Source organism: Hipposideros armiger, unplaced genomic scaffold, assembly GCF_001890085.2.
Source record: "Hipposideros armiger isolate ML-2016 unplaced genomic scaffold, ASM189008v1 scaffold_25, whole genome shotgun sequence".
Classification (NCBI taxonomy): Eukaryota; Metazoa; Chordata; class Mammalia; order Chiroptera; family Hipposideridae; genus Hipposideros; species Hipposideros armiger.
In genome coordinates this window covers 5,877,113-5,942,549 of record NW_017731375.1, presented here as the reverse complement: position 1 = coordinate 5,942,549, position 65,437 = coordinate 5,877,113, and the positions used below count along the sequence as shown (strand labels likewise).

Here is a 65,437-nt window from a genome sequence, read left to right as displayed (position 1 = left end):
GGGGAAAGGCTGGGGAGCGGGGTGGGCAGGGTGTCTCAGGGGGGAGCTTTCTTATCTCCTGGGTGCATCAGGAAGATGTCCTGGTTAAGGGTGTGGACTCTGACCCCAGGCTGCCTGGGTTTGAATCCCGTCTCTGCCTTTTGCCAGCTGGGTGACCTTGGGCAATTTCCTTAAGCTCTCTGTGCCTCCGTTTCCTCACTCAGGAGGTTGGGATGGTAACTGGTTAACCAAGCTCCCCTCATCGGGCTCCTGTGAGGAATAAATGCGTCTGCACAGTAACATGCCTGGAGCAGAAAGACCCCTGAGAGTGCTCTGTGAGTGCTGGCAGATGCTATTGTTGCTGTTGGAGGGTTCCGGGACGGGGTGACAGATCAGAATCCCAGTGGCAGGAGGACTCAGCCTCTGAGGAGGAGGATTTGAGGGGATATGGAAGCAGAGAGGCCAGAGAGGGGCTGCCACAGCCTCCTGAAGGGAGAGGACGCACCCCCCTCCTCCTGGCCAGGGTGCTTGTGGGACCAGAGGACACATTCCAGATGTAATTAGGAGGCAAAATCAATGGGGCTTGGTTCATGGATTAGATCTGGGGGGGTGAGGGAGAGACAGGGTCCAACATCACTCCCGAGACCCAGGACTTCGCAACTGGATAGAGCACGACATCGGGACCAGGGGGTTGTTGTTGCATTGATTGATAGACTGAGTGATTGACAGGGAGGGCGCTGGGGTGCCAGGAGGTGCACGGTGAGTTTTCTGTTCCAGGAAGGTGGCCTGGAGTTGCTGCCCGGGAGATGGAGGCTGCAGGGTACAGTGCTCAGAGTGGCCCAGGTGAGAGAGGGGTCCTGGGTCACCTGCATAGGGGCGGTTATTAAAGCCATAGTTGAGGATGCCTTTATGAGGGAGAGAAAGCAGAGGTGGGGGAGGCGAGGCCACCGGCAATGGCTGGTTAGGGCAGGACCGGCTGGAAAGGACCCTCAGGGCTAGAGTTTCTGGTTCTACCAGCACCTGGCTCAGGAAGGTGCCTCTCTGTCTGCCGCACCTGGACCCTCCCTCCTCAAAGGGCCTGTTCAGCCCAAAGTCGGCCGTGGCTGTGTTCGAGTTCTCCCTGTTTCTTTTAAATGCCCCTCCCCGGCAGCCTATCCTCCACCATGTGATCATCCCAGTAATTCTTCCTACTTCTCGCCTCCCACTCCATTTCCATACCCTTCCTCTGTGTGTTCTGGCTCAGCCGACACAGCAAAGACACCACCAAATTGGGGCCCCACCGCCCCAGCAACTCCCCATGCCTCCCGTTACCTCCGCACCTCTTACCTGAGGTCCCTCCAAATCGGGGTGGCGTGAATTTTCAAAACTCACAGATTCCAGGGTAAGTCGATGGGGTGGCGTCTTCCTTGATCCCCTGAACCTCTTCAAGGCCGCCCACCCTCTTGCAAAACACCCCCAGCCCTGAGGTCCATGGCATTCAGCTCTCCCACCCTTGGTTGCTCCACGTTCCTGGCACCGTTTCGTTGACTCACTTCCCAACCCTTCCCCGCTCATTCACAGAGAGCTCGGGACCTCCCATCTTCCTGTTCAGCCCAAGCTTTGCCATCATCGTGGGTGACTTCGCCAGTCGTGCAGCAGGCCAGTCCAATGCCACCCCCTGCCCTCCTCTCGGGGGCTGTAGCCTCGATATTTCCTCTTGCAGTTCCGTCCACTTTTACTTTATCTTAGGCCTATGTCATTAAAGCAGTAGAAACTTATTCTCTCCAGTTCAGGTGACTAGAAGTTCAAAAGCAAGGTGTCGGCAGCAGCAGCATTGTTTCCTTCGGGCAGTTCTAAAGGAGACCCTCCCCCCCTCAATTAAGTCACTGTAATCAGACACCGGTGGCCACCATTTCATTAAAATTGCTCCCATCAAGCTCCCAGGGACCTCCACGCCTCTATGGAATGGACACTTCTCTGTTTTCATGATACCACATCATCCAGGAGCACCTTCACAGCTGATCTCTCTCCTGGAGACACTGTTCCCGGCCAGGTTCTCTGATGGTTGCTGTCCCCCTGACTGGTCTCAGATCCTGAGAATCCTCAAGTGTGGTTCTCTCCACTTACACTCTCTCCTCAATTGAGCTCATATAACCTCGTGATTTTACATACCTTCTATATGCTGTTGAGCCCCAAGTTTATATCTCACATCTAGATTGTCCCCCCTAGCTCCAGATTCATCTGTCCAGCTGCCTGTCCTCTAGAGCATTCCACAGACACCTCGATATGAACATATCCCAAACTTGAAGTGTAGCCTTTCCCATAAAACTTGCCGCTTCGTTCCAAGCCTACTGGTGCCGCCACCCATGCAGTGGCTCCAGTTGGGAAGTAGGGGTCATTCTTGATTCCTCTCTTTCTTTCCTCCCCAATCCAATCCATCAGCATGTTCTTTTCTCTCTGTCCCCCCAAACACATCCTTCCTCTGTCCACTTGTGTCTATTGGTCCCCTGAGGGCAGAGCAGCTCCATCTCTGCCCTAGACCAGTGCGATACCCTGGCCCATCTCTCTGCTTGGCCTCTCCCCCACCTCAGGTCGTTGTCCACAGCTGTCTTCAAAGATGGACTGAGCACCTACCATGTGCCAGGAGCTGGGGATAAAAAGTGAGTGGGATAGACTTGTTTTGCTCCCGCTCACCTTCTAATAGGGTGAGAGAGAAAGTAAACCGACAAAACATGATAAATGCTATGAAGAACATAAACAGGGTGCTGAAATAGACAAAGGTCTGCACAGTGTGGTCATGGAAAGTATTTCTCAGTGACATTCAAGCTGAAACTTTGACGTGGCAAGGCCTTGTTTGCCCCGCTAAGGAGCTTTGGGCCTGACGGGAGAATTTTTGAAGGATTTTAAGCAGAAAACTGATATAATCTGGTTTATGTTTGAAGAAAATGCCTCCAGCTGCTGTGTGGACAATGGGTTAGGGTGGGGTGAGGTCACTAGGAGGTAGAAAGCCGGATTGGCCAGGCCCCGTACACAGCTCTCAGCCAAGAGAATGAGATCAGTGTCCTGACCCCCAGAGGGCTGGGCAGGGCTGGGGTGGGGTGGGGTGGGGTGGGTGGCTCCCCTGAGGAAAATCAAGGTGCTCTTTCCAAAAGAAAGGGAATGAAGGCTAGACTGGAAAAAAAAAAAAAGATGTCTGTCCACATCGGGGACCAAGGTGGAGTACATCAAAGGGAATAGTCTGGAGGTGAAGAGCATAAGAAAGTGAAGGACCTTCCACACCTGGGACATGGGGTGGGGGCTCAGTGAGAGTTTATTGAATAAAGAGCTAACCCAAATATAAAATATGGAAGGCTGTGTGTGCCAGGAGGAAGGGATCTCTCAACTCCTGCCGATTCAGGGGGCCTGCGAAAGAGGCAGGAACTATCCTTCATGGTTTCTCGAGGATGTAACACGTATAAAGCCATGGTCCACAGGGTCCAGTCTGAGGTAAACCCTGTGGGGATCAAGACCACAGTCCAACAAACAAAGAAAAGAAAAAAAAAAAAGCAGTGTCAACGCAGCACAATGCCTCCATGTGTATTTCTCAGTCACCAGGAAGAGGGCGGACATCCTACCTTCCTCTCCCACCTGTAGGTGCGCTGAGCCTGTCTTCCAAATTCCACACAATCTCCCCCAGCCCCCACCTGCACGGCTCACTACTTCTCCCCCTCTGCCTTTGCTCTCAGGGCCCTCCCAAAAGGTGGAGGGGAAAGCAGTGGAACACGGCAGCAGGTGGGAGATGAGGAAGGCGCAGGACATGCTCAGTCTGGAGTAATTGTCCCATGGGCACTGTAGCTGTCAACAATAGCTCCCTCTTGGGTGCCTCCCCCACCTGTCTTCCTCACCCACCACACAATCATTGGTTTTAAGTGAAGGACTATCTGTGGGGAGCTCCAAAGAGCCCACACTGTTCTGAGTCCCTGACCCTGAGCAGCTAATGGTTTACTGAGGAAGATAAGAAGGAAGCAAATTGTTATAGATTTAACCCAGTCTGGTTGGGGTTGGGGAGGTGGGGGTGGGAGAAGGCGAGAGGGGGGGGCGGTCTGCCAGGGAAGGTTTTCAGGAGGAGTTATGAAAACTGTTTGAATGGAGAGCAGATGAGTAGGCGTGATGCAGGCATGTGTGAGTGTGTGCACTTGCAGTGTGTGTGTGCGCGCGTGTGCGTGTGTGTGTGTCGGGGGGAACATTCCAGATGGAGAGGGAAGCACGTGCAGAATGAATGAATCTCAGCCCATAAACCCAGGCATGCATGAATTGAGCTTATTTCTCCCACACCTTCATTTCCATTTAGAGACCCCATTCCACTGGGGCTCCCTCCCTTTCCCCCCAGGTCATGGCCAAATTCCAGGGACTTGTACTGTGCCCAGGTGTTGATGGGGAGTAGGTGCCCCATCACCTGATGAGGAACACAGAGCCGATCCTCAATTGCATCTGTTCACATGGTTGGACAGGATGGTCCTAGAAGATCTATTATGCATGGAGTCCTTGCATCCTAGTCACTTTCTGCCCCATGGCATCTTTCCTTTGAGTGTGGAGGGACAGAGAGAGATGCCAGGTAAGGAGGAAAGTTCAGGAGGTCAAAGAGACTCATTCAATATTTTTAAAAGTATGAGCCTTCCACATTTGTGAAGGCGGTTCACTCTGGCTAGCACACAGCAAGGTGTGGGTGGTGGTGCCGGTGGTGGGAGCTGTGGCTGGAGGTGACCCTGCCACCCTTCGTCTTTCATCAGTAAGGAAGGGGCTGGCCTGCTCTCTCCAGCAGAGCGGGTGGGCTCTTTGAGGCTACCTGGGGGTCTCACAATTTCTCTCAACCCAGAGCATGCAGTGAGAGGTTCTCTAGGTGGTTTGGGGTGATTAGATATCTATTCTGTTACTAGAGAGGCTGAGGGTAACAAGTGCCTATGACTTTGCTGGGTCACAGAGGTGACAGAGCCCATATCTCACCCTACCCTAGGCACAACTCCATCCCTGGCAGACAAGTAGGGGATCAAACAGCTTTTGGAGACAGGCGTACTTTTCTGATGTAAACTGACTTACCTTCTTAGCATGAGCCGGGCAGTTTTGCAATTTATCAGGAAAACCACAGCTCTGGGGAGAGGCTTACCAGGTGAATCAGAACTTGACTGTTTACTATTTTATATGAAGGAGGAAGGAAAACCAAAAGGGACTATTTACAAGGAAATATTCAAAAGCTATCCTCAAAGTGGGGGACACCACCCTCTCCAAACGGGCTCATTCTTGTACCTTTGTGTGTGCGGGTTTTTTTGGAGTTTTCTCTTTTCTCTTTTTTAGTTTGGCTTTTTGTTTGTTTATTTGTTCATTTGTTTTGTTTTGTTTTTTTTTATTTGGGATTTTTTTTGTTTATTGGCCTGATGAGTCACCCAGTTAAAATTTACCATTTTAACTATTTATTTATTTATTTATTATTCAATTACAGTTGACATTCAATATTATAGTAGTTCCAGGTGTACACATAGTGGTTAGACATTTGTATAACTATGAAGTAATCCCCTCGCTAAGTCTAGTACCCACCTGGCACCATAGATAATTACAATAATATTGACTCTATTCCCTATGCTGTTCCTTACACCCCCATGACTATTTTGTAACTACCAACTTGTACTTTTTTAAAAATTAGTTTGAGGTGTTCAAAACAATGCCAATTTGTACTTCTTAATCCCTTTCTCTTTTCACCCCCACCCCCCTCCCATTGGCAACCATCTGTGAGTCTCTTTTGCCGGTTAACCATTTTTAAGTGTACAGTTCGGTGGCATAAAGTACATCTACAGCATTGTGCCACCATCCCCACTGTCCTTCTCAAGGATGTGTTTCATCATCACAAGCAGCAACTCTGTTCGCATTAAACACTAATTCCCCATCTCCCTCCCCCCCAACACTTGGTAACCACCCTTCTACTTTCTGTCTCCATGAATATGAATACTCTAGGGACCTCATGTATGTGGAATCACACAGTGTTTGTCTTTTGTGACTGGCTATGTCACTTAGCATAATGTCTTGAGGGTTTCTTTTTTATTGCCTCTCCCCCTGCTTGTTTTATTTTAATGTGCCTCACACAGGGCTGCATATATGGGCTAAACTGAACTGGTCAGATCAGTGGTCCATGGTGGAGGCCAGAGTTAGGGGCCATGTCCCATCCTCCCAGCATTGCAGGGGCTGAGAAAGAACGTGTCCTGGTCCCAGCCCTAGTCCTCGCCCACCTCAGCTCCAACCCAACCGCAGACTCACACGTCACCTCAGCGCAGCCCAAGTGTCACCCTAACACGGACTCCTCAAGCTTCTCCAGATCCATGAGGCCATTTGCAGGAGCCTGCCTGCCCCGGTCACCCAGTGACATCTGGAGCATGGGCTGGGGGTGGGGTGGGGACAGAGGACGTCAGCCCCTGGACCTTGACTATCTGTCCAGCAGTTTCGTTCTGCTCAGGCCTTTGCTGCCTCTCACCAGGACCACTAGAGGACGGCAGTGCTCCACCTTCTAGAAAGAAAACTGTCACTCCCTCCCAAGAAGGAGCCCAGAAAGGCCCCTTCTCTGGACTTCAGGACTCCCAGGTTCACTGCTTATTGGTGAGAATGGGGAAAAGGAGGTGCTGCGGGGACGGGGCCCTCGTCCAGCATCACACAGCCCTCCAGACCCCTGCCCAGGCTACTCGCACTGCCCTTTGCCCACCTGTCTGCAGCCCGTGGCAGGCCTGCCCAGGAGCCGTCAGCCAGGGTAGCGGTGGGGACCTCTTGGAAGGAGAGGGGCTGGTTATGGCAGAAGGAAAATGTCTCTGGGACCTTTGCCCCCACCCTGTGCAGCTCCTCCAACACGCAGCCCTGCCCCCTCTGTGCTTGGGCAGTTGCCTTCTGCAGGGTGTGCCCAGGCCGGTCTCTGCTGGCCAACTGCTGCCCCCCGTCCAAGGCCCAGCTCTTGTGTGGCCTCCTCAGAGAATCCCCCGTGTTGGGGCCTCTGTGAAGAACAATTCCGGCTAAAACAAACCCAGGGCAGAAAGGCAGTGAGACTGGGCAGGAGGGATGGCCCTGGAGTGGATCTAGTCTGCTTTGAGACTCCCTGTCAGGGGGGACAGAGGCTTAAGGGAGACAGGAATTGCTCAGAATAATGGACAGGGTTGTTTTTTTTTTTTTTTTTTTTTTTTTTTTGTGGAGGTGGGAGATGACAGTGGAGAAAGGAGAAGCAAACCAGTTAGCACTGGGGTCTGGGGGCAGATGGGAAAGGCCAGAGACACCTCCCTGGGAACTTGCTGACATTTCTGTCCTGTGGTGGCAATGGGAATCTTCTCCCACACCTCATCTCTATCCCTCCGTGGTGGGGTGGCTCTCTCTGGGGGACACTGAGGCATGGGCCAGTGCCTGTGGCTGTGGGGCTGGCCAGGCTGCAGACAGTTCCCTGCTCCGCTCAGCCTGGGGAAGGCCTGGCCCTTCCCACGCCCCTCCTGGAATGCAGGGCTCCTGGGAGTTGAGCAGAAGTGTGACTTTCCCTTTGGAGTCTGAGGTCAGTCAGCCTCCCAGGCCTGGGCCGGCATTCTTGATGGGGTTCCAACACAAGCAAGGGGCGAGGGGGGCAGGGGAAAGCTCAGAGGCGTGAGCGTCCCCCGCCATCGGATGGCCCCGAGCGAGCGTTCACTCTTTGCAGCTTTCACTCCTTGCGGGAAGAAGGCGTCTAATGCCAGAGATTCCACACTGGGGGAGGGGATGCACATACTAAAGCTATTTGTGAGCCTTAGTGCTGGTCACCTGTAGATGCTGCTGTAAACGAAAGTTCCACAGGACTCTTCTGAGGGGTAAAAGAGAGTTTCATTCTGATATGATTTGCACATCAGAAAACGTAGCCTTTGGTATAAACTGAAGATACGACCTAAAGTGGGACAGATACAGCAAGGGTTTTAAAGGTGAGAACTGCAAGCTGATCAAAAGGATGGGTTGTTAGAGAAACAAGACCATAAACTTATATCATTCATTTTCTGATTGGTGAAAGCAACTGGGTTTTCAGGAGTCTGCTGACTCAGTGAGATAAAAACAATGGATAGTTTCGATTGACTCATGGTCAGCAGATAGAGTCACAGGGTATGGCCAACAATTGGAATCATTAGACATGGTCAGCGGGGGGGTGGGGGTGTTACAAGGCAGGGGCAAATGCCTCAGTTTCTCTTGGAGTCTGCAAAATAAACTAGTAAGATAAGTTTTGTAGTGAAATGGACAGTGCGAAGAATGTGGTTCATCTGGTAGACAGAGGATTTCAATCGCAAAATGGCCTAGTCACTAGAGCAGGGTCAGAGACCAAATTGCAGAATGGTCCAGATGGTCACAAATTATGATATTAGAATCCTCACTGCTAACAGTGTCACAGAGCTGGCTCATTGAGACATACAGAGCCTGAAGGGAGGCCCAGGGAGCTGTGGTGGGACAGAGGGGCAACCCCTGGCCCAGCGAGGATGGGGGGCTGGGTGGGTGCAGCAGATCCTATAATAATGTAAAATCAGTAACCATCATTACTGAGCATCCTAGTGATGTGAACTCCCTGACACAGTTTCTTCTGACACAACCCACAAGAGGGCTGCCACCCCTCTCACTTCAGAGATCCAGAAACCAAGGCTCAGAGAGAGTCAGTAACTTGCCCAAGACCCCACACCAGAGGCTAGGCTCCATCACACTGGAAACGCCTGCACAGAGCAGAGCGGAGCTGCCAGGACGCAGCCTCCTAAGGACCTGAGAAAGTGGTCCTACAGGCGCCACCTAGAGGCAGGAAAGCGAGGCGCAGAGAGGAAGGCCTCTTCGTTGCACAACTCCAGGGGCAGGTCCACCAAACTTTGGGCCCTTTGCGGGGAGCGAGTGCTCCCTCTTGTTGGGGACAGGATGTGGACATGACCTGAGGCCTATGCATCCGACTCCTAAGCAGACTTTCTGGACTCTTCTGATGGCTGAAGCCTTCCCCAGGCAGCTGGGAGAGGCAGGAGAGGCGGTCAGAGGTTCTCGATTCAGAGAGAAAGCTTTAGATCCGGCAGGCCATAGCCAGAGGAGGAGGAGCTGAAGAAAGGGGACCAGACTGCCCGAGGCATTCTGTGTTGATGCAGCTGCCCCCAGGCTTCTGGAAGCTTCCCCTGGGTGCATTTAACAGCCAAGGTCGGGGCTCTGTTCCCACAATGGATGCCTGGAATATTCATGTTTTCCATATCCCTGCATGGGAGCCAAAACCAGCTTCCAAGAACCAATAGAGTTGAGCCTGAAGGGAGAGGCGAAGGCTTCCCTCCCTGGAATTGGATTAATAGGCCTGGTGTAAGTCAAGGACCCAGCTTGAAGGCTTTTGTCTCCTCGCCCCTCTAGCTGCTGAGCCTAGTTCCCTCCCCTCCCCACCTTCCTCTCTCCCTTCTCCTCCTCCTGGTCCTCCTCTTTCTGATCATTTACCCGCAGACAAGCTGTGATGCTGAGGAAAGAGTCAGACCTAGTTCCGCAGCTCACAAGCTGTGTGATTCAGGGCAGGTCACTGCCCTTCTGAGCCTCTCTCTCCTTATCTTTAAAATGGGAGGATGGACTGTTTGAGGATGAAGTCACGTGTCCATGTTCCAGGCCCATAAAAACCACTGGGTTTAAATCCTGGAAAAATAATTACAAAAAGAAAGAGAAGAACTCCTTTTGTCTTCGAGAGTGGGATAAAGTTACTTAATGTCTCTGGTCCTGGTTTTCTGTCCTATAAAATGAAAGTAATGATGAAACCTACCTCAAAGAGCTGTTGTGAGGATTCAATGATGTAATGGTTGCCCTTAGCACATAGTAAGTGCTCATTAAATGATCTGTGGTTACCACTATTTTTGTGGAGAAGTGTTTGTCTTGCAGGAACACAAGGAAATGAGGACAAGAGGTGTCCATACATAGACAATGGCAAAGCTCCCCTAAGGCTGCACTTCGGCTGGCAGGGGTAGCGGGGTCAGGGGTGGTGGGTGTCAGGGCTGGTGACGGTCACGGGTGGTAGGCTCAGGGCTGGTGAGGGTCAGGGCACAGACCCTGGGGAGTGAAACATTGAGGAGAAACACAGTGTGCCAAGGAGCATGGCCCAGGCATTAGTAAGAGCCTGAACACCCAGGAGAAAGAAGAATGCCTAAATTACATCACTAAATGATCCAGAGCCTCTATGCCTTGAATTTCGTCTGTCCCAGCAGCCTTGGAACTGCACTGGTCTGAACATGTCTGATTATGGGTCTGCCTTCCAACCCCAGATTGGTTGGTTCTTGAGGGCAAGAGCCATGTCATACCTGGTTTTGTATCAGGTAGGAGCATGTCACCGAGATTAGGTCAGGGACTTGGCTTTTGACCCAAGGGCTCAATGGAAAGACAGCCCTGGGACTTTTCCTGAAATTTTTTAAAAGGGTGACTTAGCTGGCATGATGTAAGTTAGGAGCCCCTAGAGGCCATCCTGGTTATCACAAAGGGAGAGCGGGCCTGAGAGTGACGTCCACCCAGAGGAAAGCAGAACTGAGAGACAGATAGATGCCCAATGACACGTGAACAGTTGGGTCCAGCCATTCCTGAAGCCAGAATTGACCTGCTGAGTTGTGTGAGTTATTTCTTACATTAGGTTTTTCTTGAGTTGGGTTTTGGCCTTTTTAACCAAAAAAGCCTAGATTAATATGCCCCTCCCCCAAACCTTTATTTTTAAAAATGTCTTAATTATTAGATGGCACCTATGAAAATGCCCCGTAGCCCAGCAGAAGTGGGTGATACCCCAGGAAGGACATCTAGGCAGGCAGAAAGGAGGCTGGGTTCCGGGAAGACTGCCCCTGACACCTAGAGGAAAGGGGACAAGATTTTGCCTTAACTCTGGAGCAGGCACACCTGGGAGCCAATCCCGCTTCTACCTTGGAGGGACCCTGATTCTCTCACCTGGAAAATGAGGAGACAAACATTATTGTGACGAGTCATTCGGAGAATGTGTGAAAATTGGGGTTTCTTCTGCATGGTGAATATTAGTTCATCTCTCTTACCCCACTGCTCCTAAAATGATGTCACCAAGCCGGGCTGTCCCTGCGAGCCAGGAGAGACAGGCCTGTGCAGCTGCTTCACCTCCTTCCTTCCCCCCCATTCCTGATGCCACTGCAAAGCTCCACCCCAGAACTCTGGGCCCTGAAGCTGGGCCTGGAGGAAGCCCAAATTGGTCAGCCTAGCCAGGCCTCTACTAGAGACTCGCAGGCCCTTATCTCCACCGTGACTAAATTTGGATCTCAAACTCAGACAATCAGCCTGGGAATTCCTGACGAATTCCAGCAAGGGCCAGTCGTTCTTGGTTTTTGCAGAGCAGGAAGATAATTTTTCTGAGGAACAAGTTTGAATTAACAGTAAGAGCTAGTCTTTATAGAAAATTTGGAAAACACAGGGAGAAAAGTCACCAATAACGCTGTCACCCAGCCCCAGGCCCCGTGGGTGTCTTGCTTCTTTTCTGTTGGTCATCCCAATGCATGGTCCCGGTTTTGGCTGTTGGTTTCTCTTTTCTTTTCCTTTTCATATCCGTGAGATCAGAGTGTACGGGGTTTCCTAACTTCATTTTCCCACCACATTTTAACGTAAAGATGTTCCTGGGTCATGAACTCTGCTGAGTGCCAGGCACTGTGCCTAGCATGTTGCTCGCATGGTCCCAGTAATGCTCACACCTGTCCTAAAGTCAGCTCTTAGTCTTCTGGCTTTGCAGATGAGGAAACTGAGGCACAAATAAATTTAGTATCTCGCCCAATGTTGTGGTGGGGCCCAGGCTGTCTGGCGTCACTGCCCATGCTACTAACCAGGTCTGTATCTGCATCATCGCTTACTCGGCCTTTCTTAGAGAGAGATGCCTGTTGTTTATCCCTGCCCAGCACGCCTTCATTGCTCCAATTTCTCCCGAGGACTGTGATTCCCCACGGTCACTTCTACTGGGGAAGCTATTGGATGGAGTTGAGAGCGTGTCCTTGGGTCTGACCAATCAGAGCCCCTATCTCCCTGGCTTCTGTGACTGGTTCAGGATACTGCACGTGATCCAGGTTGGTCCACACAGGGACTGCCAAAAGGCAGGATGTAACATGGGCCTACAGCTGGATGTCTTGAGAACCTGCCTGGGAATGGGGCTGGAACAGAGGGCAGAAGGAGACGGGGAGAGACCAAGTCCTGTTACAGCATTTCAAATTCGGAGTCCAGCTGTACCTGACATGGGTTCTTGGGTTCTGCTATTGGACTTCTGTTTCCTGAGCTTTTTAATCCCCTTAAGCCAGGGCGAGTTGGGTTTCTGTCGCTTGCAACCAAGAGCTCTGGCAAGAACATACTGGTTGTTGTACATTAGGCTTGCTTATAGTTTTTTACCATTATAAATAATGCTGCAATGAACATCATTATTTATAGAGCTTATCCTTTGATTAGAATGATTTCCTTGCGATATTTTTGCAGTAGTTACTTGGCAAAAGGGTCGAACATCGTCAGGGCTGTATAGGCATTCTGCAAATTGTGTCCTCGAGGCTGGCAATGATTTCTATCCCTTTTCTCCAATCCCCGACGGCGTATATAATGGTGATTTTAAAAAATGAGCTCTGAAGAGACTTTCTTTTTTACCAAGCCAAAGTTGTATTTGTTTTTACACAGGAAAATTATGTTAATATAAAACAGATAAAAACAGACAAAAACTCAAAACACACAACACACAAAAGCACAACACACAGGACCAGTGCAAACCCTTCCCAACCCAGTTGCCCCAAGTTTCAAAACCTCTATTACAGATCCCCAAAGATTTGACTTATTGGAGAGGTCACAGTATTGAATCAGAAAAATAATAAAAGAAGACATTTTTTAAAAGGTCTGTACACAGGTAGTGGGGAGTGGGGGACAGATACTTCATCACTCCAACATCAGAAACATAATGCAGAAGGATTTCAATGATTATCACAATTTCTAGAACATACAATGTATGCTAGTCCCCTGCCCACTTTTGAAAGTTTTTAAAAAGGATAAAAAGTGCACAGACACTTTCATAAGGCACAGACATTGTTGCACGAGTCATTTCATTAGGGACTTGGAAAAGACAGTGAGACAATTAAATACCGAGAAATGCCAGGTGGCCACGTGTTCCTGAGCCGGTGTCCCTCTGCTGGAACTGGGGCAGAGATGGAATCTAGTAGTGGGGGGTTACTGCCTCATCTCCAAGACTCTGCCTAATCCCCTTCTCAACCGGAGCTCGCTGGGGGTGCTTCAGGGACGTAGGAATTGATTTCCAGCCTGAAAGTAGCAGGTAGCCATCTCCCCACGTCTTTCTGGCAGGACCTGAGAGTGGTCATCAGTTAGTGGGGACTTTGGGGATTCTGCCCAAGGCCGTTTGGCAGCAGCTCACCTACTGCAAGGTGCCTGGCATTTCTAATGCACAGGAGGCTTTGCGAAGCGAGCAGGAGGCTCTGGGCCCAGAATGCAGTCATTGTGCATTCACCAAGGTAGACTCCCCGGGGCAACAGGATGGCCAAGAAGGCCCAGTGGATTCTGCCCCTGATGTTACATTACCCTCTTAATGTCTCTATATCTGGCGTCAGACCTAGGGCACTGTCCTCTCGGTGTCTTCCTCCCAGCATCCCACACCTAGTAGGCACTCAGCAGATGTTTGCTGAATGACTATGTGCATGTGTTTTATCAAACCTCTGAACACTTCTGAATGGATTTCTGATTTGTTAAGCAAACATGTAAAGAGTACCTACTATGTGCTAGCACAGAACCCGACACCAGAGGGATCAAAGTTTACAAATGTGTCCATCTCCCGCTCTGGACCACGAGCTCCCTGCGGGCTGCATCATTAGCCCCAGTTCCCAAACCTGTGTCCAGACCACAGGCCGTGCTGAGCAGTGGGTGTTGAATGGCTGAAAAAGTGATGCTGTAGTTAGGCAAGCAGCTGCCCCAGGGAAGCTAAATCCCAGAAGTTTCCCAATTCTGGGAATGGACTAGGAAAAGGAGCTTGTTTTGATTTGGAATCAGTCCAGTTTTTCTGGTGATTCAAAATGAACAGGCACAATATGGGGCGTCCCCTGGCGTCCCCTGGCCCAGCCCTGTAGGCCCTGCTTGAGGGGGTGGTGGTCACGAGGCCCAGGAAGGTGGTGGGACAAGGTCTTCGGCCCCTCCCCAAAGCGGTCCCACACGGGTGCCCCGGGGAACAGGAGGCCCTCGGTTTGGACCCAAGCTCTCACATAGCACAGCTCCATGGGGACGAGGTGAGCGCTGGGCAGATGAGACTGCAAGGACGGACACTTGTCCTTCCAGGGTGTGGGTGGCACAGGGGCCGCAGCCTGGGGCTGGGACCCTCCACACAGCACAGGTGCCCAGGCTCTAAGTGCAGCTCAGGTGAGTTTCAAGGAAGAAAACTCAGGCAATCTCAAGCTTTGTGGGAGTCGGGCCAAGCAGTGGAGAGCATGAAGCTGGACACCACACACTCCTGGGTTTGAATCCTAGCCCTGCCACCTCCTGCTCTGTGACTCTAGGACATTTCACTCCTAGGACGTCAGTTCTCTTGCCTGCCTAATGGGGATAATACCATATTTCATCGATTCTAAGTAACACAGTTTTTTCCACATTTCAACACCTCTGATTGGAATGAATTGTATAGTTGTGGCATCTGACAGTTAAAATTGGCAGTGTTCTTTCCTTAATGGTACATAAAATATCGGTGGTGTCTTAGACGTGACTCCATACGGTAATAAGACCTGCCTCACAGGAGCGATGCGTGTAGGCAGCTCCCAGCCCAGCGCCGGGGCACACAGTGTAAGAGTGGCTCCCTTTCCTCTTCCTCCTGCCCCCGACTCGAGACTGAGCATAGAGGGCCATGTGAGTGATTCCGACGCAGCACTGAATAAATCAGTTTACAGCATCAGGAAATGTCTGGTTTTTTGGAGATAAACACCCCCCTTAATTCCTCTCTGACACAGGGAGGCTATTTATAGCAGCTGCAGAGCAAGTCAAACAGGCCACCAGCTCCTTCTGTCCCAGGTGACAGGTTGCCAGGAGCATGGCCTGGTCCACCCCTGGTCCAGGCCCTTAGTCACTGGTTTCCTGGTGGTGTCTGTACATGACCCAGGCTGGAACCCAAGGGGGCAGTCAGGAAGGTCAAGTGGTAGGAGAGGAGCTGGCTCCCCCAGAGCTTGTTGTGACTGGCTCAGGCCAGTCGGGGGGCTGTTGCCTGGAGAACCACAGTCCTGGGGGGCGGGGGGAGGGTGACGAATCCTCTCACACAGGGCTTGTGCCCACACCCAGCACATGGGGGAAATTCAGCAGGGCACCAAGTGCTTGCCTAGATTCTCAAACTCTTATCTTGGCAAATGCTGGGGTTCCAGGAGCTTCCCACAAAGATTCAGCAGCTGCAAAATTAAAATGTAGGCGTGTTTCCCAAATTCACTAGGGCAAAGAGAAACAGTTAGGGGTTCTTGCAGGGGCAAGAGTAGGGATTCTCAAGTTGACATCAGAAAACTGGCCACTTCCAGACAGAGAAGCAGCAAGTGGTTTAAGATCTGGGGCATCACAAGGACACGACTGGCTGGTCTCATGGGACTTGATCTGATGAGGGCCCCTCTGGGCCCCAGACACCCAGCAAACATTCGTTATATGAACCCATAAACCCTGAATATTCTCCATTGCTTGCCTCCCTCAGCAGACGAACAGATTAGGAACTTCAATAAAAACGACACCTGCTCTTTGCATGCTGTCTCAGGCCTTTTAGAATGTTGTAGGGATCCCCCCAAGAGCTCTGGAGAGGGCAGGTGCTGGGCTTCCTCTTGGACAGACTGGGAATAGAGAAACAGAGAGGCCCAGGGACTTCCCTAAAAGCACAGCACAAGACAGGGCAGATGTGAGTACCAGAACTGGGGCAAGAAAGGAGGAGCAGGCGGGGTCTGCGAGTCAGCAGAGATGGGCCCAGGCAGGGGGGGAGGTGTGGGGACAGGGCCCCAGGGTCCCAGGAAGTGCCTAGCAAATAGCCCTGGGAAGCGGGGGGGGGTTCCCAATGTTGGCATTTTCAGTTAATGCCTCTGTTACCAGTTAACCTCCTAATGATCAGTTGACATCTTGGTAATCAGCAGGGGAAGATAAGCTTAAAATGAGAGCAAAGATGGGTTGCAAAGCCCTGGTTCCTCCTACTTTGCCCACAGGTGGCCCTGGGGATGCCCGCAGGCCCAGTGTCACAACAGGAAATGTGGAGAGTTGTCTGCGTCTTGCAGTGGCCTTTGCAGCTCCAGGTGAGTCACCTCCCTCTGGGCTTCTTTCTCTCACCCAGGAAAAGAGAACCTGTGGCTAGTCTCCTCCTTGGACATGGTGGGGCAGTAGGTACAGATTAAAAGCATCTAAGAGCGGAGTCAAGTGCAGTGTGCTTATTATTAGGCTGTCTGGGCGTGAAGGAGTGAAAAGGCTTCTGGGACGACACTGCCCAGAGCTCTCCGCTGGCTGCAGCACCCATCAAAACTCTCCAGGACGGAGTTAGAAACCGTAGAGGCAAATTGTTCTTTTATGTTCTCCTCCCACCTACCCCAAGGAGTTGCTGCTTTGGAGCTGTAAACAATGAGCTATTTTTTTCTCCTCTTAAAAAAATCTGACTGTCTTTTCTATACCACCCCAGGGAGTTCTATTTAGGCGCAGGCTTCCTACATTCAAAACCAGCTGACGTCACAGCCCCAGAAAGTGAACAATTTCTAGTCATGCTAATGTCTGGGCTCCAGGTCTCACATTCCTTAGTGTTAAATAACCTCCTAGAGCCAGGATCCCTGGATAAATACCAATGCATTCTCTCTCTGTCACACATGCCCCCCCCTTCTCTCACACACATAAACACAAACAACTCAACCCACCCCCAGCAAAAAGCATTGCACAGAGGACGCTGTTTCCCAGCCCAGGGGTCACCGAGGATGGGCGGTCTGCCAGGCAGTTCCTGAGCTTGCTCTTGGGATGGCCTTTTGGGGACAAGGGCTTTTGAGCCAGAAGCAATCCGTGGCCGGGCTAAGCCCCCCGGGGGCCTTGTCTCCATGACTGTCACGCCTTGCCCACCACTGGAGAGTGGCAGATGAGATGGCTGCTGCCGCCCTTGGACTCCCTGGTGGCCATGTTGGTTGCCTAGCCCAGGTTGGTTTCAGAAAGGTGACCTTGATCCGGCCGTGGCCCATCACTGGGCCAGGCTATGGCCTATATATCTTAATGACATCTTTGATGGGCCGCCGGCAGATGGGGCAGCAGGCCCGGGCCTGCCTCTTGAGCCGCAGGCCACAGCTGTGGCACAGGCACATATGTCCACACGTGTAGATGACCGTGTCCACTTCGCCATCGAAGCACACCGTGCACTCACCGTTCTTGCTGCCTGCCGGCTCCGGTGGGGAAAACATGGGGGACACCGGGGGGCTCAGTGGGGAGCTGGGGGCCGTCACTGTAGAAAGGAAGAACAGGATAGACCTGAATAATGCGGTTCTCAGGTGAGCTCTGCAGGGGCAACCCAAGACAGAGCTTCTATGGTGGACCATGGAGATGCAACTTTGGCAGACACCGGTTTTGAATTTTCTTTTGGGTTTGTCTCTTTTCCTACCCTCCTACCCCAAGCATCAAGCACCCTTTTCACCCTGTGGGATGCCATATCTACATGTCCCTCCTTCCTCTTCCTTCCTCCAACTGAATGCACAGCTGAGGATGGAGAGGACACAGCGGGGAAAGGTGGCCACTCTGTGTAGCCCTGAGAAGGCACTGACACAGCCAAAAGAACCAGGCCAGTGGCCAGTCCCTGCCCATCCAGGGTTTGCATTTCCTTACCCAGGGATGACTCTGATGCTGAAGATGACTGGTTGACACTGAAGGCCATATCAGAATCACTATCATCCTGGGAGCCGCTGAGGGACCCTGATGGAGATGTGGTCGCAGGGCTGGACTGCAGGGTACCTGAGACCAAAGAGACTCCATCAGAGGCAGTGGGAGGTGAACGCTGCTCTGCTAGTCCCTGGCTATCCACTGCTTTGCATGTTAGCCTCCCTATCTGTCTACTGGGGGGATAGGAGCTACCTCGCAGGGCTCTGCTAAGGACGGATGGAATCGTACATGTGTGGTGGACAGCTGCTCTTTGCCTGCCCAGCCTCCATGCCCATTTATTTCAGAAACAGCACTGTGATTTTGTTTTGGAGTACTACTTCACCATCCAGGCCAGGCCAATAACTTCCACCTTTGGGTCTCAATGGAGATTCAGGGAAGGCCACCATGCGACCCGACAAAGGCCAGCGAGGCCTTCACTAGAGCTTTCACTCAAACTGTTGGGAGAGAAGGGGCTCATTCCATTGGGAGGTAAGCCCAACACTGTGGGGCCTGCCTGAGAGTGAAGCCAACACAGAGGAAAGTGAACTTTGAGATAGAGATGGGATCCTGATGATATTCTTTCAACACGTAGATCAGACAACAGTTGCTGTTGTTAACCAACATGACTTATTAAACACGCTATAGGTGGCAGGCACCTGCTGAAAGCATTGTATGCACCTCATCATTTCATCCTCAGGTAATTTCTGAGGTGGGTGATGACTCCCTTTCTACCCAGAAGGAAACTGAGGCTCAGAGAGGCTCTGTGATTTGCCCAACGTCTTCATGGCTGATCAGCTATGTGACTGGGACAGCCATTTAATCTCTCTGTGCTTCATTACCTGTAGATGGGATAATGATAACAGGTTTCCTATGATGACCAGGACAAAACTGAATGAGGTGACATGAAATGTTCATCATCTCTGTTATCACTTGGACTTTTACTTCCTGAACCACGCACACGGAGCTGTGCTGTCTGGCAACCTTCCCTGACCACCACGCCCACTCCACCAAGCGGGAGAAAAGCCCCTGTGCCGTGTTCAACTTCACCCAGTGCAGCTCACCACTTGGGGCGTCTGTGTCCTGTCCTCCGCCCTGCCCCATCCTGGAGCCCTGGGCCTGGCTCACAGCTGGTGGGTGCTCCATGATAATTTGTGGCATGAATGAAGGCAAGAATCATCTCAAAATAAGATGGTTCAAGCCTCCATTCCATTTTCTGTGGACGGTGTTATTATTACCTCGTTTAAGCAGAGTTGTATTTACTTTTTCTTATACTTAATATGTGTATCACATATGTAAAACAATATATAATAAATAACGGGGAAAAAATTGCACCCACCGTTTACCGACTGCCTAAAGCCTGCCAGGCCCTGACACCCCTGGGGTACTTAGGTCGATGTGGACCAAGTGTGGTCCAGGGAGCTGCTACATGGGCATCCCCGGGGCACACATTGAAAAGGCACCACCTCAGGGGTCACCCCTACTGAATAGGCAAGTCCAGGTGGAGGCGGGTGGTGCTGATGCGCGATCAAGTTTGGAAAGCACTGGCTGGGCTTCCGCGCTGGCTCCAGCTGCCCAGCGGCACCCTCAGGCTCCCGGGGCGGGCCCCGCGCACGCGCGGTCTGGGAACTCACCAAGAAGGCGCAGCTGGCCGGCGGCGCCGCCGCGCACGGCGAAGAAGGCCCAGAGCGCCTGCGTGGTGTCGACGCACAGCAGGCGGCCGCGCGAGCGCCCGTTGACGCCCAGGAGCACGTCGCCGCCGGGCCGCAGCGTGAAGCTGAGCGCGTCCCCGCCGCTCGGCACGGGCCCGGCGCGCGCCACCACCCAGTACTCCTTGCGGTCGAGCAGTGCGTCGGGGTCGGCGGGCAGCTCGGCCGGCCGGAGCCCGCCCGGGTCGCACGACGTGATGCCGAAGGCCAGCGCGCCGGGCGCCGCCAGCCCCGGGCGGCCCACCTCCACGAAGAGGCTCTCGCCAGGCCGTAGTGGGCGCTCGGAGAAGACCAGCGTGCGGCCGCCGTCGGGCCGCGGCGCGCAGGCCACCTTGCGGTCGGTGGAAAGGCTCACGTCGGGCCCGCGCGTCGCGTGGAAGCGCAGGTCGGCCTCGAGCAGCGCCGGCGACGACGCAGGCCGCGGGCGGTCGCGAGGCCCGCACGGGATGGCGGAGGCCGCGGCGTCGGCGGGCGGCGGACCGAGGGCGCGGCCCAGCGCCAGGTGGCCCAGCTTGGCCACCACCTGGTTGTTCTCCAGCTCGTTGTTGTCGAAGTTGGCCGCGTCGAGGCTGCTGGGCGGCGGGCAGGCGCTGAAGCGGGCCTGGCTGAGCCGCGCGGGCGGCAGCGTGTCGGCGAACGCGCTCTCTGTGCCAGGACAGAGGAAGGGCGGGTGAGGGCGCGGGCCTGGCCCCGGAGCCCCCGGCCTCCCCCGCGGGCTTCGCCCCCGCGCCGCACCCACCCGCGCTGCTCGCAGCCGCCACCCCCAGCCCAGCCCCTTCGTTCCTTTTCTGGTTCTTTCGTGAAGATCGTTAAGAACCGCAGGTGCACATAAGTGGATTAAGCATAATCCGTAGTTTCCTAAACACGCCTATCTTCGGGATGGGCAGATCAGGCCCTTTCTCCCATTTTTCCTCCTGCCTTCCTCCCGCCTGTTCTCTCCCCGTTTCCGCTCCACCCCGCCTCCTTTTCTCTCTGTCCTCCCTTCCCTCAGTGGTGTTAATACTTCTGAAAATGTAAAGGGCATTTGAAAACCTTTGTTGTCTGCCCCCCCTAGCTAGAACACAAGCTCCAAGAAAAAGAGCAAACACTTCTGCTCTTTGTTTGTGGCCTTGTGTGAAAGGACTATTTTAAGCTCCTTTCACGAGTTACCTCCTTTAGACCTCACACAGCCTGTGAGGTGTGCACTGTGCCTGCCTGCCATTGGGCCAATAAGGGTGTTGAGGCACAGAGGAGAAGGTGACCAAGGCCACAAGGCGACTCAGGGGCACAGCCAGCACGAGAAGCTAGCGGTCCGGCTCCAGAGCCCCGGCCCTTCACGTGCTGACGCTGAAAGAAGAAGGCCGCAGGGAGCACAGGGCCTGGGTGGTCCTCAGACGCTGAGGGTACGCGATTTCTACAAGAGACGGCCTCACTCTAAAAACAGGAAACTAACGGAGTCTTTAAAAAAGTCACAGTGGGTGAAAACGTTTCTCAATGTTTAGTGACATGAAAAAACGTTCTTGGTACTACATTTTAAGTAAAAAAGCAAAACAACTAGTGTTTATCATACAGGTCTTCATATATTGGTCGATTCCTAGCTAATCGTCTCCCCAGCCAGAATGTGAGTCCCTGGAGGGCAGGGTCTGTGCCAGTATGTTCGCCCCCATGTTCTCGGGGTTTAGCAGAGAGTGCCGGGCAAATAGCCCTCGTTAGTATGTAGTTTATTGGACGAAGAATGAGTGAATGAGGTCTCTAGCAGAGACTGACTGCCACTCAAATTCAGGGAAAGAAAATCGCTCAAGTATTTTGAAAGGTTTTTTTTTTTTAAGTGATAAAAATGTCCTTGTTAACCAAAATAAGGAAACAAAGCAAGAAAAAGAGTTTCTCAAACTTTTAAAACCAGATCCCTCTAGCTAAGATTTTGTTACGTGTTACTATTCTGTAATTTATATCATGGGATAAAATATTTCTTCCTCTTCAGTGTTCCAGATATAAAATTAAGCCATAATAATGAACATGCCTTTTCAAAAAGCCTGCCCTATCGCCTGGTGACAGTCTGATATATTACTCCGCACCCCCACCCCCTCCATGCAGGGCAGATTTTGCAAACTGGCCATCCAGGTTCTGATCCTGGCTCACAGACCTGTTTGGTTGGTCTGCTGTTTTTTCTTTCGTTAACTCTTAGTTTGAAAAGTAAACCTATGCAAATAATGAATGCAGATTACCCAGATTTGACAATTATCAATGCATGGCCAGTCGTTTCATTGACACCTCCACCAACTCTCCCTCCTATATTTTGAAGCAAATCCTAGATATGCCACTTCATCTGAAAAAAATTTCAGTATGTCTAAAAATTAAGGATGTATCATGTATGTGAGAATAGGCTTTTCTCCGTTTGTTTGAATGAAGATCCAAATAAAAATTCACTCGTCATTGGTCTCTTTTAAGCTGTAGGTTGCCTCTTCATTTCTCCCCCCACCCCCTTCCATTTGTTTGTTGAATAAACCACCACTTGGTCTTTAAAAATTTTTTTTGCGTTAGTAGGCAATACTTATGAATCAGGAGATTTCACTTCAACTGGATTTATAGCTTCTTTTGGAAAATCAGGAGGTCTGTAACACTGGGCCTGAATTTTGGCAACAACCAGCTAACGCTTGCCCTTTTGTTGAAGATATTTGCTCTCCCTCCCCATGGCCCTGAGCTGGCCCCTTCACCCATTTCAGCCATTTGCTGGGACCCCATAGGCACCTGACTGTGTATGTCTCGCCTTAGAGGATGCTTCCCCATAACCTGAGGGAAGAGATGGGATTTTCCACAGTGAAAGAACAGTGGCTATCTGGTGGGGAGAAGGGGGCTGACTCAGAAGTGGGAGCATTCTTGGGTTCTGGACAGGTGTATAAATCTGCCAAAACTCAAACCTGAGGTCAGTGCATTCATGGCAGGTAAATGACATGTAGAGCTGTATCCAGATCCCTGAGAACCCTGCTCCCCTGTCACAACCCCCAAATCAAGGCTGGGTTGGCTCCAGTGCAACCTGTGAGTTCAAGAGCCAAGGTCACAAAGCAGGTCAGTGGTTGCCAGGGGCTGGGGGGGTACAGAGAATGGCGGGAGGGATCACAGCTTAATGGGTCTGGGTTTCCCTATGGGGTGACAAATATTTTGGAACTAGATAGAGGTGGTTGTCAACCGAATGCCACTGAATTGCATACTTTAAAATGGTTACTTTTGTGAGAATTTTACCTCAATAAAGAAAAAGTAAAAAGAAAAAGCCTCAAGATAAGGGCAGCAAACTTCTATCCCCATGAGTTTCACCACCAAGATTTCAGCCTTAGTGGCTGCTGTCTCTGTTAGCTCCAGGGCCACACTTGTCTGCCTGCCTCCCCGGTGGACCTTGAGCCCCTTAACAGTGGGCCTGGATCTGCTACATCTGGATACTCAGTGCCTGACAGTGTAGGTACTGGAGGATTAGGTCATAAATTAGATTGCAGAGTGAGGGAGTGGATGTGGGAGTGAGTGAATGAGTAAGTGAGCAAATGAATTAATACATAAATGAATGAGTGAATGAGCAAATGGACAAGGGAGTGAAGGAATGAGCAAAGGAATGGATGGAAGAATGAGTGAATGAGCAAGTAAGTGAGTGAAGGAGTAAATGAATGAATCTGGGCCAGACCATGGACTCTGGACCCAACTCGTGTGGGTCCCGATCAGGCTTTGCAATGCAAGTCAGCTAACCAATTCGTGCCTCAGTTTTCTCATCTATGAAATGGGGTGGCGAGTTGTCGTGAGAAATAGATGAGTTAAAATGTGTCAAATGCTTAGAACAACACCCAGCAAAGTGAGCACTCCGCATTTGTATGAAAGAAATGCACATCCATGCACACACAGAACCACTGCCTGGTCCTCAGGGTGACGCCCCGCCCCTTTGCAGAGGGATCCGCGACCTACCGAGGAGCTGCACCTCATCGGTGATGCCGTAGACATCGATGAGCGCCCAGAGTGGGCCGCCCACGGCCACGCCGCAGTGGAAGAGCACGGGCTCACCGTCGTTGACACTGTAGAAGACGCGGCCATGGCGGTCAGCCCAGTAGGCCAGCACGGTGTCGCGCAGCGCCAGGTTCTCAGGCAGCGCCTTGGCCCAGTAGCCGGGCCGCGTGACCAGGTCAGGGCAAGCATACTTGGGGATGTCCTGGGCGCTCATGAGCGACGGGTCATGCGCCGTGAAGCCAAAGCGCAGCGCACCGCTCCAGCCTGGACGCACCGCCACCAAGCGCAGTCGCACCTGCTCGTACAGCCGGATGGGCCTCTGCGTGAACGTGACCCCGTTGCAGAAGCTGTTGCGCCGCGTGGCCCGTCGCGAGTGGCCGTCCAGCCGTACGTTCTTGCCCTTGGCCTGAGCGTGGAAGCGCGGCGCTTCTCCCAGGATCGTGCGCCGCTCAGGTCCGGGCCCGCAGCACGGCCGGGTGGCCAGGAGGCGCGCCTGCGGGCTCGAGTCTGCAGGAAGAAACAAGCGGGAGGATTAGGGCCCTTAGGAATTCTGCAGTCTCGATTCGTCTTTTAATAATCATTTCCATTTAAAATTCCATTTTAATTAGTCCCATAATTGATAAACTTGAGAAGGTTCCAGCCACTCAAATTAGCCCAATGCTGCTATCATGGAGTACTATACCCACTTCACAGATGAGCAAACAGAGGCTGTGTGTGTGTGTGTCTGGTGAAGCACTGTTGAGAGCTGTTTCACTCCCAGACATACCAATAGCAATGCGCTTGTTACAACAGCCAGGCTAGGTCCAACTGACTTCTCCATCCCTATCAAATCCTTCCAAACCTTCCTCCAAGGGTCACTTTGGGCAGCAGAGTCCATCCAAAGGCAACAGGGGCCTTGGATTTGTGGGGAGGAGTGGGTGTCTTTGGCTGCTTTTCTCTGTGCAATTTTTGTTCAAAAGCAAGGCAGGGAAGGCCATAGAAAGAATGCAGTTTCGGGATCCTCTGACAATAGCAAGGATGCAGCCTGAAAGTCCAGCTCTCCCGCCCTTCCTGGCTGTGTGATATGCAGGAGACCCTGTCACTCTTCTAGCCCGTTTCCTTGCCTGGGAAACGGGGACATTACTTAACTCACACATCTGCTAAAAGATCATATGAATGAAGTTTCTAGAATACTGCCTGGCACAAGGATGTGCTTAATAGGCAACTAATAATATGATCATAATACTGAGGCTCCACAGAGACCCAAGCTAGAATTCTGTGACTTTCCCTCCCCTGTACCCACAGAAAATGAAGGCACTCTTTATAAGCAAGGTGACTTTTCTAGAACATACACCTTTCAGGATTCATTTCTAAGGGAATTTTGCCCAGAAGGACCTGGAGAATCTTGTGACAGTCTGTTTTCAAAGGATCTCGGTGCTGGCCATGAATCCAGGCAGCCTAGTATTGGAGTGACGGCTTCATCCTTCCCACCTTCCCTCCTTCATCCCAGGGGCAGTTTCTGGGGGGCTCTGGCCACCAGGGAGGTGGCAGGGTGGGTAATTACTGGAGAGTCTGTCCAGCCAAGTACAGTTTTCATAGCAAGTGCTCATTAATTGCAGGCAACCCTTGGCATACAGTGGTCTGTAGTCATGGGAGAAGAATGGAGACCCTAGGGAGTAACAGGCCACTCCAGGGACCACTCCCCCCATACCCAGCCATGGGGTTCACTGTGCTCTGGGCACATCGGGGGGCTCAATTAACACTGAGGCTAATGGCAGCGCCGACAAGAGAAAATAAAGAGGGAGAGGCAATGACGAGGCAGGCACACCATGGCTTGCTCTCCCCAGACCAGAGGGGAAGGTCCCAGTCACCGAGGGAGGAAGCCACGCTGAGAAGGTGCGAAGCCTCTACAAACGGAAGCCACTGACCCACAGAAGACAAAATATAAGGAAGAAGCCAAGGTCCCACATGAGAAAAGGAACTTAAAGGACTTGAGTCATTCATCTATTGTCAAACGTTTAGTAAGCACCTAGTATGTACCAGGAACCATGCCAGGCACTGGAAATACAGCAGTCACCAAGACACATAGTGTGCCCACTGTGATGGTGCTGACATTCCAGACCACCTTAGGCATGAGCAACTATAGGGCCTGGAGGAGGCCTCGGACTCAACAGGGCTGGGGACAGAAGGTGACACCCACAGAGCCAGGTCTTGAGGGAGGAGATGGAACATTCCAGGCTGAGGGAACACTAGGGGCAGAGAGGGGTAAGCTGGACTTTGTAGCCAGGGTAAGTATAATACTATGGTAGGTGTGGCAGAGGGTGTCGGAGGCTGGGCAGTCAACTGCCTCACAGGGGTGAGGGGTGAGGTTGCCATCAACATCACAAGGACCAGACAGGAAGGCTCTGAATGCCAGCCAGAGAGGCTCAGACCACACAGCATAGGAGAGAGGGAGCCACGAAGGGCTTCCAGGAGAGCAGGCCAGCACTGCCTGCCAGGGAGGGGCCCGAGGCAGCAAGGAGGGGGAGACACAGAGCCAGGCTGCAGCCATCTCCGGAACCACGAGGGGAAGAGCAAGGGCCCACTGGAGAGCTATTTCATCAGGACAATAATCAAACAAGCGGGGGAAATACCACAGGGCATGAACCATCAGGAGAGACGGCTTAGGGACTTCAGAGTCCGCGTTCTCCTTGCACGCACGCCACGGCCTTGCCCAAGCCACCAGCTTCTGGGCTGTGGCCTTTACCCGTGTGCAACAGACCGGATTCCCTCCAAGGTCCCCACAGCTGGCAAACGCTCCAGGAAACATTAAATATGACCACAGATCAAAGCCCTGCTGAGCACCAAAGACCACAAGCCACTCTTATTTGATTATTTTGATCTCCCCCTGCCATCACCGTTGTTTTGCCAACCTTATCTCTCAATCGGCGAGTTTCTATACTAAACGACTTGGAAATCCTCAGCAGATGCTCTTTCAGAGCAGCCTCGCGATTTAAATGAGCGCCGGGATTGGGAGAAATCCTGCTTTGTTACTATAAGGGAAAGTTTTGTGCAAAACCAACTATATGTTAGGATAAAATGCAGCCAAGTAACCAGCGAAGTTTACATATTTGTTTAATCTTGATTATATGATCCAACTTCCTTCAGGGAGTGAGGATAAACACTATTTCCCCCCCTCTGAGGCCAGAGCCCTGATGTGAGTTAAAAAAGAACCAGAGTGAAAAAGTTTCTAAGAGGATGTGTTATTTACACAAATTGAAAATGCTTAAAATAAAACAGCAACAAGCAACCTCCGAATTGTACACCAACATCTGCTGTTACCTTGGCTCAGGGCAAGTAGCTTCTAGAAAAACAGCAACATGTGAACACAGACCCCCAGGTGCCCCGCAGAACGTCCTCATTTGGAGATATCAGCGGAAAACCTGAACTTTAGTGGTTAACTTACTGTGATAAACCCGGCAGCCACATTATAGAAAGTTTGGAAATAAGGAAAACTCCCCTCACTTTCACAGCCTAACTTGCACTGCATTTTCATGGTGCCTGCCCAGCTCTTATCCACATAAGAACCCTGGCCGTGGTTTATGCTGGACGTTCTCCATATGTGATTGTAGCTAATCTCAAAACAAAGCTTCACCTACAGGATTACTGTCTCCATTTTCCAGGAGAAAAACAAGCCTCCAGGCAGCAGAGACACTTCCCACAGCTGCAAGGAGCAGCGCTGAGATGTGAACCCAGCAATTTCTGACCCCATTGCTCTCTCCTCCTGCCCTAACTTCCTGAGTCGTACGGGAGTACTAACTAGAGAGTATTAAGTACTCGTCTAACTTGACTGCAATCAGAGCACGCATCTAATTTTGCTTCCTGCCCTTTTTCTAATTGAACACTACATGAAAAGCTTTTGCCCACATGGCTCCCAAGCATTCGCCGTCCTTAGGTTTCATGGCTGCAGACTATTTCATCAAGGGCCAAAATATCTCCCACCGCTCCCCTCTGGGAGATCACCTGAGCTTATCTCCCCCAAATGGCTCAATCTATGGCACAGATGTTCCCAGCTGCTGGCACATTGGGACCAGATTCAACTGACACCTCATCACTGGTGAGAAAACCTCCTGCCAGAAAGAGGCCACCACACGATGCCAGGGACCAGACAGACTCCATACCCCTTTTCTTCCAGGCAAGGCTGAGGACCCACTGGCTTTGTGGGAGTGCTGCCCCTCCAGCCAGTGAGCCCCCCTCCTCTTCTGGTCAGGAATTGGGCAGGGTGTGGAGGGGTTTCTTTCCGTGAGGTAGGAACCGTGAAGGCCTCTGCAGTGGTCCATCCTGTGCGTGGGAGGAGGGGGGCAGTACAGACCCCACTTCCTGCTTAACCAAAGGCTGCTCCAGCCCCACCAAGACCAGAGGGGAGGGTCTTTCCAGTCAGGGAAGAAATGACCCAACTCTAATTTTATGGGAAGAGATTTTGGGGGGTGGGTGATGAGTGGCTATGGATGGTTAGGGAAGAAGGACTCTGTTCTGGCTAAATAAATGCTGCCACTGCCCAGCCTTGGGCAAGTCCTTTAGGAAGACAGGTAGACATAAGAGCTGCTCTCGGGGCAGCTGTGTGATTTACTTGCATCAGTGCTTTAGAATGCTCTCCTTGGGCTCTGGGTTCGAGCCTATGCTTTGCTGCTAATTTGTCTGAGGGGCTTTGGGCCAGTCATGTAACCTCCTAAGACTGCAGATTTTCATCCCTAAATGATACACAATCCCAAACCCCATCTCAGGCTGCTAGGAGGGGCAGTGAGAGCACAGGAAGATCCCAGTGGAAGTCCTGGCACATAGTAGATGCTCACTAAACATTCATTACCTTCCCCACGGGAAACACCAGGTCCAACCCCCTGTGAGCCCCTCACTTCCACCTCTCTAGTGATTTTTATTTTCTAAATCTCAGTTTGAGAGGTGGTGAGAAAGAGCACAGGCTTGGAGTCAGACAGACCCAAGTTTAAATTCTGGTTTTGTCACATCTTAGCTGTGTGATCTTGTGGTACATGCTTAATTTCTCTGGGTCCCCCAACCAGACCTAGAAAACTGGTAAGAGTCATCTGTATGCTACAAGATTGCTCTGAGGACGAACGAGGCAAACTCATCAGACACTTGGTACGTGGCACATAGTAGGTGTTCACTAAACACTTGGTCCCCCTTTTTAAGCCCTCTTATTTAGTTTCTATGACAAGAAAAGGCTTATTCCTGAATCAGAAACGTCTACTTGGGGGCCTGGGGAAATACATCCTGAAATGTTTCTTCTGTGGAGGGCTGGCGACCTTGGCCGGGAAAGTTCTTTTGAAAATCCTGGGGTCGCTTTCGCTTGGCATCCAAGGACGGAGGCCTATTTTTAAGCCATCTCAGCAGTGTCCCCAATGTGTACCGTGTGACCCCCTGAATGAATCCCACTCATCACCCCAGTGCAGCCTTTCCTCTGCTCTAAAAAGAGCCTGAGGAAATGGCATTAACCACCGGGGGGGGATCGCAGGAAGCAATGACTCTGGCTTCTCTGGCCTCCAAGGTACTGGCATTCAGCAGATGGCATTCTGGCTGAAATTTTCAGCAGATTCTGCTCCACAGGGAAAGAGAGTCTCTAGTGGAAGCACAGGCTATTCTGCACCCTCGTTCTCACAACTAGCCCCTGACCGCGCCCTTATCATGTGCCAGCGTGGGCCTTTCTGGATTGGGTTGAGTCTTCAGGACAAACTGCAGGGTACATTTTACCCCCTTCACTTTCCAGATGAAGACACCAAGGCTCTGAGAGGCAGCGACTCGGCTGTGGCAGGAGAGAGCCAGGCTCAGGCCCTTGTCCCACACCCACCCCATCTCCAAGGCAGCCCTGTAACTGTTGGGGGCCGGGTCCTGGGCCTTGACAGCCATACAGGCCTGTCTTTCCCCAAAACACACCCACACTTCACACATGCCATTTGACATATGACATCAGGGGCTTCCTGGACCCACATAACATCCAGCCTCAGGCTGTGGACTTCAAGCGAGAAGTCCCTGAATTATGCCCAAGTCTACAATTCAAACCAATGCTGTGGGCAGTAGGAAGCCACATGGGACGTGTGGATGTGTGTGTTGTGTGGCGTGTGCCTCGGAGAGGAAAGGCAAGGCTGGTATCTGGCGAGGCTTCCCGCCACCCAAAGCAGGGCAGTGATATCGGTCTCCTTGGGCAACAGGGAGCACCTCTCCCACTGGTGGCTTTGAAAGCGGGCTAGAAAACAATAACCAACGGTCCCTCACCTCTGCCAAATGGGGCAGTGACATGCGTCCAGGAGACAGATGCCAGCTTAATGGGACTTTATTCTCTGTCTCAAAGGCCTGGTCACCAGCACCCTGGATGGAAAGGGGCTGGCCCACATGGGAAACCGTCACTCCGCTCCCCTCCCCTTTTCTTTGCAAACAAAACTGGTCACCCCAGTGCAGCCAGTGAACTCCTGTCAACAGCTACAAGGAGGCCTGGGCGGGAGGCCAGAGGTCACGCGACACTGCTTGTTGGGAGAAAAGCTGGCTCCTTCCAGGCCCGAGTGGCAGCCTTCTTTGCTCAAGTGGGCTGGATGCATTGAGTTCCCAGGGGGTGAGGTCATTCCAACGCCCCCTCAAAGTGTGCTCAGTGGCACTGGGATTCCCAAGCCTGTCCCAACCCTCTGCTGGGCCCCTTGACTGAGGACTCCTCTTGATAAACGGACCCAGGAAACTCCAACCTCAGAGGCGCCAGCTCCCAGGGTCAGGGCCCCGCTAACGACGGGGTGGGGGGACGTGCCTTCATTCTTTCTCAAGTACATCATTTCCTTCTTCATCTGACATGTATGGAAGCATCCGCTGCATGCTAGGGCCTGTGCTGGCTGCAGGGACACATGTCCTGACAAGTCACCCACAGTCCCTGCCCTCAAGAGTGAGAGACCAGCAGGGGAGAAATACAGGCGCCATGACTGCACAGGGTGGTCAGCAGGAAGGGCTGGGGCCAAGGGGACGCTCCTCAGAGAAGCCACTCTGCAGACTGAGGAAGACGTGGCTGGAAGGATGATAAAAGATGGGGAAGTGTGTTTCAGGCCGAGGAAACAGCACAGGCAAAGGCCCAGAGGTGAGAATGAGCCGAGTGCACTTGGGGAACTGCGAGGAATACTGGGCAGAAAGCAGAGGGAAAGGCGGAGAGGGAGCCGGGAGCTGCGTCACACAGGGACTTGGAGGCAACACAGACGTTCCTGCTGAAGGCTCGGAGGGGCACTGCAGTGTTTGGAGCAGGCAGGGAGCACCTGAGGATCTACCTCTTGCAAGCATGAGATTCAGGCCCTGGGTCTTTCCAGGGAAACTGTGTCTTCCTCTCTCCCCTGCCTATCGAAAGGACTCGGACAGTGGGAGTGAGAAAAGCAGTCCAGGTTTCGAAAGTCACGTGCACAGTCCTGGTCCTTGGCACCTGCCTCCCCTCCAGGCAGCCCCACCCCCACTGCACCGCCCCCCACCCCGGGGTAGCTGCTTCGTTGGCCGAATCTGCCAGCTTCCTCCTTTTTGCCTTGAGGGTGGCCATTCCTCCAACCTGGGTGATGCCCAGAAGCCTGGCCGCTGGCTAACCTCGGCCCCAGGTGGGCACCTTTCAGGGTCAACAGCAGCGCTGCAGCAGAAAGCTCCCTTGAACGTCACTGTTCTCACTCCTGAAGCTGAGACAATGTTTCATAAGCCCCACCGCTGGGCAGTGCTTGCGGGCACCGAGGGGTGGGGATCTCCTTGGTGGCACTCCCACTGTGTGCCAGGTGCTGGCCGTGCAGCCCACCCACTCATTGCCACTTTTGCCAGGTGGCTCCCAGGTGAGGAATCGAGGCCCGGAGAGGCAGACGTCCTTGCCTGTGAGGGCGGCGCCTGTCTTTGAACCTGGTCCTGTCTGACCCTGGAGGCTGTATCCGTCCTGTTTGATGCCTCACGCCTCCCCAAGGTCTCTCACTTAACCCCTGACCTCCAAGGAGAAAAGCTCGACTATGTACAAGTAGCTCGAGCCACCTTCTGGCCAAGGGGGTGGCCGGTGCCCTGGCTTGGTCTCAGGGAGGGGCAACGGTGGTGGGGGAAGTCATCAATCAGCTTGTTTAGAGCTGCTCAAAGGCCTTGGTTTGGCAGAACTTGGGATGAACAATAAACAAAGCTTCTAAAAACAGAAAGTGGGTGACTGATTATAGTGGGGGATGGAGCCCCAGGGCCTAAGGCCCTACGGTCTGGCAAAGGAATTGGGGGTGGGGCATGGTCAGAGAGGCTGACCCCTCCCAGGGGGCGATGCAGAGACTGACATCTGCCCACCAGATCTCCTGTGATCCTCCTGTAGACCTACTGTGAGTGAGGAAGGGAGGCTCAGAGAGGTAGGGAGAGCTGCCCAAGGTCACACAGCCAAGAAGCGGTGAAGTTGGCATTTGAACCCTTACCAGCCCGGCTCCCAAGGCTAGGAAGAAAGAAAGAAACTATGGCTGCTTCGGGCAAAGTGTAGAAGTCATCCCTGCAGGAAGAACAAGAGCACAGTGCCCGGCACACAGTAGGTCCCCAACTGATGCTGATTCCTTCCCTGCTGTGTTTGGCTCTGAGGCCCACTGAGAAATGCCTCTGAAGGGTCCCTCTTCCACTCTGCTTCCTCCTCTGAAGACCCACTTTCTCTTTTCTCTCCCCCTCCTCCATCATGCTGGCCTTCCTCCAAATGCCTGAGGGCTCACAGGAGCATGTGGGTGCCGAACGAGGCCTGTAGGAGGCCTGCGTGGACTTCGGCCCCCGTTATTCAAAGAGGTAAAGGATATACGTTGGAAATGCAAACTCTGGAGCCTTGATAAGAATCTCCATATATTTTAAGCTCTGATGATCTGAGGGTGGTGGCTCACTGGGGCCTCTCTACCGCCCTATGGACCCATTGCGCAGATGAGGACATTAGGCCCAGAGGGTGAGGGGCTGGCCCAAGGTCATGCGCAAGTCCACAGCTGGGTCAGCATTCAACTCAGGTGTGAATCCAATGCCCGTGTGTGCTCTTGACCGGTCCAGGCACACCTCAGAGCTCCTGCGGACTCCATCCTGCGGTTCCACTGCAATAAAGTGAGTAGAACTCTTTTTGCTGGTGGAGGGTCTTGCCTTCCATTTGTAAAAAGGCAACTTCTGGGGAGAGCAATACAGTGAAGCGCAATAAAACAAGGTATGCCTGACCGCAGAAGTGCTTTCCTAGCCAACCAGCAGGTGCGTTAGTAGTGGATCCCAGGGCCTCGAGAGGTGCCACACAGCAGGACTTCTTGGTCTGATTGCTCCTCTCCCCACATCAATTTCAGGGGCGCAGATGCCTTGCCTTCAGGGGCCACTTATGGAGTCCTTGCCTTGGGTTGGGCTCAGATGTCTCACGGAGTCTCCTACTTATTCCTCATCACAGCCTCATGAGGGAGGTATCGTCATTATCCCCATCCTAAAGATGGGGACATGGAGGCTCAGAGAGGGGAACTGACTTGCCCAGGGTCACACAGCTTAGATATAGTAGAACTGAGATTTGAATTTGAGACTCCCTCCAAAACCAGTGTCCTTTCTAACCACCTCTCTTGGGATTCCAGCCAAAGACCACATCTGTAATCATTATGTGACCCTGCGCAAGACTCTGGTCCTGGGAACAGAGCCCCTGGGTGATCTGTGTCCAGGGATGAAGGCCTGTGCCATCCCCAGAGACATGGAAATTCTGTTCTCCCATTTCCCGCCCTTGAGTCACCCGAACCTTGAGGGGAAGGGAAGTTCTCCTCTGGAGTGGAAAGTTACCCAGCAGACAGGGTTTTGGAGACACCGGGTATGTGTGTGCCCACCCATCTCATAAATCTATCATCCTTGGGAAAAGGAAAGAAAACACGTGCCTGGGGGATATAATTATGATATAAACAATGTGCAATGTTGAGGATGTAAACAAAATACACTTGTTAATAGCTGTGGGCGTTCTGCCAGTTCTGAGTGCCAGTGCTGCCCCAGACACGCCCACCCCACCCGTTCCCCCAAATGGCTTACTCATTAAGGAACTTTCCCCTGCTGCCCAGAGGTGAGGCTGAGCCACCCTGAGGCCTGGTTATCAGAAGGATGAAGGCAGAAGAAGGGATGAGGGTGAGGTGTCCAAACCCCACTCAGAAATACCTGTTGCTGAGTCTGCAAAAATGCTGAGAGTGGGAGGTTGTGGGGAGGGAACAGACCCGGGCAGGGGCAGGTAGCTTCATCTTCCTGTGCCTCAGTTTCTGGATCTATAAAATGGGGCTGAAATCTCCCAGTATGCAGACCTGGCAGGAGGATTATAGAAGTGAAAGATCGTCAAGGGCCCTGCAGGCGTTTGTCAGGGGCGCACTAGACAGCACTCCCCATAACACCCTGGGGTCAAAGCTGCCTCAACGGACAATCCATCCTAGGTCCATCTGACGCTCCAGTTGCCTCTGCAATGTCCATGTCAAGTCCTAGCTGGGCTGAACACCAGTGCCACTCCAGCAAGAGTCGCTTCCTCCCGCCGCCTTCTGTCCACTTGCAGACAGCTTCCACGGTTGGAAAGGTCTTCCTTTGACTGAGCTGAAATCTGCTTCCACATGACGTCCACAGTGCCCTTCCCCATCAAGCCTGCCCCCTGGCCTCAGGGGTCTGCAGGTGGCTCTCAGCCTCCAGGGGTCCCCAGGCCATGCTGCTGGGATTCATTGCCTCCTGGGAATGACACGGCCCTCGCTTTGCTGTCTAGGAAGACCTCAGACATCAGCTGGATCCTGATCTGCTTTGAAAGGGGGTTGGAGGTCTATACATCCGACCTTAGGGAATATCAGCTGAGGACCCCACAGTGAACCCACAGGCCACCTGAAGACTGCCCCCACCCTGCCATGGAAGGATGTGAGAGAAACAACTAAAAAAGTAGGTGTGCAGCTAAAAACATGCCAGGATTTCTAAATGCTTACAGGTTCCTGCTCAATACTCTGAAGGCTTCCAGAGCAAATATGAAATGCCCCCCGCTGCCCCCCCACCCCAACTGGGAAGTTATCCATCCCACACCTTTCCTTCTAGCCAGACTATCTGAGCTGTGTGCCCTTGGCAAGTTACTTTCCCTCTCTGTGCCTCTCTCTCTGTTCTCTCAACAGTTATATGGGACTAATAATAGCAGCTATCTCACAGGGCTTGTCCTGAGGGTTAAATGCAGGTACCTGCTTACAACAGTGTCTGGCACAGACTGGCTGCATGATACAAGTTTGCGGTTATTATTATTCTTTCGTGTCTGTCTCCCTCAGGAGCGTGGGGCTCAGCAGGACCAGGGGCTTGTTTGCCCAGTGAACACGTAATCGTAACAGGTGCCTCGTGTGAACATTTACTATCTGTCAGACGCTGTGCATGCCTGAGAGGTAACATCATTATCCCCTTTCTGCAGAAAAGGGAATCGAAGCTTAGAGAGGTCAAGCTGCTGATCCTGCTAATAAGGTGCAGGGCTAAGACTCAGACCCGGGCATGGAGGAGACCTGCCTGTGCTGTTCCCAGCTCTGCTGGGAATGACAGCACAGCACGGGGGGAGCCTGGCTGCAGGACGACAAAGGGCTGGCTCTCCCCTAGCCCGCCGCCCTTGCTGACTGATTGGTGGGGGTGAAGGGCCTGTGAGCTCAGGGGAAAGGGTGGGGGTGCACGGTGACACCTGGCAATGGAGAGTGTGTGCGGCTGACCGTGGGCCAGTTTTTACCAGGCGGACATGTCAGAACCTGGAGCCCTAGCTGGGCAGGAGGAAGGGGTTCACCCCTTCTCTAGGGCGTGATTCCCCGAGGCCACCTCCAGCTTTTGAGTTCCAGAGTCTACAGGCCTGGGGTGAGGTGGGGATGGACGTTTTCCCCAGGCAGCTACATTCTGGCTGCTGTGGACAGAAGTCATTCACCTTCCCAGGACAGAGAAGGTGAGAAGGTGTACATGTGTGAAGGACTGCTTACGGGGGGCAGGACTCAGGAGGAGGACGGAGGGCAGTGCCCCCTGGTGATGGAGGCGAAGGGGCTTTGGAGCCTGGGGTCAAGTTCTGCTCTGCCACTTTCTGGCCACCTGACCCAACCAAGGCAGAGCTCGGTTCCTCATCTGTGAAATAGGAGAGCACGTCTGGGAGTCTGGTCCTGGTTTAAATGGGATGAAATAGAGAAAGGGTTTGGCGTGGGCAAGCCGGTCAAAGCTCTGACTACTCTGCTCCACCGCCCAGGTGAGCGCTTTCGACCACAGGGCTGCTGCTTCTCCGCTTTAAGCTCTAACCACACACCTGCCTTCTCGGCTTCTATTTTCAGTCAGGATAGAGCACAACTAAGTAGAGAAAGCCCTTTGGTCCAAAAGAGGGCAGAGCTGACTCTTCTTGTCCATGGAGAAGATTAAACAGCCTGTTCTGAGCAGTCCTTGCAGCCCAGCCCAGCGCAAATGCTATGTCCCTGCTGGCAAACGAAACACACCATCCCGGCGGGGAGTGTGGCAGCTGGGAAATCTAAGACTCCCGACTGCTCTGGCCTGGAAGAACCATCCCCCACACTCCGACCTGACCCCTGACCCTACATGCCAGCCCCACTTGCACTGGTACCCCCAGAATGCCACAGCTCCCCACATATGGCCTGCTCTCCCTCCCCTCAGGCCTTTGCACATCTAGCCCCTCTGCCTTGAACAACCTTTCTTGGTCCCTTCTCTTGGCTGGCTTCTCTGCTTTCTGGTCTCTGCTGGAGAGACTTCTCCTCCAGGAAGTCTTCCTGCAGTCTCCTCTAAGCTCTCATGCCACTCCCCCCACCCCCACCCCCAGTTATTGCTGTAACTGCCTGTCCTTGTTGGTCTCACCCCTGAAACCTTGAGTCCCTAAACCCAGGCTATGATTTCAGGCTCAGCACACAGCCCCGCCTGGAGGTCTGGTGGACAAATGAAAACTAGAAAATGTGACCTGCCAAGAAGATTCTCCTCATCAGAAATCAGGTGCCTCGGAAAGAGCTTGAGAAACCCTGGGGGATAGTTGTCAGCATACATGAAAGGGATACCCCTCAGTCCAGCCCTGGGCTCCAGGCTCAGGGTCGCCAAGGCTTTCATGGCAGGAAGTGAAGGGCGCTGGTCAGCCAGCCCCGTCCAGGGACCCCTGGGGCAGGCTCAAGGCAACAGCGACAAAAACCATGACAGTGAATGCCCTGGGCACTGCACTAAGACTGCCTGCTCTGGGTAATTCTCACCACTGCCAGCCGTGAGGGAGTCACCCCCATGCTCCCCGTTTCACAGCGAGGACACTGAGGCACAGACAGAGAAGTACCTTGCCCAAAATCACTCCACTGAGAAATGGCTGAGCTGAGATTTGAACCCAGGCAGCCTGACTGCAAGATCTGTGCTCTAGACCAGGACACTAGACCTCCCATTATAGTTGACCAGTGAGTGGTCTTATGAGCCTTAATCACTGCAACCCATGATAGAAAAACATTTCACGCTGTGACACACACACAATACACACACACACACACACACACACACATATACCTGAAACAAAGGTTTATGAAGCAAAAATACTCTTACTACACGAATGCACTTGATATTTTATTCTACGTCATTATAGACGGCTCGGTCTGGTGGCTAAGCCTTGTTTGGGGCGCTAGGCACCAACCCCTCCCTCTCTGAGGCACAGGGTATGAGCACCTATGCTCTCCAGTGATATAATCAACTAGTTGTCCCATTCTATTAGAACATTCTATTCCTCTTCTACCAGCAGCCAGCTCCATGAGGGCCGATACCAGCTGGCCATCTCATTTGCAGCTGAACCTCCAGTGCCTGGCACATGAAGGTGCCTAATAGATGTCAGATACATGAATGAAGGTGCACACACAGGAAGATACACAGCAGAGTACACCCCAGGGTCACCCCAGCCTGGACATGTGACACTTAAGTGGAGATCAGGGTGGCCTTGGGGTGACAGAACCACAGAAGATGCTAGAGATGATATTCGAGTGGGGGAGGCAGACAGCAAGTTGAACTTTCCTTCAGGTGTCATCTCCTCCATGCAGCCTTCCTGTACTCCCATAGTCCCAGAGATCCCTCCTTTCCTGCCAGGGGAGAGAAAGTGAAGGGAGGAGGAAGAGGCTAAAACCAAAGGAAGGCACCAGTTCCTTCTGGCTCCTGATTCTCCACGGGCACTGGACAGACTCAACCCTCTTCCTCGCTTCCACTGATGGATGAGACCACTCCACCCTTCCATCCCCACTCCAGCCCCAGCAAACCTGTGGGCTGTCACCAAGAAGCCTTGACTTGTCAGGCCCCCAACAACATGTTGACAGCCTTGTAGGTTTCAGGGCTGCCGGAGGAACCACTGTCACTAGGGCCTCTCGCTCAGCGGGAAGGGAGGGAGGCAGATGGGGCAGGGACAGGGGAATGTCACTGGGTTACACATAGCTATTTTGATGGCTCTAATGAGAGGGACAAAGGCCCCTGTCCTCCCAAGGGCTGAGAAAGTCCAGATCCAGGGAAAAGAGTGGCTGCCAGGCCCCCGAAGCATTACCACCTGCTGCCAGGGAGCAGCAGACCTGACCCCCATGGGCCCTGCACCCATGCGCTCCTAGTCCACGGGCTCTGCGGGGACAACATCCGAGGGGTCCGGGTAGGAGCACGCACCCCCCCCTCCCATTCTGGACACAGCATTTGTAGACTGTCCGCCTAGGTTAGGAAGACTGGTTCCCCCCTCACTCTGAGGATAGTGCCCTTGTCCTTGACCTCTCTGAGCCTCCATGTGCCTCCCTGTAAAATGGGGATAAATAGAGCCTCTCGCAAGGGTTGTTATGAGGATTTAAAACAGACAATAAGGGCTTGACACAGAGCAGGGTCAACACACTTCCCTGGCTCCAAAGCTCCAGGAAGCCAGGTGACTGAAGAATACTAAGAAGGCAGCTGACTTGCTCAAGCATGGACCGGCTTAATGATTAATCTGAAGGGCTGTTTGAATTCAGCCTCCTTTCCAACCAGGCCTTCGGCGAGCCCCAGAGGCACACTGAGGGAAGGGACTGAAATGTGCAGATGGGGCAATAAGGGGAAGACGGCCTCCTCTTCCTCAGTCCTTCCCTCTTCTCCCCCAGGAATTCTGCCCTCCACAGCCCCACGTGTTTACACTTGCCTTCCCCTTACAAAGCCCAGGGTAAGGCTAATGGAGTCCAGAGAAAAGGCCCATGTGGTTTTAGGAATAAGATAGACCCTGGGTCTTCTAAGCTCAGTTTTGCCACTGCCTAAGTGTGTGAGTTGGGGCAAGTGTCTTAGCCTCTCTGGGCCTCAGTCTCCTCACCTGTAAAATGGGGAACAGCACCTCACATTGCAGAATTGAATTGCAATTAGAAAGAGAATAGGTGATGCACACAGCAGGAGCTTAGCCAATGCGAGTTCCCTGCTGAACCCTACTCACTTCTATTTATAGGGCATTCATCTGAATTGCTGATGCCCTCTGCCAGGGCTGCCAAGGGGCGTCCCTGCAATCAATCATAAAGGACATTCCCTTTCTTTGGTGTTTCCTTATTGTACACAATAGCACCCCGTTTACGGGATTACGGGGTGCCCAATAAGTGTTATCTGAGTCACGGATTGGGAGGGTCCTGCATGTCGGAAGCACAGTTCAGGACTTTGGAGCTAAATAAACCTGGATTTCAATCCTGGTTCTGTCAGCTGGATGAGCCCTGTGAGCTCTGGGTTCCTTATCTGTAAGATGAAGATGATAATCCCTACCTTGCAGGGCTGTTGCAAGAATTAAGTGCATTCATTCATTCAACATTTACTGAACATCTACTATGTACTAGCCACTGCTCCAGGTGCTGACTACATAGCAGTGAATAAAAAGACAACATCCCCCCTGTTTAGACAGTCAGCAGCTAACTACCCACATGGCATGGCACATGGTGACCCAGGAGAAACACAAAGCAGGGTGGGAGGAGAGAGAGGGCAGTGCTGGGGGCACTGGCAGAGACCTGAAGGAAGTGAGGTGGGAGCCATGTGGAGGTCTGGGGGAAGAAGGTTCCAGTGCAGAGCCTTAAGGAAAAGCGTGCTTGGCATGTAAATGAAGCCACATACGCAGGAACCCTGGCACGGAATCCAGGTGCTCAGCAAATGCCAGCTCTCTATTTCAAGTCCCGTAAAAGGGACCCCACGCATGTGTCCTTTTCCTGAGAATGAAAGCACAAGGATTTCTACGGGGCAAGGCTGAGCCGAATGTTCTTTTAGCCTAAGATGCAGGCAACATGTGAGCTCCATTGCCAGGTTTTGAGCCCCTGCCAGGCACCAGCCTCTGGGCCGGCAGGCAATCTAGTATATCACCCAGTGATACAAGATGTCAAGACACGACCTCTGTCCCGAGGCGAGCTGTGGAGTAATCACAATGCAACGTGGTCAGATGAACAAGCAGAGACTAAAGAGGGGATCTAGGTAGCGAAAGATAGGATTGGGTGTGGGTGGTCAGGAAAGGCTTCCTGGAGGAGGAAGAGATTTTGAAAGATGGACAAGAAAGGATATTCCAGGTGTGGGGAACATCGAGTGCTGAGCACAGCGGTGTAAAAAACGGCACAATGTGTGTGAGAAACGAATCCCAAAGAGGTCAAAAAGTAATAAATGGCCCTTCACATTCTTGGCAGCTGCCACGTGATGTGGCTCAGGGATTCCAGCTCTGTCCCCTTCCTCAAACTCAGTGCAAGCTTCAGCCCCAGTGGACAGTTTGAATTGTTCACACTGAGCTACTGCGGCAGGTAACCAGCCTAACCCCAGGCTCCCAGCCCAGAGTGGCCTAGTCCACAGAGTGAGGGCCGAGCTGGATGGAGACTACATCATCTCCAGCTAGTTAGCTCGCCTGGCAGTGTCTGTCCCTTCACCCACCCCAACCTGACCCACAGGTGGCAGAATGGCTTTTTTACTACAACAGCACAATTATTTCTTAATTAAGAACACCTACAAAGGGGCCCATGCCTCCACCTGATGTCTTTCTGGCTGGGAGATGCTGCAGTATTTGCCAACATCCTTGGACACCTCCTGCCTGGGTGGGTGGGTTTTCCTCCATTGGGCAATAGCCCTGTCAGTTAGAGGTGGAGGCCGCCCTCCAGTAAATGAACCTGGGCTCAATCCTGACTCTGCCACTAACTAGCTAGTGACTTCACCTGAGAGTTTGGAGGTTTGAGTGCAGTGGCCTGAAAGCTGCCCAGAGGCTTATAAAGTAGGAGTTGGCTTCTCTTCCATAAGCTGACCTTGGAAATCCAGGGCTCAGCATTGTCCGTTTCAATCCTCTCCAGGGAAAGAAATAATTATTGTTTGATATAACACCTAGAAGGGAGCTATATGAGAGTGTTAGAGCAGAGATGGGGTTATATGTCCCTCTCCTCCTAAAACCTCACACTAAATTTATCCACAGCTGACTTGCTTCCCCACTGACTTTTGTGCTTTAAACACACACACACACACACATACACACACATACACACACACCCCTTACCTTCTGCATAAAGGATGCTACAAATACCCAGCCTTAAAACAAAATAAAGACTTATTCTAAAGACTTGTGGGGTGCGAGGAGGGCTGGCAGACAGAAGCGGGTCTCACGTCAGATTCTCCCCCTACTAGTGGTGTGACCTTGGGTGAGTCATTTCCACTCCTGAGCCTCAGTTTCTTCATTTGTAAATCTGGGGTTCACATATTTCCCTTTCCTGAGAAGCTTCTTTGCATACCCTCTTTGCATATCGCACCGGGATATGCCAGACACAGAGCCTCCAAGCGCTGGACTGTCCGCACAATTACCGGGTATTCTCTAGTAAGGCCTCCTGTGCCTCCCCACTCCCACCCGACCCCACCCTCTACTCCCTTACTTTGGCCCCGGCAATTCTACGGTGGTTTTAACTAGGGGGCGATGCGCTCTGCAGCGGCGACTCCGAGGGGCTAGAGTCCCTAGTTGAGCCGACACCAGAGGGGGGCGCAGCCGGGGTGCGCGTGGGAACGTCGCCAAACCAAGGCAGCTTGTGCCGCGGGGGCGGTAGGCGGCTGGAAACTGGGGTACCTCTGAGGCACCCCCGCTCTCAACAGCTGCAGTCTCCACACAACAGGCAGCGCTGGCCGTCGGAAGCCCTGGGGAGCCCGGCTCCAGTCACCCCCCCGGGGCGTCCCAAGCTCCCTCATCTGCGCCCTCCGGCTGGAACAAAGGAGAGGGGGCGCTCGGCATCGCCCCGGCTCATCTGGCCAAAGCCAGGAGAACAAGGCCGAGGGTCCCCAAGGTAACCAGGACGCTGCACCCGCCCTCCCAGAGCGCAAAGCCCAGCCGCGGGGCGCACGCGGATTTGGGGTGCGGGAGGCACTGGAGACTCTAGCCCGCTGGACGCCGAGGGCTCCAAGGCGGGGATGGCTCTCCGGAAGTCACCCAGCGGTTACCCCAGGGAGAGTAGAACCCCAACGCCCGCCTCCCGGGCAGTGCTCCCTGGCGTACCTGGCAGGGTCCTGTGCACCGTGTTGCCCATCACTGCTTCGGGGCGCGGCGTTGGTGGCGGCGCGCTCGGGGCGCACGGAGGCTAATTACGCGGTGAACCGGGGACCCAGGCCAGGGTCGGGCTGCGGGGCATCACGGCTGCACCGGCAAGCCGGCGGACGGCAGCTCGGGCGGGAGCCGGGAGGGAGGCGGTGGCTGCGGGAGGAGGAGGCGGAGCCACCGGCTCGGGCTAGCGGGCTCCGCCCCCACCTTCTGCCGCCTCCAACCTCTTAGGGCGGGGCGGGGCCGAGGCCGCCGCATCTTTTGAAAGTTTGCGTCGGGCGGCTGGAGGACAACCGCCGAGTCTCCCGCGCTCCCGGTTCCGGCGCCTGGGGCTGCTAGGCACGCCGGGCAGCTGGGCGCCCTGGGATGCCAGGCTTGTCAGTTTGCTGGCCTTTTTTACTCATTTATTCCAATATTTTGAGAAGGCCTTCTGTGCGCCAAGCCCTCTTCTAGGCGCTGGGCCACAAGGGGCCAATCCCTCCACCAGGCAGAGCACAGTATGCTGAGTGCAGGGGGTGGGGGACCTACACACACAGGCAGAAGGTCACCTCAGACAGTATATATACTAAAGGGCTTGAAGAAGGCAGTCCAGCCAGGTGACTGGAGCAGGAGTAGGATCACGAACCTACAATTAGGAGAAACATAAGCAGTGTCCAAAGGTGGGGAGGAGGGACCCCGTATTCATGAATCCTTTCACGCATTCATTAAAGTGTTTATTGAGCACATCCTATGTGCTGGGCACTGTCAATACAGACAAAGCATGCTTAGTGGTGAAGACAGAAATAACAAGCAATTAAGATCACACAATATAATGATCAAAGCCAGAAAGAAAATAAACAAGATAAGAGTGATGGGGTGATGGGGGGGGGGCTCAAGGAGAACTTGGGGGACACGTCAGCAAGGAATCAACCATGGGGAGAGTGTCCCTGGCAGAGAGAGTAACAGGCATTCCTGGTTCATTCATTCACCCCACAGGTATTTTCTGAGTACCTCTCCTGTCTGTGCAGGAACCCAGACCACACTCAGCCGGAAGTGAAGCCTGCTAATCTCTGCCCTCACTGGGCTCCATGGTGCAGATCCGAACACTGAGGCTCAGGAGGTGCAATGACTTGTCCAAAAGGCCCAATTCCGAACCAGTTTTTTTTCTGGCCCTACATTCCATGCTCTTGTATCCCTTAAGACTTTATGAAATATGCATCATTACCTCCACTTCACAGATAGGCAATAATTCTCAGAGAGTGGAGAAGTGCCCAAGATTCCCCAGCGGGTAAGGGGCACAGCTGGCCTAGAGCTGTGTGAATGAAAGGGGGGCAGGAGAGCCTCCCGCCCTGTCCCCCAGCTCAGCTGTTCCTGTGTCTACTGCCTGGAGTGTCTGACCCAGCCCAGAGTGTTCTCATTCTTCAAGATTAGCTCAAAGCCCGCGCCTCCAGGAAGCCTTCTCTAATCCCCACCGTGCCCTGACTTATCATGTAGGTCTGAACAGAAGGTTGTCTTGTAGTTGAGTTGCTAACTTCTCATATTACAAGTGCTCTCTCGTTACTTTTTAAACACAAAGTCCTGTTTGGGAAAGGTGCATAAGTGCGACACAAACTCAGTCCATGTGAGTTTAGGGTGCATATAGAGACCAGACTATAAAAGGAGTCGAGGAAATTTCACTCATATAAAGCAATGCAGTGCGAATGGGACTTTGTGACTGCAAGGGAGGCAGGTGTGGTACATGGGTCTTTTGAAGGTCACTTTCGGAGCACTCAAATAAGTGGCAATGTTGTGCAGTCACAAACACACACCTCCAGCAAGTGAAGCCCCAACTGTCCTAATGTTATGCAGATGGTACCTATAGAGGGGATGCAGTGTCCAGTGGTCACCTGACACATGGACCAAAAGGGCTGTGTTTCACATCTGGGTCCCTGTGAATGAGATGTGCTCTAGAAAACCAAAAAAAGCACATTCCACCCCCCCCCAACCCCACCCCCGCCACACACACCACCAGATGTTGGGGACACTGGTGTCAAGGTCACCTGTGAAAAATTTGAACCAAATAGTTTCTTGAAATTTGAGATTGGGCAAAAGCAGTCATTCCAAATTAATATTTCATATAAAAAAGATTTAAAATATGTATGTCTCTGTAAAGAAATACATATTTCAAGTAGATGTCTGACTATTTCATCTATATCCCTTAAAGTTTATATTATTCAACTTTATTTTGCAATAGGGATTGCCCTTCACCTTTATTGGGGTTGTCTTATATTGGGCATATATGGTAGTTGCTCATCCCTCTGAGGCCATGAGGCACTTTGTCTTTTCCTCCAGGGCAGGTGCGGTAGCTGTGACCCCTCTGTGTGCTCTCCAATGACAAGTGGAAGCCTCCTGTGGGCAGGACCCAGGCTGTGTTCATTTATGAATCCCCAGTAGCCAGAACAGGACTGGCATACACAGGTATACTCAATACACATTTGAATAAACTGACTATAGAGATGTATTGCTCTAAAAGGAAAGAAGGAGGAAAGGAAGGGAGGGAAGAAGAAAGGGGTAGGAAAGAAGTGCGAAGGAGTGAGTTTTAGTTGATAGTAGCCCTGGACTCTGGTGTGATCAATAGTGATAGGTGCAGGGAGAAGCAAACACACAAACAAAATAGGGATGCATTAACAGAAGTACAGTCTCTAGAACAAAGGTGGGGCAGGTGGGAGAGAGAGAGGTCCATGTTACAGAAGGTATGCAAACAATCAGGGGACGGGGGCACATTCCTGGGCAGGGAGAGCAGCCTCCAGTCATAACTAACCTTCCTGGCTTTGACTTCCACACCCCTCCCACCCTTAATCACATCCAGAATCACACAAATTATGCCACCCTCCCTTGGCACCAACACCCATGCTTGGGTTGCAGGGGCCCCTGGGTGGGGCTGCTGTCTTGATTGTGCAGTGTTGGCGCAGCCTCCCAGGGCAGTGGGTAGAGGGAGGGCTCTGGCTGGGCTTCCTGGCACAGTTCCCTCTGGGCATGCCCTGGCAGGCCCTGACCCCATGCAATAGCAGGCAGTCAGGTGCATCTTGTAAAAAGGGTGCACACTGAGTTGGGGGGGTGGCATCAGCCCACCGCAGATACCTAGGTGAAAAGACCCCTTCCTCTTGGGAACCCAAGGGCGTTTGCTCAGAATCCTCCCAGTAACACGAGAACCCATCATCCAAACTGCAGTCAAACCACAAAGCTCCGTCTTAAAATTGCTACAGGAAGGCTCTGCTTTTCAGCAAACCCTGCCTATCAAACCCTTGATTTCCAAACCCAGCATGTCTTCACCCACAAAAGCAGTATTTCTCAGTTCCTAGTTACAAAGTGCCAACCACATTGCGGGACCAGGCTGCGCCCTTTGAGTGAGCTTCCTCACAGCCCAGCAGCGTGGTTATTACAATTCCTGTTTTATAGGGGAGGAAACCCAAGTGCGAAGAGAGGAAGAAACTGCAGAGTTCATGCAGCCAGGAGAAGGCAGAGCTCAGAAGGTTCTCCAGTCTCTGTAAATGAGGGCCATTGATGCTGTCCGAGGTGTGGAAAGGTAACTGCCCTCTTTCTCCCACCTCCCCCCAACAGTTTCTGGCCCCCACTTGTTCTGCCATCACTGGTCCCTTACCTGGGTGAAATCCCAGCAGGGCTCTATAAAACTCCATCTCACGACCACTGCTGGAGCACCTGTTCTGTGCCAGGCTTAGGGTCAGACAGTGCAGACAATGGGGTGAGCAGCCACTCTTGCTGGGGACAACCAGCAAAGACTGCCCACCATACCCCAGCTGGTCTGAGAGAATCCGGCAGTCAAGGGGAAGTGGAAAGAGCTGGGGTCCTGGGCCAGCCAGGGGTGGGTGACTGACAGGGAGCCTGCCTCCCCTCCCAGCCCTGAGAGTTCCTACAGATGGACCATCTGTGGAAACCCAACACCTGGGGTGCTTTCCAGCTCACAGAGCCATTTCCCTTCCATGGTCTCCTTCCAGCTTCATGGGACCCTCTCTGCCCATTTCACTGATGAAGAAACTGAAGGTCAGAGAGGTGAAGGATTGGCCCGTGGGAACACAGCTGGATGCAGTGGACTCAGACCTGTCCTGGGACGCCACAGCTGGGTCTTTCATCCCACTGACCCCTCGCCTACAGAAGGAAGAGGCTCCTTAGGCCCAGAGCAAGGAGGATCACACTGCCTTACGAGCTTTATAATTGGTATTGGTGTCCAGGAGAACAAATTCTTCCACTTTCTTCTTCTTTTTTTAAAAAAATGTCCTTTTCAAAAAATAGCTATCCTTCACCCTTGGTGTGTCCACATAGATTTTACCACCTGTTATCTAAGTTACACACACACACACACACACACACACACACACACACACACACACCTTTTAGGATTTTGACTAGGGTTGTATGCATTGAATCCATAAATCAATTTGCAGAGAACTGACTTTTTAAAATATATTGAGTCTTCCAATACAATAGTGTGATGTTGCTACAAGGATGGACACAAAGACCAAGGGAATATAATAGAAAAGAGTTGGACACATGTTTTATGCTAAATGTGACACAAACAAGGATGGGGGGTTAGAAGGACAATCTTTTCAATGACTAGTGCTGGGCCAACTGGATATCAACATAGAAAAAAAAAAGAAACTTGATCCCTACCTCATACCACTTGCAGCATTAATTTCAGGGGAATTGTAGATCTAAATGTTAAAGGCAAAACAGTAAAACTTGCAGGAAGTAGCATACGACAACGTCTCCATGACCGGGGAGTGGTAGAAATATTCTTCAACATGCCACAGAGAGTGCTCACCATCAAAGAAATGGATAAAATTTACTACATTAAAATTGAACATCCTTTTTTGGTCAAAAGACATTAATGAGAAAATAAAAAGGCAAGTTATAGAGTGGGAACAGATATATCACACATATAACCAACAAAGGACTTAACTTGTTTCCAGAATAAACACAACTACAAATTGACATAATAACTCAGTATTTGAAAATGGGCAAAAAGCAGGCATTTCACAACTAGAATATTCCAATGGCCAATCAATGTATAAAATGGTACTGAATCTCATCAATAATAGAAGAAATGAAAAATTAAAGTGACAATGAGATAACACTGAGTCACGTGGTTTCCCAGCCAGATTGGCTAAAATTTTAAGTTTTGATGATACCAAGAATTGGCAAGGATGTAGAGTAATGGGAACTCTTTTGTGGTGCTGATAGGACTTTAGAGTGGTACAATGACTTTGGAAAACCACTTGGCAGTATCGTTACGGTTAAACATATATCTACCCCCGTGATCCAGCAAAACCCCTCCTAGATCCACACCCAAAGAAATGCACGCTTATATGCACTTAAAGACCTGCTTGTAAATGTTCGAAATAGCCCCAAACTCAGAACAATCCAAACGTCCATCAACAGTAGAATGGACCAATAATTTGCAATATATTCATGGAATACCATACAGTAATGAGAAGGCATGAGGCACAGCTTCACACCAACCTGATGACCCCCCAGGACTGTGTTCTGTGAAACCAGCCAGGCACCAGAAAACACGTGCTACAGGGCTCCATCGATATCATGTTCCAAACCAGACAGGTATAGGTGATAAGACTGTGCAACAAAGCAAGAAATCCGTATCATAAAATGCAGGCTAGGAGTCACCTTTGAACAGGATGGAGGGGTACCAATTGAGAAGACCTGGGGCGGGGGACAGTTTCCTGGGGAGCTCAAGATGTTCCATTCCTTGCCTTGAATGTTTGCTTTTTGATAAATTATTAAGCTGCACGCTTTTGTTTCGACGCAAGCTTTACCTACACACAATGGGCTTCTGCGTGTTATATTTCACAATAAAAAGTTTAAAAGAAAATAATTTTTTTAGGGCACGAAAGGGAAGGTGATCTGAAAGAGTCTAGCTCCTGAGGGAGGACCCCCAGCGGCAGGAAAAAAAAGGTGGCGTGAGTAAGAAACACAGAAGGCACTGAAGCCTTTTTTCATCCAGGCGTCAAATGCCTTACCCACCTTAGAATTCGAAATAGAATTCAGAGAGATGGTCAATGCAGAGATACACACTGGCAGGTTTACGAATTGAAAGATGGACTCATATCGTTTCCTGACTGAAAGTCAGGCAGACCCGGCTTTGCGGTTTGGCAGAGAGGGTTGGCTTTGCCGTTCAGTTTGCATGGTGGAGTTTTCGGGAAAATGAATGGACAGCATCTATAGCTTCAAGGTGGTGATGAGATTTGATTTAAAGCCGTTGTTTGGTCCGCAGTGTGCTGGAAATGACGTCCTTTGCAACTGTTTACATTGACGAAGAAAACATTTAGATGCCAACTAAAAATGTTTGTGCATCGTCTGAAGTTTTCAAAAATTTTTTCGGGGCGATGGGAGCCCCAAATTTGAAGAGCCCTGTCTTTCCAGGTGTTGTGAGTAGGCGGTCGGGGGAGAGAGGCAAGAAGGGCCCTTTGGGGTAGGCAAGCGCAAAGGCCTGTAAGCCCAGCTGTGCTGGGAACACGAGGGAGGAAGAGTGGGGATCTGGCCAGCGGGGAGCCCTGAAGAGTCATTCCTGGGGGCCTGAAGGAGGGGGAGCAGGAAGAGGATGGAGCCAGCAGGAAGAAAAGGCAAGGGGCTCGGGGCCTTCTGAGGAGCAGGTGGTCCAGCAGGTGTAAAAGAACAAAGCGAGGAAAGGGGGCATCCCTGGCCCCCCATTGTGTGTGGCCACAGCTCTTGAAAAGACCCAACAAAGCAGGCCCCATACTTAGGCAGCTGCCTGGAAAAGGCCTTGTGCCCACCCATCTGCCGCCAGCTCCCATCCCCCATGATGGCCAGGGTCTCCCAGCAACATTGGCCCTGTCTTCGCCAGATGGGGGACAGGGGAGGGAGGTGGAAGGCTCCCCTGCCACTTAGCCCTCTGCCTAGGGACAGAGAATGACCTACTCCGACTACTCTGGGCCACTCTGTCAGGGAGTGGGGCTCCTGTCTAGCCCAGCTGGAGTCCTTGCTCCTGCGGAGGGCGACACCCTCTCTGGTCTAGGCCTCCTGCCAGCTCCGGCCACTCTCTGGTCTCAGGCGCTGCACTTGAGGACTTGAGACTAGCAACGAAACGGACCAACAGCAGTTGCCGAATATGAATGAATGAATGAATGAATGAATGAATGAATGAATGAATGAACGAATGAACGAGGGAGTGGCTAACTGAATGAAAGGGATGTCCAAGCAGACAGGTGGCATGGAAAGTGCTGGTTGGCAGGAGGCTCAGAGGAGGAGGTGGCCTTCTCCCCTGAAAGGGCCAGACTTGGCTGGGGCTCCTATAACTCCACCTCCAGGGTGATGCCCCAATCTGTGAAATGAATCCCTTGTGGACTCTGCAGGCAGTGAGTGCGTCTCCCTCCCTCTGGCTCAGTTCTGACCTCTAACCAAAGGCAGTCAGGCTCTGAGGGCCCCTGGCCCCACTTGAACCCCAATGCCCACCCAAGGGAAGCCCCTGGGATGAAGGGCCTCTGCTCACAGTGCAGATCCCAGCCCAGAGGGCTACACTTCCAGTCTCTCAGCAGCCCTCACTGTGGGCAGTACTGTCTCTGTCTTCAAGGGCCTGAAGCAGCCACTTGGAGCCTGGTCCCAGCACAAGGTTACCCAGGGGGCTAGAGACAGAATGGAGCCTGGATTTGGACTCCAGAGGCCCTGGCGTGTACTCGCCTAAGAGGCTGCAGACCGTTTCCCAGGCTAAGCTCATCCAGGGCAAGGTCTCTGCACATCTGTTCGGATCCTCAGCCTGAGGTGGGGATGGGAAAGGTGGGGGCAATATTTCAGGACCCATCACACGAAAACAGGCCGAGGATCCCCCTATTTTTAGCAACCTATTTTCCCCCATACCGGGAGCAAAAGCTCGGATAAATATCCATTCACACCAGCCAAGTAATTCCTTAAATAAAGCAGCTACACTCTGGTATTCCCTGTGTTCAAAATATATGCTCCTTGGATTTTTAATATCTCACGCAGTCTGCATAATTTTAACCCAAGCACAGCAACCGTTTACTGTCTTAATATGTGAGTCACTGTTCGGGGAATCAAGACAGCGGGAACAGACTGGTGGACTCAGTGGGTGTGGGGGTCCCCGGGTTCAAGCCTGGTGGTTGTGTGAGGGATCTGGGTTTTCCTGATCCCCCAGGGAAGGGACAGTAACCACAGTGAGGCCGACCAGCTACTGACCTGGGCTTCCTGTATCCACTCTGCTCACAGCAGCCAGAGTCTTCACTCTCTGGCATGCCCCTGGCTGAACCCCTCCCGTGGTGTCCCTTCCAGGGAATGAAAGCCCACTTCCTGATTTGCCCATAAGACCCTCCCTGATCTGGCTCCTGTGGACCCCATCTACCTGGCTCCCCTCTATCTCCCACCAGGCTGGCCTATGCTCACTGTGGTCCTGGCCACACCCTCCTTCTGCTCTTTAAGCACACTGGGCTTCATCTAGCCCCGGGGCCTTTGCACCTACGGCTCACCCTGGAATGTTTTTTCCCTAGGTCTCTTCAGCGGCTCCATCTTATCATTTGGGTCTCAGCTTAAGCGTCAGCTCCTCAGAGAGGATCCTTAGACCCTGACTAGTTGGACTTAAACTTCCCGCCCCTCCTCTCTCATGCATGCCTTTCACTTTATTTTCTTCAAAAGCTTTCTGAAACTATATCGATAGGGTAACTCGTTTATTGTCTTCCTTCCCACTGGAAGGTCAGCAACATGAAAGCAGGAATCTCGTCTGCCCTGTTCACTGCTGCAACTTCAGAACCTGCATGGCACATAGTAGGTGCTCAATAAATATCTGTTAAATGAATGAATGCTTTCTCACGACAACCCTTAGGAATACTATTGCTATTTTTCCTATTTTACAGATGAAGAGACAGACTAAGAGAAGTTAAGTGACTTGTCCAAGGTCATACAACGTGTACATGGGGACCCTTCACATCCCACGAGTCCCACAGTCGGCCTGGGGTTAGGAACCCAGCACTAAGCACAAACCCTGCTTTGCTCCCCAATAAATAAACCTTGAGGGGCACGTGGTGAAAGGCTGAGCAAAGTACGCCTAATTAACCAGTGCGGGGGCACCAGGCAGAGAGGACGGGCCTTTGATCAAAGCCCACAGGTGACAGGACCAGAGCTCCACCCATGAAGACGATTGTGTCATTCGGGCCAGCGACTGACAAGCAGCTCACCTGAGCTTGTTGTCATAAAGTCAGGTTATTGCAGGGCATTACTGTTGCCATAAAGTGCCTTGGCTAGTGAACATGTAATTCCTTCACACTCTTCCAGGAAGCGCAAGTTTATTTTTACAAAGGACGGCGAGGCTGAAAGATTCTGCCCTCTAGAACTTCCCTCTATTCTTGCTCCGCCTCGTAGAGGCCAATGACCGGGGCAATTTGCTTCAAACCTCAATTCCCACCTGTATAAAATGGGTATCGAAATAAAACCTGCCTCACCGGCTTGTTGTAAAATTCCAAGGAGGAAACAGATATGCAGAAAGTAAGTGGCCTGTAAGTGTTAGGGCTGGGACTGCGTCAGGGGCCACACTGGTAGAAAGGAGGAGGTGCAGACAGAGCAGAGGAACATTTGAGAAGGAGGTTGATTTTCCTCTAGGCTGCACCGTGCGATTTCTGTCCCAGTGCCCTCTGCCTTCGGCCTGATTAAGGCAGCACCTCCAGGCTTAGACATAGTCTGAAGCTCTCTGAACACTGAAGCTCTCACTGAAGCTCTCTCGTGCGATAACCTTTTCTCTCCACAGCACGTAGAGCAGCGGTTCTCAACCTTCCTAATGCCGCGACCCCTTAATACAGTTCCTTATGTTGTGGTGACCCCCAACCATAAAATTATTTTTGTTGCTACTCTATCACTGTAATTTTGCTACTGTTATGAATCATAATGTAAATATCTTTTTGTTTTCCGATGGTCTTAGGCGACCCCTGTGAAAGGGTCATTCGCCCCCCAAAGGGGTCGCGACCCACAGGTTGAGAACCGCTGACCTAGAGTCTCCTCTGCACAATCTGATGTCACACTTCTGCGTAAAGGCCTGTTTCCTGTATCTTGGGCTCCACCCCCAGTTCCTGCCTATGGTGTGCAGAAGTGTGCATGCTGATCTCTGCTCCTCTTCTGACCTCATCGCACCCCTTGTGGTCCCACCCATGGAATCGGCTTCCTCCAGGCACCTGCTCTTTGTCCCTTCTGTTCCCTTTGCCTGGAACACTTGCCACCCCTCTCCCTTCCCACAGGTACATTTCTCAGGCCTCAGGGGAGGCTTGGCTTTACCCTTCCCCCATCTCCCCTTGCTCTGAGCTCATGGGTTCCCCGCGCTTTTCCTTTGTGGCATCTTTTATGGGTAGAAATCTGCATTTATTCATGAAGTTATTTAGTCATTTCCTTTTCCCCTAGTCTGTGAGCTCATGTAGGCGGCCACCACAGCCATCTGTTCACTGCTATATCCCTGGCTCCTAGCGCAGGGCCAGCACATAGTAGGTGCTCAAAACAAATGCTGGCTGAATGAACAAAGGAAAGGATAGACAAAGCACAGAAGTCCTTAGGGAAGAAGGACCTACTATGTGTACAGAGCTGAGACAAGCAGAGAGACCTGGATGGGTAAAGTGAGGGTGGGAAGAGACAGACATTGGCTCCCTGGGCTAGCTGTTTCCACAAAGGACTCATTTAACCCCTTGCAGCCCCAAGAGGAGGGGACCCCCTACCCCATGTCTGAGTCAGACAGGCCGGGACCCATTTGCTTGGCCCACACATAACTTGCTACGTGACCTAGACAAGTCCCTTGCCTTTCTGGGCCTTAGACCCCTCATCTTGGAAATAATCATAGCTGTCCTCTATGCATTGTTGAAGGATAGGGTGAGCAACTGGGGCAGAGTGGCAGGCCCTGTACCGGGCACACAGTATGTGCTCAATAAACGTTCATTCCCTTCTCTTGGCAAATAAGCATGTAATTTAGTCTGTCAGGAGAACATGCTTCTCACAGGATTTTTGTCTCTCTTTATTTTAGCTAGCAGACTTGAAAAACCACATTAACACCATATTTTTAAAAGCTGTGTTCTTGGGAGGAGGAAAGGAAGGGAAGGGAAGACATTTCTTTGTGAATTTGATTTAGTGGGAAACAATGTTTGAGTTAGGAAATTCTTGTTTGGGGTCCAATCCCATGAACTGTGAAGAAGGCATGATGGGACCGGCCAGTGGACCAGGGCCAGCTCGTGCAGCTACGGGTAAAACGCAGCCAGGGTGCCCACCGTGCCGACAGCTCCACCGTTAGCATCACCCCTTTGCATTAACTATGCCCTCTAGATGTCCCTGTGCAAAAATAGTTCTGTGGTCGTAATGGGTCCCTGGGAGGATGAGGTGGAGGTGGGGACACACTGTGTGTGTGTGTGTGTGTGTGTGTGTGTGTGTGTGTGGAGTGGCGGGGGGTGTTGTGTTATACCTGTGAAGTGTAAACCTCCTCTACCTGAAAGAAGCTGATAGAAAAGGGGGGAGGAACCCACACACAAAGAAAACAAGCGAGGGTTTGTTTTTCCACAGCTTGGGCGAGACCGTGAGTCAGCGGGCGGATCAGGGGGGAAGGTTCCAGCTGGAGACGCTCAAAGCAGCCCTCGGTTCTCTCAGGGAGACTCATGGGGGCTGGTCTCGGAGCTGGAAGGCACCCTCTGTGTTCCTCCCACACCCCCAGCGTGACTCAGTTCTACAGGAGGCACAGACCACTGCTGTTGCGCCAGTCATGTCACAAAAAAGGGAACACCTACTCCGTGCCACACAGGGTAATGGGACAATAGCTTGGCATCTGGTGTCCCATTTAATCCTCACAACAGCCCTGAGCAGTGGGGGCTAGTATGCCCCTTTTATAGAGGAGGATACTGAGGCTCAGAGAGGTTAAGTCAGTTGCCCAATGCAGCGCAGGGAGTCAGTGTTGGGGCCTCTGGGGCCTCCACAACTTTTCCTTGGATAATTTGACCACATGCAGCGAAAGCCCTCAGAATGTACCTGCTTTTGACCCAGTTGCTCCTCGTCTAGAAACAAGAATATAATCAGGCAAGAGCCTCAACACCTCAGCTCTGTGCATGACCTGGGTGCATTCTTCATAAGGGTAAAAAACTACAATAGAAGCCACATTTCCACCATGGGGAATTTTTTCAGTAAGCTCTAGCAATGGGATACTATGCAGCCATTAAAAATAATACACGGATGCCGTTTACTGGTATTGAAAACATTCACAAGGGCAGAGCCAAGACTTGAGCAGTCTGTTTAGTCCCTGATTCCAGCCCTGCCTCGGCCACTCTGTGTGACCTTGGGCAATTGATTAACTCTCTGTGCCTCTGTTTCTTCATTTTTAAATGGGGATAAATCAAGAATTAGATCTTTTATATGAATTATAAGAAGTAGATGAACTAATATGTGTAAGCTCTTAGAACAGCACCTGGCATATAGCAAACACCCTCAGGTATCGTTAGATCAGTGGGAGGGTTACTCAACTGTGGTCAGAAGCAGGGGTCCCTGCGAGACTCATGACCAACGTTAAACCTCCATGCTCTATTGCCTGTTTTAGGGCCCAAGATCTTTGGAAAGGTGAGACACAGAGAGGTAAAGTGACCTGCCCAGATTGCACAGCTAGTAAGTGGTAGAGCCAGGATCAGTACCAGGCTGATGTATATATAGTCCCTTCTCTCCATTCCAACAATTGTCCCTGGGCAGAGAGCTGGCGGCTGAGAAGCCGGAGGGCAAGCGGCCAGGCTTGTGCCTCAAGCCCAGAGATTCACATTCACCAGCTGTAGGCTGGGCTGGGACTGGAGGCCAAGCTGAGGCAGAGAGAGGCCTCTGCAGGTTCTGGAGCCTCGGTCTGCTGTCCTGCCCACTTGCTCTATCCCCCGGACCCTTGTGGTGTGACAGATGAGGCGTGAGGCCCTCCAGGCCTCAGCAGTTGGGGTGGGGATGCCCTGTGCGGGTAACAGGCAGAGGGGCTGTGTGATAGCTACCCTTGCCCTCACCTATGGGGCAAGACTCCTTCTGGGCCCTGCATGGCTGCAGGTTGGGATGAGGAGGAAGGCGGCCCTGTCTCCCTGGGCCTCCTCAGTCATCTGTGCATTGAAGGAGGAATGGACCCATTGAGACGCCCTTTTGGGCGCCTTGTGTTGTGGTCTTGGTGAGGTAAGAGTGACCCTTCTTCTCCTGAATGCTACTATATGACCTTTGCTACCCAAGAGAAAATGGGGAAGCAGAAGTGAATTTCCGAAGACTGATGATTATCACTTAGCCATGACCAACCTGCAAGGGACCCTCAAGCCTAAAAGGAAGGCATGTCCTCTTATTAGAGATGCTTTCACCAGAGGGCCTGCATCGAGACATACCTGGGCAAGGGGCCTCGTCTCCCTGGACATCAGCTTCCTCAGCTTTTAAATGGAATCACTCCCAGGGTGACTGCAAGGATCAGACCCCACCGCTTACGTCAGGCTGTTTGCCCCTGTCCGTGGTATAATATTCTCACTGTGGCGGACTTGAAGCTACTGGACCGTGTAGTCACGGAGTGAGTACAATGCCCTCCAGAACACCCGAACCCCGCTGATGACCTTTGGGACCTTGGTGCATAATTTTAATTCTTTCTTGGGAATGAATTCCCCAAAGTGAAATGGTTGTGAGAGCATACGCAGGAGGCTTTTGATGAGCAATTCCAAATTGCCCTCCAGAAAGAAGTTATCAAGTTGTGTTCCCTGGCCTGTCTCTCTCACCCCACCCTCTGACAATGGCTGTTATCACGCCTTTTAATCTCACCCATGTGATAGAATAACAGTTCATTGCTGTTTTCATTTGCATTGCTTTTGGTGAACAACTTTTAGAAATATTTACAGTCAACTGAAATTTTATTTGAGAAACTTTCAGAACACTTCATGAAGCCCCTGGGGATTATAGGTGTCCAAGAAGCAATTTGGGAATCATGGCTTTGCTCATCGATGAGATCAAAGAGTTGATCCATTCACCCACCAAACAGCATCACAGCTTTTCCCAGAAGGCACCTTGCTGTGTTGCTCAATTCCACCTTGTCCCAATCACACCACCACCCCCTCCTACCTTTGTCTCAGGCAAATACACAGCACTTACTTAGCACGCTGTGGGAACTGACACCAGCTAACATCTGTGCTTAGGAAAGGTCGAGGTGGGCAGTATGACATATCTGAGGTTCCTTTCAAATAAAGGTGTGTCCTGGAGAAGTAGCTGGGTGGCCTTGGACAAGTCATTTCACCTCTCTGAGCCTCAGTGCCCTCATCTGCAAAATGGGGGTAGGGGTAGGGGTGATAATAGTACAGCCCATGCAAGATTACAGTGAGAATTAAATGAGCGAATACATTTTAAGTGCTTAGCCCAGGGCCTGGCACATAGTAGGTGTGCAACAAGTGACAATCGTCATCATCATCATCATCATCCTTATTATTGCACTGTTAAAGTGCTTCGTAAACCACAGCATTCTATATGAATGTAAAGTAGTGACATTATAGTCCTTGGTGTTTCCTCCAGCCCCTCTGCTCTGATCAGAAAGGTCACTATAGACCTCACATGTCCAGCTTCAAAGCTAGTCTTCTCTGGAGTGGAACGGAACCCTTTGAATTCTCCAGTGCCTTCATTTGACCAAACACTGACTTTTTTCAGAGTGGAGCTCAAATTTTCTTCAAGAAGCTTCCTCCAACAGGTCCTTTCTGGCTTTGTTTGGCTGGGGACAAAAGTGTCCTAATGGGGCACCTGCCTCCTGTCTCTCCCCCAGTCAATTTGTCCTGCCCAAGACAGCTTTCTGAGTCTTCCAGGACACAGCCTTCCTTCTATCCATCCATCCATCCATCCATCCATCCATCCATCCATCCATCCATCCATCCATCCAACACATTGATTACTTAGGTCTATTCTCAGCTATAACACAGAATCACAGAAATCAGTACTTAACAGGGAGTCTAATTTCAAGCAAATTAAACAAGAAAAACCAAACCTCCTTACTCCAATCTTTATGATCTGAACCCTGCCCATCTCTCTGATCTCATCCATTACCACTCTCCCCTTCACCTACCATGTTCCAGCCACTTGGTCAACTTGCGATTCCCTGAACACTACTGCAAGCTATTTCCCCACTCAGGGCCTTTGCTCATGCTGCTCCCTCGGCCTCATGGGTGTTTTCTCTCCTCTTTGCTTGGCCAGTTCCTTCCTTTTCATCATTTAGTTTCCAGATCAAATGGTATTTCCTCCAAGGGAACTTGCATTGCCTGACCCCAAACGAAATTACGCCCCCTTCATTATGCTTCCTTCATAGGCTTAACATAATACGTGAAGGTGTGCTTGCTTTGTGTTTTCACTCATTTAATGTTTGTCTCTTCTGCAGGTTTGTAAGTTCATGAGGGTGGGGCTACTACCTGCTGTGCGCATGGCAGTGGGGCTGGAGCTGAGCCGTGTGCCCGGCAGCTTCCACACTCAGGATATATTTGTTGAATAAGCAAGGCAATATTTAGCCAAAGCTCAATGAGAGAAACAGTGTTAAGGATTGCTTAAAAGGCAGATTGTTCACCTTCCTTTCCTGATATTCTCCAATGTCTCCTGGAGGCAGCCAGATGGCAGCCAGTTGGGAGTGGAGACTCGCCATAGGAACTCAGGCTGCAGACCTTAAATGTGTGTTGGCAGAAAAGCAGAAATGTGTGAAGGGATGGGATAGAACGGGAAATCTCTCCTGTGTCGACCGCATGAATACTGGTTATTACTCAGTGTCCACGCTGGTGAGAACCCTTAGGACAGATTCTTGTCTTAGGACCATGAGATGGATTAGAGCTGAGGCTCTGAATTCTGATGGTCTGTAGCCCAGTCCTTGTTCCATCAGGCATGTGACCATTGGCAGGTTGTAAACTTTCCCCCCTAACCCATTAGTGAGGATAATAATAGTGCCTCCCTTGTGTAGGTATATGAGGAGTAGTAAACACCCAACAGATGCTGGCTATTCTTATAATTCTCCTGAGTAACTGGTTTGTTCAAATGGCATGATCATTGTGATTTGTGTAACTGACCGAATTTCCCTTTTCACACTGTCTGCTGGGAAGCTCAATATCAATCTTGTGACCCAGCCCTAGCAAATGCCTAGGACATCAAGCTTTATTCATGGCCCCATGTATGCCCCCAATTTGTCATTTGTTTCTTCACTCACTCTACTGTTTATGTGTGCAGCTTGCTGTAACTTATGTATCCTTGGAAACTGCCTTTAATCTTTCTGATTAAAGAGATCTAGTACCTTGCATGAAAAGATTATGCTTGCATATAGCTACTTTGGTCTTCTTAGTGAGACAGTGGGTCCCTTGAGAGTGGGGACTACCTCTTTTAGACCCTCCCCTCCTACTGTAGTGCATTCTAAGCTGAAAGGATGAGTTGATGAAATGTTAGAAAAGCGAGGAACTCGTAGAAGCTCCCTGCCTGAGCCTCAGAGCGGAAATGCTGACCCGGGAGGTCTCGGCTCTCTCCAATATCCATAAACCAAAACACAACTCCGTGTGGGAAAGGTCAATGACCAATGTGCATGTTTCCTATGCTGTGAGATCACAGAAAGCCGTGAGGATATCTGAAAAAAGGAGCGGGCAATCAGGAAGCTTTGGTGGTCCCAGAGCTGCCTGAGCTGGCCAACATGAGGAGCCAAGCTCCATTTTGATTGCTGAGAGTGGCAGAGATTCCAGTGACTCACCAGCTCCCTCACCAACATCTGTGTCATCCTCTTCTTTCTGGACACACAGGACACAAATGACATATTTCATATCTTCTCATGAAAAACTGGACAATTTGGCAACTCTGGGCCCCCAGTTCCACATGGCAACCATCGGTGCCCTCTTCTGATGGGCACAAATCTTTGAGTGTTGACCTGGTCCCCGCTGCCTGGCCTGCCTCACTGACCTACGACCTCTGCCTGCCCCAGTGGGTCTGAGGCTGAGCCCTGGTTGACGGTGACATTGATCCTTCTGGGACCCGGGCAGCCTTTCTTGCCTCCTTGGAGACCCTCTGCCACCCTGTGCAGCCTTGGCAGACACTTGTCCTGTTAGACGGCCTCCGTTTTCCCACTTGTAACTTGCAGTCCCCTCTGCGGCAGTTCCACCTCCCTCAGACACCCATTCTCACCCCGTTCACCCAAATCTTTCCGGTCCTTCAGACTTGAGCCGTCTTATCGCTGGGAGGACTGCCAGGATCCCCAGGTCTTCCTTGTTCACACGCCCTCATGTTTTTCTGTAATTATTTACCCATGGTCCTGCCTCCTTACCATTCTCGTAGACCTTGTCACACATGGGCCCAAAGCACATGTGTTGAATGAATGAATGAATCAGAGAATGAACCAAAACGGGCGAGTAGACCGAAGGTGTCCAAGTTCACACTGGTTCAAGTAGTAGAACCCAGATTTGAATGCAGGACTTAGAATCCTGTGCTCCTACAATATTGCTCTGTCTGGGCACCTGGACCACCTGCTGTCCCCCTGATCGCTTCTCCAATGCCAGGCTTTGCCCCCTGAGCCACTGTCAGCCTAGCCAGGGAAGAAAAATGTCACAGGGCTAGCCAGTCACAGAAGTGATCCCTGCACCATCGGCTGCCTTTGCTGAGAGGAGCAACCCCGACAAGGAGGCTTTCTTTTCCCCTCTTCCCCCGGCGTCTCCCAGTGCCTTGCCCCCCATTTCACTCCCCCCTCACCCAAGCCTCTCTCTTTAATTGCTGTTCCAGGGAGCAGGAAGAATGTCATAGATGTTGCATCTGTTTTTCTGGAAGACTGTGAAGCCACATTAAAATATGTGCTCTGTGGGCGTTTGGTAGGCTGGGGCCTCTCTCACAGCTTAATAATTGAGGGGAAAGAGTTGAGGAAGGAAGAAATGGGAGAGACAGACAGACAGACAAGGGGACACTCAGAGAGAAACAGACAGAACACAGAGAGTGTTCTCTGAAGGGAGGTGGACAGAGAGAAACAGAGGTAGAGGAAGAAACCTGAGAGATGGAGAGAGGGAAAGAGAGAAAGAGGGAAAGGGAGAGGGGGCTGTGAGTTTGTGGCCATCGCCACGTTCCTCTGATTTTTCTACTGGGCCCTGGACAGAGATTTATGAGGGTTTATCCTAAGCCTCTGCAGTGCGAGGCCAACAAGATACACACCGTGGTGATTTTCGGGGCCAGTGGCGAATGGCTCATGGGAACCCTGCCTGGTGGGGCTCTGAGGTCGCCTGCTTGCCTCCCTGTCCGCCCCCCCTCCGCCCCCTTCCCAGTCTTCTCCATGGAGCTGGAAGGAAACAGGAAAACTCATCTGTTCCCAGAAGCCTGGGCTGGGAGGGGGCCCTCTGTGTGTCCGGGCTGGTGTGCATTAGCTTGACTTGGGGTTTTTGTCACTTGCATCTTGAATGATGCTTGTGGTCTAGTAGGGTCAGGCCACAGACCTGAGTTTGAGACCTAGCTCCAGGTGTGGGATCTTTGGTGGGTCACTTCTGTCTCTGAGCCTCAGTTTCCCTATCTGTAAGATGACGACAACCCCTGCCAGGCTGGATTTTGGGAGCCACCAACACATTTGGCACCAAGTATGACTTTAGAATTCCATGCTCTAGAGCCATTGTCTTTGGGGTACAGACCAATCCTGTTTCTATGCTTATAGGAGGAGCCCCCAGAAATTCCACCCCCTGAGCAGTGGAGGGGAGGTTCTCTGATTATGGTCTTGGGAGAGCCACCCCGGGAGCCTGGGCATGGGGCCTCCATCAGCTCTCGGACCCGCCTCTGGTAGGCCAGGCAGCCAAAAATAGTTGCTTTGCTAGGTTTTTAACAGGAAATCTATTTCAGGCGCAGGGAGGAGGACTTCAAGAAGCCCTGGTGGACAGAGCTATTCCCATGAGCTCATGCAGGCAGGCTGCAGCAGCTGGGAACCTTGGGGGCCCTCTGGCCCAGCCCTCACCACCCCAAGGCCTGCTTCTCAAGGAGGGACAGGCCCATCCAAGGCGGGCAAATGCAGGGCGGGTGGGCTCCTCTTTTTCTCCATCATAAAAGCAACACAAATAGTGAAAACCTGACATGCTGCCCTGTGCAGTGAGCAGGGGGCTCCTCAGAGCACCCGTAGCAGGCGGTGTGCTGGCGACATCTCTCCACAGATATTCAATGTGTAGACAAGGAAACACGTGTGCGGCCTTCTTACACATGTAGGATTGTACTACACTCATTCTTACACATGTTGGTTTTTAAAACAGCTTTATCAAAATAGAGTCCACATACCATAAAATTCACCCGTGTAGCATGTACAATTCAACGGCTTTTAGTAAATTCAGAGCTGTGGAACCACCGCCACAATCAATGGGACCAGCCAATGGCTGTCGTGTTCCCATTCAATCCCATTTATAACCCCGTGGGAAAGAGTCGCTGAATCAGTCAGGGACCCAGCAAAAGGGAGATTGAAGAGTGGCCCCTGGGCCTGCCAACTGTGGGAGCTGTCACCCCCAAGGCCCTGGCAAGGTAAGGTGGGTGGCAAACAGGAGCTGCAGCCTTGCTTACAGGAATGCATCCACTGCCAGCACCTGCCCACAGCCAAGGAAGAGCCAGGGGAATAAATAAATACCCAGCCCTGCTCTCCTCCCACTGCCTGAGCACTATGGGGGCCTCCTATTGGCCAAGCCGACCCGAAGTCCAAGGGTGCAGGGGCCTGGGCTAAACGTGATGGGGTCAGGCACCTCGCTCAGAGTGCAGTGGGTCGAAGGGGCAGACAGAGACTTCCCAGGACAGTGACTATCCTGTCTTCATGGAGGGGACACTGAGGTTGAGCAAAGCAATGTCCCCTGCCTGAGGTCACTTGCCCAGGAGGCTGCAGAACCAGGACTGAAGCCTGGCTCTGGCTGACAGCACAGCACACCTGCTGGGAGGCTGTGAACTGGTCACTTACACTCTTTGACCCTCCAGTCAGACCATAACCCCAGCTAGGCCTCCATCTCTGGGAGAGGTGGATGAGGTCATGAAGCTGTAGCAAAGACCCTGCGCTAGAGATGGCAAGGAAAATAGTTTTTTATGCAGCTGCCAAGGGGATAAGGCTAATTACTGAAATAAGGAGGGGATGAGATAGGAAAACGGAGTGCAGCAGAACTTAGTCCAAACCTTGCTTTTTACAGGTGAGGAAAGGAGGCCCAGAGAAGTTGTGTGACTTCCCTAAGGTCACACAGCAAATCAGGGGCTGAGCCTGGACTAAAACTGGGTAAGAAGCTCTCTCCTTGCCACTGAGGGGAGAGCAGACAGAGGCTAGGAGTTCTCTTCCAAATATCCTGCCAGGGGCCTGGTCAGAACCTGCTCAGACCCCTCCCATGCCCTAAAATAAAGAGGTGTTCATGGTAGCCCAAGACGGGGTGTCCAAGTGTCCATCAACTAGGAAGTGATTAAATAAGATAGTCTTATAGGGGATGCTGTGTAGGTATTAAAAGATTAAGCAGCTCTATGACAGGGAAATACCTCCAAGACCTATTAAGTTAACAAAAAGGTCGATTGCTAATCAAACCATTCTCTGTGTCCAGAGTATCCTATCCACCTGACACATACATCTTCCTTTGCCCATGAAGGTTCCGGCTGCTAGAAAGCTCCAGAACCTGAGGCTCACACCCACCTTGAATCTTAGCACCAGACTGCCCCTAGCAATTAGGGAGAAACTGGATGGAAAAGTTATGACTTGATTCTGGGGGAAGAAACTGCCCCCGGAGCAGGGCAGTCTGCTCACACAATGTGTCCCCCATTGCCCTGTGCTCCTGGGACCTGCCAGTGTGTGCACACAGCCAGCTCCTAAATGACACTCCCCACACACCCACGAACAGCACAGGTACCCACGGCCCATGCACTGCACCTAGCATACACACCTCTCACATTCTCAATAACATCACTCAGAACATACCTCTACCTGTGACACACACATGGCTGAATGCTTTCATATCTGGGGCCTTGCCATCTTGATTGCCTGGAAAGATTGCCCCCCACCTAGAGATATGCAAACTAACCAATCCAAACCGCTCCCCCACACACACACACTCCGCCCTGTCTCACACTTGGTGCCACTACCTCTACCCTAATCATCCAGGGAAACTAGGGGCAGGCCCTTGCCCCAGGGCCTGCGGGAATTATTCAAACTAGCCAATCCTAAACCTGCTTCCTCTGCCTCACCCTGTTCCCTCCCAGAAACCACAATCCAGGCTCTTGCCCACAGTTTCCCCCTGGCTCCCAGCCTTTCCACCAACAGTGGTGCCTCCTCCGGTGGCCCTGCGTGACATGGTCGGCCTCCTCCTCTTAGAAACTGCGAGGAGGAAACTGTCTTTTTAGTGGCAGTCGTCTCCTGATCTGCTGGCCTCACCAGACCTGAATAGTAATAAAACCAACATTTTAAACACTGGTGGTAATAGCTGATTCCCAAGACCTCAACCTGCCACACTGCCTGAGCTCCCTCCCAGGGGCAGTGCCCCTTGGACTCTGCCTCCGTGGGGTATGAATGGCTTCCTGCATCTCTGCCTTGTCTCCCGCTTCACCATAGTTTGGAGGTCTGTGTTCCCTGTGTCTCTGCCTGTCCGCAGAGCCCAGCCTGGGGCTTATCTGACTAATGCCTGTCTCCTCCACACCATGCACGCCATGATGGTGGGACACAGTAGGGATTTAAGAAACAGCTGTGTGGGCCGGCTGAGTGGTACGTTGGTTAGGAGTTGGCTTGGGACACCAGCTCTGAGCAGCAGGGCCCTGGTTCGGATCCCACATGAGGACCAGTGATGCTGCGCCCTCTACAGCTAATATGCTGAACAACAGCTCGACCTGGAGCTGGGTTGCCGTGAGTTGCTGGCAGCGGCGTAGGCTGCAGTGGGGCTGGCCGACAGCTGGCGTGAGCTTTTGTGAGCTGCCGTGAGCCACCGTGAGCAGCCGTCCAATGGCCAGCGAGCAACTGCCTCACCCGGGAAGACTGCAATGATAATACCAACATGGGCCAGTGAAGCAACGTCCTCCACAACTAGACTGAAGAACAAAAGGACAGCAACTTGTCTGTTCCCCGCCCCAAACTCCCCAATAAAATCTTTAAAAAAAAGAAGAAAAGAAACAGCTGTGCTACTCCAAGCCATTCCCTCATCTGACCCTCCCAGGCACCCTCTGAGGCAGGCAGGTGTGGGGTCTTATACCCATTTTACAGAGAGAAAAGAGAGGCCTAGAGAAGTGAGGTGACCACGCAATGGCCACATGGCGGGTGAGAAGTGAACAGAGGTTTGAATCTAGGCCTGCGCCTCTGAAATCCGTGGATGTTTTCTTGGCGACTGTGCTTTACAATCTTGTGTTCTGGCCTGCTCACTGCAGGGGACAGGCTTGCACTCAGCCATTCTAAAAACAATGAAAGTGAGAGGCCAGCCAGGACACAGGGAGGGGACAGGACAGGGAGCCAGGGCTGGGCGCTGGGGAACAATGCACCACGGGCCTCTGAAATGAAATTGAAAAGACCTGACTTATAAATAGAAAAAAACCCCGAGTCAAGTAACAGTTGTCCTGCTTTTTTTTGTTTTTTTGGGGTTTTTTTGTGGTTGTTGGCAACCCCCAAAAGCAAGCTGTTCGGGGTGCTGCCAGCTTTGGAGGTTCCCTACTTTGCCCTCTTCCCTGGCCAGGGACCTGGTCCCCTGCTTCTCCTTAAACTCACCCTCACCCTCAGAGGACAGATATCCTCCCTGGGTCCCTAAGTTCTGCAGTTGCCTCCTTAGCTGTCCCCTCTGGCGTCTCCCCCTGGATAAGCTGCATATATGAGTGAACGGATGGGTGGACATGAGGACAGAGGGACAGGTTTTTCACAGGTCCCCTGCCCAGTGAGACCTTCCCTGGTCACCCTATGTAGACTTGCCACCCTTCCCCCATCCTGGGATCCCCCTCCCCGGCCCTCACCTCTGCTTTCTTTTCTCCCTAGCACCTTGCACATCCTGACAGGCCTCTCAGAGCTTCTCCGCTCATCACTGCTTTTCTCCCACATTAGTACATAGGTTCCCTGAGGGCAGCGATCTTGGTCTATTTCATTCACCACTGGGTCCAGCACAGTCCTGGCCCCAAGTGGGCACAATGGTGAATGAGTGAATCTGTCTGCTGCTTAGTCCACCTTCCTGGGCTTCAGACAGTCCTCCCCACCAGATGTCCACAGCCACCCTATTCGCCAGGCCATCTGCCACCCGCCTTGCCTACCCCTTCCTCATCCCACTCAAGTCAGCATCTGGCCTCTAGACCATCCCGCAGACCCATCTCCTCTGTCCTTCCCCACTGGCCTCCTCACTGGTCTCCCTCCCTCCACTCTACCCTCAGCATCCTCTCTGCAGCCAGAGTACTCTTCCTAAGATGCAAATCTGACCTGGTCAAAACCTTTCTCCCTGCTGAGAAGGAAACCTAGATTTCTTTTTTTTTTTTTTTTAAAGATTTTTATTGGGGAATTGGGGGATGGGAACAGTGCTGGGGAATTGGGGGAAGGGGAACAGAC

At 52.0% G+C, this 65,437-nt stretch overlaps 1 protein-coding gene and 1 long non-coding RNA gene across 2 annotated transcripts; one reads left to right on the top strand and one right to left on the bottom strand.

Annotated features, from left to right (window-relative positions):
- Positions 1 to 12,612: 12,612 nt before the first annotated feature.
- NEURL1B (neuralized E3 ubiquitin protein ligase 1B) lies at positions 12,613 to 42,092 on the bottom strand. Its single transcript, XM_019635978.1, has 5 exons — positions 41,908 to 42,092; positions 23,445 to 23,990; positions 19,446 to 20,165; positions 17,782 to 17,907; positions 12,613 to 17,404 (listed from the first exon to the last, which is right to left on the bottom strand). The coding sequence occupies exons 1-5, from the start codon at positions 41,936 to 41,938 to the stop codon at positions 17,160 to 17,162; spliced, it is 1,668 nt and encodes a 555-aa protein (XP_019491523.1). The 5' UTR covers positions 41,939 to 42,092; the 3' UTR covers positions 12,613 to 17,159.
- Positions 41,370 to 46,231, top strand: LOC109379413 (uncharacterized). The gene is made up of 4 exons (XR_002123199.1): positions 41,370 to 41,698; positions 44,260 to 44,385; positions 45,367 to 45,493; positions 45,924 to 46,231. It is a non-coding gene; the product is annotated as an uncharacterized LOC109379413 (long non-coding RNA).
- The last annotated feature ends 19,206 nt before the right edge of the window (positions 46,232 to 65,437 follow it).

Coding starts and splice junctions, on each gene's coding strand:
- NEURL1B (XM_019635978.1), bottom strand. CDS start 41,938: ATGGGCAACACGGTGCACAGGACCCTGCCAG. Junction 23,991..41,907: donor GGTGCACAGGACCCTGCCAG/GTACGCCAGGGA, acceptor TTCTTCCTGCAG/ACTCGAGCCCGCAGGCGCGC. Junction 17,908..19,445: donor CGGCCAGCTGCGCCTTCTTG/GTGAGTTCCCAG, acceptor CTTTGGTCTCAG/GTACCCTGCAGTCCAGCCCT.